Source organism: Semicossyphus pulcher, unplaced genomic scaffold, assembly GCF_022749685.1.
Source record: "Semicossyphus pulcher isolate SPU_LCO1_2020_fin unplaced genomic scaffold, fSemPul1.0.p SCAF_24, whole genome shotgun sequence".
Lineage (NCBI taxonomy): Eukaryota > Metazoa > Chordata > Actinopteri > Labriformes > Labridae > Semicossyphus > Semicossyphus pulcher.
The window spans coordinates 10111893-10183981 of NW_027211698.1; the positions used below are offsets into that span (position 1 = coordinate 10111893).

At 42.6% G+C, this 72089-nt stretch overlaps 2 protein-coding genes across 5 annotated transcripts; both read right to left on the reverse strand.

The window, feature by feature from the left end:
• Positions 1-3774: 3774 nt before the first annotated feature.
• LOC138603413 (protein downstream neighbor of son homolog) lies at positions 3775-7865 on the reverse strand. Its single transcript, XM_069675174.1, has 11 exons — positions 7413-7865; positions 6491-6562; positions 6200-6400; positions 5940-6118; positions 5173-5248; positions 5002-5104; positions 4828-4909; positions 4603-4737; positions 4326-4524; positions 4179-4248; positions 3775-4096 (listed from the first exon to the last, which is right to left on the reverse strand). Exons 1-11 carry the CDS (start codon positions 7863-7865, stop codon positions 3831-3833), a joined length of 1836 nt encoding a protein of 611 aa, XP_069531275.1. The 3' UTR covers positions 3775-3830.
• Positions 7866-10980: 3115 nt separating this feature from the next.
• runx1 (RUNX family transcription factor 1) lies at positions 10981-55978 on the reverse strand. 4 transcript variants are annotated; one of them, XM_069675321.1, is made up of 9 exons: positions 55911-55978; positions 53336-53436; positions 27310-27461; positions 27123-27233; positions 24320-24476; positions 19197-19301; positions 17431-17658; positions 11889-12035; positions 10981-11797 (listed from the first exon to the last, which is right to left on the reverse strand). In XM_069675321.1, exons 2-9 carry the CDS (start codon positions 53391-53393, stop codon positions 11250-11252), a joined length of 1506 nt encoding a protein of 501 aa, XP_069531422.1. In that variant the 5' UTR covers positions 53394-53436; positions 55911-55978; the 3' UTR covers positions 10981-11249. The 4 variants fall into 4 exon arrangements, with proteins under 4 accessions (XP_069531422.1, XP_069531419.1, XP_069531421.1 ...); XM_069675318.1 differs by lacking the exon at positions 55911-55978 and having other exon boundaries at positions 17431-17634; positions 53336-53411; XM_069675320.1 differs by lacking the exons at positions 53336-53436; positions 55911-55978 and adding an exon at positions 29409-29994 and having other exon boundaries at positions 17431-17634.
• Positions 55979-72089: the final 16111 nt, after the last annotated feature.

Consider the following 72089-nt stretch of genomic DNA (forward strand, 5'->3'; position numbering starts at 1 on the left):
AAAAGTCACTGAATTTCTTCTGCAGGGTGATTTACCTGAGGTGCTGTCTCGGTGTGAGCCGTGTCGCCAGCTCCAGGAAGGGCCACACGGTGGCGCTGTACGCAAAGGATCAGACCCTGGTGCTGGTGGTGGAGGACCAGAGGGAGCAGGAAGAGTGGTATCTGGCCATTAAGAAGCTGATGGAGGAAGAGCGGAAGGATGAAGAGCACGGAGAAGGGTTTGAGGAAGAGGATGATGGGTACTGCACTCTGCCTCCTGCTGCGTTCTTCAAAGAGGTCAGACGAGTTGCATGCATTGTACAGTGTAGTTTGCATAACTTACAAGTGTGTCCTCTGGTTCTTAACTCTTTCACAAGTGTGCACAAAGCTAACAGCAGCCTTGAGAGAGGATATTGGACTTAAAATACATGAAGCTTATCGTTGGTACGTTCTTCCGCCCTGCTCCGTTTACCTTCGTCTAAGGTGTGGCCCGTCACGGTGAAGCCCACCGGTCTGGGCTGTTCCAAGTCCCTAGCAGGGGAGAGCCGGCTCTGCCTCACAGCTTCCTCCCTCATCTTGATCAGACTGGGCGCGTGCAGTGATTTGCCGTCGGTTACGATACCGCTGCTGAGCGTTCGGCGCTTCGGCCACTTGGACGGCTCGTTCTTCGTGGAGCTCGGCAGGTCGGCGCCGAACGGTCCCGGGGAGATCTGGATGGAGGCAAGAGAGCAAGGTATGCAAGAGTAAGAACTGTGTTGTTTGCCCTATCTTTGCTTTATCATCTGACTGATCTCTCTTAATGCGTGCACAGGAAATCAAGCAGCAGCTCAGCACATTCACGAGGTGATTCGTGAGACGGTAAAAGCTCTACGCGTTCTTCCCGACTTCAGCAGGTCGCCGACCTCGAACCACAATCAGCTTCAGAGCCTGCTGTCCTTAAAACGCTGCCGACCCAAATACAGAGACAGAGCGGTAACTGTGAGACCGCTTGGTTCTCGCCTTTATCAGCCTCCTAAAGCCTCTGAGAGCCAGACGAGCCCTACGAAAAGCTACCAAGAGCTCCGTAAGCTGGACAAAGCTGAGCCTGAACCTTCTCTGAGCTCCACCACACCTCTTAGAGCGCATCAGAGCTCGGTGGCTGGGAGCGGCAGCTACATGGAAATGAAGACGGACCATCATCCCACGGTGAACGAACTACGCGACAGCTGCAGTGGGATGGAGGGCTGGGAGCCAGGTGGGGAGGAGGAGGAGGGGCTGGGGTACATGATGATGTCACCACAGCCGGGCTCCAGTTCGTCGTTGCTGCCTCAGGACGATTACGTCACCATGGCGAGCCCACACAAACACAACCTGCCGGCCTACGCTTCCCTTCAGACATCATTCAGCAGGTGAGTTGAATAACTGGCAGTGAGACCTTTATTTGAAACTTTGTTTGGACTAAAACTTGCAACTTTCTCTCTTCTGTAGCTCCATCTCTGACAGCTACTCTCCTGTGCGCCGCCCTCATCATCAGCTCAGTCAGCCAAACTCTCCGGTGACCTCACTCCAACCATCAGAAACAGAAGCCGGCCAATTACAGAGGAGCATCAGCTGCTCCGCCCGACCACAGGACGAGGCACGGCAGGAGCAGAGATCAGCTCAGCGGGGACACCTCCCAGCACGGACCAGGGTCACCTCATCGCCTGTGAGGAGCGTCGACGAGTCTGGCATGATTGCCTCATCGCCTGTGAGGAGCGTCGACGAGTCTGGCATGATTGCTCCTGTTCCTCAGAGTGGCTACACCAGGCCGTTCCAGGCCAGTCCAAACCGAGTAAACGGCCGGCTCCAGTCTGTGTCAAATCGATCCAGCAGAGGATCCTGGCTGTCTTTGTGTCTGCCGTCCTGCCTGCATGCTGAGGACAGATCCTGAGACAGAAACTGGGGCTTTAAAGTGTTACATGTAAAATAATAAGTATATTTTTGATAAAAAAAATAAAGTAGTTGTTGAGTGTTTAGTTATTTTTGTCTTTAAATTCACTCGTTTGGTGTGGATTAAATCCAGCTGTATGTTTTTGTTGTAAACCACACGGCACTTAAATTTAAAAAAATAAAGTCACATGAATGCAAACTTTTCTTGAGCCTTTTTTTGACACGCTCACGCAGATTGGGATATTTTCCACCTATGAAACCTTCCATTATGTTCAGTCCAGACGAAGGTGTCAGTGTTGTGGAGATACAGGAAACAAAAGTGTGTCTGTCAAGCCTTTACTCATTAATGTGAACGTGGTAGACGAGTTGCATCACCAGCTTGTCGTCTGTTTTTCGACTTCTTTATTTTACTTATCACAGTCGACATCGTTTCTCCTTCCTCCTGGTTTTATATTCTTATATGGTGACAACCAGGGTCTGAAATTTTACGACTTCCTGTCACCAGCAGAAAGCAGAAGCAGACAGCAGAAATGTGCAATATCTTATGTAAAATAACCGAGATGCTTTTAAAGGGTTAAATGAGAAATAAATATGCAAAGTGTTAAGTTAAAGATGAATGTTAAACAAGACTTGTATGTGGCTGACCGCATCCGGTCAGTGTGCCCTTTTGTGGGCAATGTGTTACAAGGACTGTCCTTATGAGGCCGATGACGACGTGTTTGAAAGCAGGTTAGGACGGCGGAGGAGCAGCCCCGCCTACGCCCTCGAACTAAGTATCCAGAGCCGAGCCGCATCAGTGGAGGTCCAATATGCTCCATGATCCGCCATTGCGATGTCGCAACTCTCTACGGCTGTAAAAGTACCGTCAGTCAGTCACTCAGTCACATACAGACCCCGGCGGTCAGCCAAAAAGGTATACAGGTATTTAAAAAGTTTCATAAATACTGGAACTGTTATACAGTTCATCATAGGACTATGGTACAGTTCATTGTTGAAAGATTAAGTTAAATGTGTTAAAATAGACGTCTTAAACAGTTATTGAAAGCCATGCTGCAATACTTAAACAGGCCACTAGATGGCGTAGAGGCCCTGTGAGCAGCATTAAAACTCCTAAAGTAAAGTGCTGCAGAACAGATCCTGCAGTCGCGCTGAACGCTAGCTAAAGCTGTTTGCCTCTTTGTTTTACACAGAGGTGGATTTATAGACTTTAAAACTACACGCGTGTATGCCGGTGTGAGGGAGTGTCATGAAAGGAATCCTCCCTGGCACCCCTCGGCCAGTTTGGGGGAGCAACACTATCTTATTAATATTAATTTAAGTATAATGAATCATTTTGTGATGAATAAAGTTAAAAAATGACCTCTTTATATATTAGCTTGCTGTGAGTGATGAATCACAAATGCCTGTTCTTGTTGACACTATAATGTCCGAACCCTGTATGACCCTGGTACGCTGATGGGAGCGCGCATGGGAGTCCCAGGTGCTGTACGCTTTTTCACTTCTCTTTGCGGACAGCAGAGGGCGCCTGCTCAGGCTGTGATGCAGCAGAAACTCAACCAAACAGTATTATAAATATATATTTCTATTGGTGACACCATGCAATAAATATTGTTTGTGGTTATAACTGGAAATGGAAAAGCATGAAGGCGAATTTTATATGCGTAATGTCAATTAAAAATTCCACAACCTTACATTATACCAGAGAAAGCCTTTATTTCCTCAGCTTGTCATCCTAAAACAATCTTACCTGTCATTTAATTTCATAAAAGCTGCTTTGAAAATATTTAATGGAGGAAAAAGTGATTTAAAAAATAACAATCCAAGATTTAAAATCGATAAAAACAGCGCACTGCAATAAAATCTGTAAAAGCATCTTAAAGGACACAAACACACGCAGGAGTAATATAAAGTCCCAGAGGGCCAGTCCACCAGCACCTCCACCTGTCAGTTCTTCCAGGTGTAGCTGTAGTTGTTCATGTTGATGTGAGTCAGAGCCGTCTTGCCGAGGCCGGACGGCTGCTGAAGCTGCTGGATGGAGGCGGGATGGAGGCCGCAGCTGCACAGGTCCACCGAGCCGCCGGTGCACTTGTTGGTGTGTGTGTTCATGACGGCGGTCGGTGCGTGTGTGTAGAGAGTCGCTGAGAAGTTCCCTTTCTGCGCGGGTCGAAGGAGGGCTGTGACGGCGTGGAGGGAGGAGGGGAGGATGGGTCCTGCAGGAGGGAGGGAAGATGTTAAGAAACAGGAGTGGCATATTTCTGTTCAGTTAATTGACCTGATGAAGCGCGTCTGTACCCGTGATCTCCAGACTGCTGATGTTCTGGTACGTCGAACCGACCTGGCTCTTCACGTTCACACTGCGGGCCTGAAAAACACACACACACTCAGACAGATGCACACACCTTAAAGGCTGCATGTGCGTGTGTGTGTGTGCGTCTGTACCTTCAGCGTGTGCATCGTAGCGCCTCTGAAAGCACCAGGAGCCAGCAGCGTGGGGGGTAACCCGGCCTGCGACCCCGCTGTCGCCACCAGGCTCTTACAGTTGATGAGGAAGTTGATGAGGGTGAAGGTGTGCGCGCCCTCCACACACACCACAGACTCCGGTTTGTGGTCCAGAGACACAGCGTGGCCCTCTTTACGACTACGTCAGCGGTTAAGGAGCTTAAATTTAGAGCATGAAATTAAACATAAAGCAGCTGACAGCAGATTCCGAGGATACAGTTGTATGCTGATGCTGTCCGGCTTCTTGATCTTGTCCTGGACTCCCATCTCCTTCAGCCAGGAGAAGCTGCCGTCGTCGTCGTCGTCTCCTTCCTCACCTGCCTGACAGTCCTCCTCTTTCAGCTCAGAACACCTACAAAATAAGAGCGCAATTTAGAATAAAGTTGTAGAAGTTATTTTGCATAAATTTAGGGACGTAAAGGTGAAAGAAAATCACACTCACTCCTGCGCCTTCTCCTGCTCTTCCTCAGCTCCCTGGTTCTGCTTCCTCCTCTCGTCCACTAGAGGGAGACTGAACTCTATACCTAAAAAAATTAAGATTAAGGCTTTTAAAAAAGGTCTCAATTTAGTGATTCCTCGCTGTAATATTAAGGCGATTGAAAGATGTCGAGCTCACCTTCAGCCTTCATGGCCTCTCTGAGACCTCTGGTTGTCGGGGAGATTAAAGCGGTGATGCTGCCGGAGCCCCCGAGTCCTGCCGCCCTGAACAACACTGTAAACTGACAGAGGAGAAGAGATTAGATGAAGGGAATTAACTGGAAAATGATGATTTAATAAAAACACCTACCTGATAGGAGCAGAGGTAGAAGTAAGGACACAGTCTGGCCTTCAATAGACTGTAGAGAGAGGACAGACTGACCGACCTGATGAAGACGATCAGAGAGAAAACGTGCGTTATAAAACCATTAAAAACAGACAGAAAAGTAGAGATATTTCAACCTAGACCAATGTGTTTGACTGGCGGATGGATGGACTAACTAAAGGCTTTGGTAAAATATCAGAAATGAATACAAAAGGGGTGTGTCTATGTTTGATTGACAGCAGCTGGCCAGTAGAGCTCCAGCAGGGGAACAAGAGACAGGTAAATAAATGTGAGCTGTAGCCTTAGTGGCATCGAAGAGTCTCCCTGCATCCATGTCGTGTCGGAATGCCATTCAAAGGTCGGACCTTAGCCACGTTTGGCTGACGGCATTTGGTGTCACCGTTTAGCCCCTCCCCCACGGCCGCATGTCACTCCAAAGTTGTAGAAAACATGGCCGCTCTAGGATCAATTATTCGGCCTTATATGTGAGAGCCACAATCGCCAGGAGGTATCAGAATGGTACGTTGAAATCTTGACAACGACTTGACTACAAGCTCGTGCGAGAAGGCGAAGGTGAGGTGAAAGACGATGAATGACGATTGGTTGATTTCAGCGAAAGCAAGGTTCTATGTAGAAACCTGCAGCTCTTCTGAACGGCCCATTTCAGAGGCGATCCTTTTAAACATGTAACTCTGGTGAATGTTTGTTTTGGTTGCTTGTTCAACTTGTGAAGGTGCAGGAAATAACCTCACCACTCAGCCATGAGACTCTTCTGCAGTGCTGCATCCTGTGCCCATGGCGTGCTCTTCCCAGTAAAGCTCCTTTCAGCGTTGATCCTGGGGAACAGAGAGAGCCAGGGCAGGGAGGGGTGCTGCCAGTACACCAGACTCTGCTGGAAGGCGCAGCGAAGCTCGGAGCAGGACCTGGGATCCTGCAGGAGGGCAGCAAAGAGTTGAAAACATGGGCCTCATTGCCGTTATGACATTTGTGAAAATGACATCTTAAACTCTACCTGAATGCTGTGAGGCAGAGTGCTAAACTGAGCTCTGCAGTGCTGGCTGAGCCCCAGAGCTTCCTCCTGGGCTTTCGGGTGCTCTGCCCAGGACAGGGAGAGCGGCGAGGTGAAGAGGACGCGTGTCTTCAGGCTCCAGTCTGCTGGGTACTGGGTGCAGACGGGAGGAGCTATGGAGGCGGGGGCAATGGCCTGGGGACTCTTGGAAGAGAGATGAGAGGAGATTTACTACAGTGAAGGAGACGGATAATTGATCAATAAAAGTGTGAAATGTACAGAAAAAAATCCAACCTTGAGAAGTGGACTAACATCGTCCTCTTCTTCTTCAAACAGGGAGTCATCTTCAGAGAAAGTGAGACACTTCTACAGCAGAGGACGAGAAAATACGTAAGTTCACTTTATTCCTAATTTCTACTTCACTTCACTACACATTACATGGAAGTACAATTGCCGGGACAGGACCAATATCTGGTCCCTTCACACCACATACTACATTTCCATACCGATCTCCAATCAAAAATGTAGGAATTAAACAAACTCCTACTTTTTCATCAACAAAGAGGAAAAGTTGTGACTTCATATTGTCATAGAAGCTTTAAATTATCGTAATCTTTAATTCGGCTGGTATCTCTTACACAAACATGCAACACCCTGAATAAAGTAATATTAAGGACTGGTTCAATATACGTATTGTGCAGCCACAGGCAATAACATACATGCAGGTAGTTTAAATATGTTTTTTGTGCTTGTGTATGTAGCTTGTTAACACTGACATTAAACATAATTTAAGCAGTTTTCAGTTTAAAAATATCATTTTGCTCCACCAACACAACTAGTTCCGGAAACCTGACCGTTGCCAAGCAACCCTAACATTTTTCTGCACTCTTGTTACCTAGTTTATGTCTACATGTTACCACAAACTAGCTTCTTTTTTTTAAGATTTATCTGTGTTTCGATTCAAACTGCAACCAGTAAAATAAGAGTCTGTTCACAGTTGTTTTGGTGGTCTGTGTGATTTTGAGATATCAGCTTGATCAATCACCGTATTCAGAACAGCTGGCTGAAGCGGAGTGATACACAGTTAAATGTCACACAGTAATGTTAGGGTTACTGACATTGCTGGTGGTCATGGAATGCCTCTTGTCCAATCAGATTACTTGGTCGGAACTAACTTCCGTATAAAAATATCTAATGTTAAGTTAATATAACCAACCTTGCTGGAAATATCTTGGTGCTCCTGTTTTTCTACCTCAGTCAACCTCGCACTGAAAGGTAAAGCTCCTCGGCACTGTTTCTTTGTTGACATGTCCTCCTCTCCCTCCTTTTCCGTCAATTTATCCATCTGGTAACTGTCCGCAGCTTCTGCATTTCCGTCATCGTTAAAAATGATCAATTTCTTCTTCGGGCTGAAAGTATTCTCAATATTTGCAAACGGGTTTCTGCGTTTTATTCCTCCGCCGGAGCGATTCTGGGTATTGAGCAGCGGGCCAGGGGAGAAAGGCCGAACGCAAGCCGGAGATGAGTCGCTTTGTCCCGGACTGCTGGTGGAGCCCTGGCCGCTCGGGCTGGAGAAGACACCGGCGTCGCTTCTGGCTCTTTTCCTCCTCATTCGCATGATTTCAGCCGGTCGCTTGAAGTTGGGTGAATATCCGGCCTGTTGAGACATCTTGTACGGAATATAATTTTTTTAAATAGCCGATTTTAATCGAAGAAATATTACGAACACTTCAGCCGCTAGTGTTTCGCAGTTGCGCCTTCCGCACTTTACAAATTTGGCGCGTAGCGTGTTGACGTAAGCCGTCCCGCTCGTGATGCATTTCGATCCGTGGGAAAATGGAGATCCCACGTCGGAAGAGATATCTTTTATCACTTTTAAAAATGCAACTTTAACCCAACTCTTTAAATACACTGACAGGAATTCACATCTTGAATTTACAAAGTTAACTTGTTTATCAAACATGCAGAAAATATACAGTAGCTACTTTATGAATAGTAACTCTACAAACGTTCATGGCTTTTCCAACTGGTCTTAAACATATCATGCACTATGAAAAAAACAAAACATATGAAACGCATTTTAACTTCTCCTTATTTCTGGAAATAACCTTTTTGTAAAACATTTTTAATAAATAAACAAAACCAAACAGACACACAAAAACCGATAACTTCCCTTAAAAACATTATTCAATATCCACAGGTATTACTTTATGTTCTTATTCATCTGAAGTGTATTGTTTTTAGCTAATGTATTTTTATTACTTTTTTGATTATTTGTATTTGAGTTGTCAAAATAATATGATGTCAAATTTTGCACTGAATTATATTAATACATTCTGGTATAGCAACTAGGTCTGTGGTTTAGCATGCTACGTCCCAAAAATCCTTAGTACATATACAAATAGTTTAATAGATAAATCTGTGTCTCATGGATTTCTTCCTACTGCAGCTGTTTGTTGATGCCCCCTCCTCCTCCTCATCACCACCTCTGTCCCTGTGTCACAGTGATTAATAGGACATTATGTAAATCTTGGCTCCCTCTGAATTTCTCCCCAGTTTGTCATTATTGTGGGTCATCAATCACATCTGAAGCTCGGCAGAACGATGGCTGCTGTTAGGAAATCAATCCTCGTATCTGTTGTTAGGGAAAAGAGAGAAAACGAGGGCCTTGTGGAGGACTGAACCTTCTATCTTGTGGACTTACTGTGCCGGTAAGGTGCCATACCTCAGTTTGACCACTAGATGTCACTGTTTACCAAGACAATCTGACCGTCCTGTTGGTGCTCAAACCGAACTGCAGGTGGACTTCTTTTAATCATTCATTCACCCAAACATGGCCCACGCTATTTTTTCCATATATATACTCCAAACATTTTATTATCTCTTGAAATTATCCAAAATTTTAGAACCAAAATTAGCCAATTAGCCGGCTTTTACTTCTTGCTTAAGACTCATTCAGATGACACTTCATATGTTATAGTACATTTGGATCAGCATTTGCTTGGACCTCCGGATGTTGCTCAGTTGGGAAAACACACCTTGGGCTTTTCCCAAGTTTACCTTGTCGCTGACGAAGCTGAATCTTATAGGTTATTATGTCTGTTGCAGAGTTGCCTAACACTGTGCCGCCTCTTTCCCAACCTTTGCCTGCAGTAGATCCGCTTTAATACTGTGCGCTCACGTCTGGCTGCGACCACATCACCTTTATTTAGAAACCTCTGCGTGTGTGTGTGTGTAATCTGGCAGAGAAGGCAAGCTAGGGCTCGTCCGTTTGCCTGTAGAAATTCCTTCAGCTTCAGGAATAGCATTGGATGAAATGTGTGTGTGTGTGTGTGGTGGTTTTGGCGTACACACGGGCAGGAGGGACTTTTATATAAAGTGAGAGATAATTGAGAAAACAAATCAGTAACCACAGCGAGAGAGTTGTTTTTTTTCACAAGAATATTTATAGAAATCAAAACCAAATGTGCACAAACACAACTGCTGTGTGTGTGTGTGTGTGTGTGTGTGTGTGAGGGAGGAGAGAGAGAGAGAGGGTGGACAAAAACACGATCAAACGCAGGTGTCATTTACAGCCATTATTATATACAGTACAAATCGACAGTGCATCATGGGTAAATGGGGCGCACACGCTCTCTATCTCTCTCTCACGCACAAACACAGACATGAAATGCTACCAAATGTGGTATTGTAGGAATAAATTAACAAAAAAGTCATGCTGTAATTTCTCTTAAAGTGGTGAGAAACATTCATCCTGAAGTAAAGCTGCTGATGGAAGACAGTCTTTCGATTTAAACCATAAAAACATCATTTTCGGGGTCAACGAGAGGGTTGAGGGTGCAACACAAACAGGCCATCACAACATTCGGCATGAAATCATCTATTCACAACACCGACAACATTTATGCGGACGTTATTTTACAGAAGATGCTGATTTCAAATCAGTCCAGTGCTGCTGCATGCTCTCTGTCAGTGTAAAACCAAAACCTGCTTCTCCGTCCGTATTCACCTCCTTCATTTAGTCCTTTAGTCCTCTCGCGGCTGATTCACCTGTCAGTCATTCTGCTTGTTTTCTATTGGCCAACATTTGTCAGTAGACAGTTTTAAAGTGGGCGCACTCATCAGGCTCCTGGTCAAGTGATGACGGGACGTGCCGAGTTTTGGGAGAAATTTGAAGCCATAATCACTTAAAGGGGGATTTCACATTTTAAGACATAATGTTACAATGTTGGATGTTCAGACTAAACGTGGGTGAAGTTTCAAATCTGTAGGTGAAAGTATGTTGGAGTAATCCCCAGGCTTCTCAGCTCAGTCTGCTGTGAACGCCGGGTTTCACACAGTTTTTTCTACAGGGCTGGCCAATCAGAAGAGAGCAGGGTTTCTTAAAGGGACAGAGCTGACTGAGTGGTTTCAGGCAGAGGCCGTATGAGGGCCTGCACAGAGCACCAGCGTGAGAACAATGATGAGGGTTTTTAACTGTAAATTATGCTAAGCTACTCCACAGGTATCACAGAGTGAAATAAGAAGCTTGAAATTAGCATAATACCCCCTTTAAGCTAACTCTTGGGGGAAACTGCATTATAAGGTGACAGGCAGTATTGTGCATTATGGGGGCTTCCGAGCTACCTTTTGAAGCTATACTCAAAATATCAACAGGTTTAGGGGGGGAATTTAGAGACAATATGACACAATATGGTCCAAACCCTAATAGAAATTTGTCTGATTTGAAGAATAAGTCGTCTTATTGTCAAAAAATGATAATATTGATGATATTGTCACTTCCCTCTGAAATTAAAAAGACCATGCTGTAGGAACCTCTGGGTTTGGAGTTGGTTGAGAGACGGAGTAAACATGGTTGCTTTTGGTGTTTTTGTGGGTAGAAAACATGGAATAACCTGACTCTAAGGTAGTAGATCTTTGATTTTACATCGACTTATGGCCCCTTGATGTCATTAATATTGTTTCAGGATTGGTGTTTATGTTAATGTTCAGTTATTTCCGCCATCACATGACCAGGTCGCCACCGTAAATGAGCGCTTCCTCTGTTTGAGCTTCAGTAAGGTCTCCAAACGGCTTCAGCAGCCGCCATGTTTGTCGGCGAGCTGCTGTGGCTGGACTCCACCTCCACGCCCACTCCTTCGTTCTGATTGGGCAGAGATGGGTGCAGGAGGGAGGAGCCTGTGGAGGCGTTGGTGCACGGCGGCAGGATCCTCGGCGGGGAGCGCGAGTCGCCGCCGCCTCCTCCCCCGGCCATCATGGAGAACTGGTACGACCCGGCGGCGGCGGAGTAGTACAGGTGGTACGGCGAGGAGGTGGACTGGAACGGCCCATTCTGACCCTGGTGGGGGGTGTTCGCCGGGTAGGGAGGAGGCAGGTATGTGTGGTACCTCCCCGCCGGAGTGGTCGCCATTGCCGTTGCCATGGTGATGCCGAGGGTGCCGTTTGAGACAGGGTTGTGAGAGGGGGTGTAGGTGAATGCGGCTGCTGTGGGAGGGTAGTGGACACGCGGGTCGGAGAAGCGCGAGTCAGGCAGGGAAGGGAGGGAGGTGAAAGGTCGCTCTAAGGTCATTCTCGGGTCACCGAAGGCTGTGAGGTCAGGACCTGAGAGAGGGCAAATGTCAAAGGTTACAACCTAACAAATTACTTGTTTGTTTAGTCTATACAAGCTCGTGTGTGTGTGTGTGTGTGTTACCTGTGAGTCGTGAGGACAGATCACTGAGCGAGGATCGACCAGGAGAAAGAGGATTGGCTGTGTGGACGGTGGGCGTGGTTATCTGGCCGAGGTAGGGATATGATTGGTCGTAGGACCAAGATGGAGACGACTGCATCTGTCTGGAGTCTGAAAGAGAGGAAGAGAAGAGCAGAGGAGTCAGAGGTATCCTGACTTTTAGTATGGGTCAAGATACAAATAAGCTGGATACTACATGTCCCATAATGCAACTCAAAGTCTCCCTCAAAAATCACTTTCATTAGACTCTTGAAAGTCTGCCTTTTTCAACCTTATACCTAAATTTTAGTAGGTTTGATGTTTCAAAAGTCCAATCTAAGATGACCCTGATGACATCACGATGACATCATCAGGCTTATTATAGACACAGTTTTCCATTTTGCCATCTTTCTGTGACAAAATCACCCTGAGTTTAGGTATAACTTCTCACAAATAAAAGCCCACTTTTGTTCCAACCTTTCGAAATAAAATCTGAAGGAACTCGGTGTTGAGACAGAAGTCGTTGATAAAGAAAGGAACAGAAGAAAGAAAGATGAAGGAGAGGAAGCAATTAACTTAGTGTGGGGGTGGACGGATGAAGGGGAGGGCTCTGTGCGTGCGTGTGTGTGTGTGTGTGTGTGTGTGAGTTCTTTCATTCAATCCAGTCTTTTTCCCCACAGTCTAATAAATGGCACTGATCACCCACAGACTTGCAGACAAGCGTGTGTGTGTGTGTGTGTGTGTGTGCAGACAGGCGAGGAAGCAAATTGTACACAGCAGTCAAGACGTCAATGAAGGCTTTTCAAGTCTGGCCAAGAGCTCTCCCAAGCATTGACTTTTGTGTGCGTGTGTGTGCGTTTGATTGTGTGTGGTGTATCTGGGTGGTGGGGAAGGCCAGGCCCCGTGCCAAGCCCCCTCCTTTCCTGGCTTTTCTCCCCTGGCTGGGAGCTCTTAATGTGGGGCAGGAGTCACAGACGACTGGCTGTCTGGAGGTAGAAGTAGAACACATAGAACGACATTTATCCTGCTGTCTGCGATGCAGTTTGACTGGTTTGTTTTAGAGCTTGAAAGGAGGTTTTATTTTATTGTAGTCATTATTCAAATTAAGTGGTTTCTTTGGGATGCCCTGTGATTGACTGGCGACCTGTCTAGGTTGTACCCCGCCTCTCACCCAATGACAGCAGGGATAGGCTCCACTCGCAAAGCTGAATCAAAGCGGAGTATAGCGCTCATTTGTTTTAGATGCATGGTTTTCACAGGACAGCCATACAGATACATGAAGTCAGGCTGTTTTATCTCATGTATGTTACACCCCTAAGTTTTAAGGCTGGATTTTGCCACAAGAATGGAGGGTCGTGTGATAAAGCAGGAGCCACTTTAAAGCATTAGCAATCAGTTGGTAGCAAGCTAATACTACTGTTAGCTAGGAGGTGCCTGAAAACTATTACTTTGGTAGTATTAGGTACAATCAGTGACTGTGTACAGATGGATGACGTGTCTCCACCTCCTTTTCTTTTAAAAAAGTGAAGCCAAAACACCCCTGAAGCGGGCGCTGCCATCTTGAGATGGTGACGTCATTTGGAGCCAGAGCTGCGCAGTAGAGGTCGGCGGGTGGAGCTGCCGTAGCCGCTTCCGCTAACCAAAACACACACTTAACTGTCCCGAAAAAAAACAGCAAAGATCCTGCACGCCGGCGTATTTTTAACAGCTTCTTTGTGTTGGTCTGAAGCAGACTCCTCTTGCCGTTCCTCCTCCACTCTGCTAATCCAGATCAGATTGGCTGCAGGAGCCGGATTTGCCAACAGAGCTGTCAATCATCCTTTTGACAGCATCAAATTAAAACAAAACTCGTCAGAAACACTTGGACGTAAATCAGCATGATAATAACTAGCTAGAATGACAGAAACCATGTTTGAGAAACATTTATTTGACGTGTATTTTGAGTTTATAGTTTGACTCATGTCCCATCTGTTAACATGGAGGAGGCGGGCTTTATGAGCTATACTGCAGCCAGTCAACAGGGGGCGATAGAGAGGGTTTGGCTTCACTTTTAGGGAGCTGTCATGTCGTCCATCTTTTTATACAGTCCATGGGTACAATAGGAAAGGTGTAAATTCCCTGTAACGTAATATTAGCAAGGAAGTGGCTAAATGCTAATGTTAGCTGTTATCCAAAGGGTGGCGGGATTAGGTCCCTAAAGATGTAAACTATCTGATTGATCGTAACAGTCAGATACCCTCATATATAAGCCTGATAAATTGGTTCACGTTACCATCTTCCTTTTGGCCGCAGCAAAGGCCACATAAGCTTTAATTTCACGTGTACCTTCACACCGCTCTGTGCATTTTACATCTGCTATGAGCTGTAAGTGGTTTGGCAGCAGAGGGAACACAGACTTTTACTGCACGGCCACACGTGCACACAAACACACCAAAGTACACACACACACGGACATTTCGCCGCATGATCATACAGTATTTATTACTCACCGTTAGGAAAATTTGAGAAGTGAAAGAAGGGAAGACGATAGTTATAAGAGAAATGAAAGCCAAGCAGGGGGGCTGATGACGGGGGAGCGAGAATCGAGAGAAAAGGAATGAAAGGGGAAGAGAGAAAAAGAGAGTGAGGCCTTGAATGGCCTAATAACGGTTTCCTGTTGCTATTTTCAATTTAAGAGCCATCAGAAAAACACTGAGAGCAGGAAGCACAAAGAGCGACGTCTGTCCTTTACCCTAAAATTCACTCTACTCTACATCACTGTCAATCAAGAAACACAAAATATCTTCCTATAAACTCAAGGAGACATGTACCCGTACTGCCGCAACATGTAGGAGTCTGAGTCTGCAGATTGATGAGACTTTTTACTGTTTCCGTTAGCAACAGAAATACTAATAATGGATGTACTTGTTATTTTCAAGACCTGCCTTTGTGTCAAACGCTTTCTTTTTAACATCATTCTTATTAAACCAGATGCACAAAGTTCTGGGAGTTTGAATGGTTATATTAGCATAGCTTAGCTTAGCTTAGTCCACCGTTAGCTTAGTGCTAATATGACGCATTTTCGTACTTAAAAATGACAGTATTGCAAGTATGTGTTGTAGTTATTTGTTTCTCTAAGGGTGACAAACTGAATGCAATGAGTTTGTTTATTGGGTGATTATTTTCCTTATATCATGTGTTAATTAATAGTACCATATTTCTGTCTTATCGATATCTTTTGTACGGTAGCCTCTTTCCCTTTTTTAATTAAGGTGTACTTTGCTTTTAAATATTTAACTTAAAATATTCAAAAACGCAGTTATACATTTGCTTTATTTTTTTCTCACAGTAGCACTTCCTGCCAGCTGACTCTCATTTCCTCCTTGAAGCAGAACTTGCTTCCTCACAAACAGAAATACACACGCATACAAATGCACAAATAAGAAGAAACACTGTTTCTAACTGCACTTCACTATGTGCTTGCGTAAACACACACATACACAGCGTCACCACCACTGACGCCAGAAGAGGAACAGATACCATCGTTCGGTGCCACATAGAGTATCCACAGCAACCGCAACACACACTCTCACAGGTACGCACACACATACAGACCACAATGGATCTCGCTAAAACCGCAAAGAGGAAGAATGAGGCTTGTGCAATTGGATGCACAAGTTTGGAAAAAACACAACTGCTGAAGCTTTCCTCCAGAAATGAAAGGGGCACACTCATGGTTAGTGTAAGTGTTCACTTTTCCCCGAGTGCAGAGAAGCACTTGAACCAACCGTTGGTGCAAACCACTTTTTTACCGAGAATGAGACGAGAAGATTGATACCCCTCATGCCTGTTGTTAAATAAGAAGCTACAGCTCAATTAGCTTAGCTTAGCATAAAGACATGAAACAGTAGAAAATACAAGCCTGGGTCTGTCTGGAGTTAAAAACGTAAATGTACAGCATCTCTTTTGCTCACAGATTACCATGTATCTATAAAACTACTCCAGGAAGTTACTTCTGGCCATGAAACACCCTGATACATTATGCCTAGTAAAGCTAAACCTTTTACCCATGTCTTTTTTCCCCTAAATATTAGGCAAACAAAACCAGCCAGGCCAGCTGTTTCATGCTAAGCTAGTATTTATGCAGAAGCTGGACTGGGCCATGATCTTTTTGGAGACCAATGACAAAGAAACAAACACAACAAAAACATCAGTCAACATCACATAATGTGTTTTTTCTATTAATCTTTCGCGATTTTTTTCTCAAACAAGAGTAACAACAGATATGATTGGTTAAAGGGGGATTTGCCATGTTGGCTCTGCTAGCTTGAATAAAAGTGGCACCAACGTCAGGCGTCATTCATTGGTTTCTCCCTGTTTTTATGCTAAGCTAAGCTAACTCTCTTCTTGCTGTACCTTAACAGACATGAGAGTAGTACCAATACTCTTGTCTTACTCTACATTCTTTACAGCTCACTCATTATTTAAACCTTTTAGGCTCAGTGGTTTCTCTTGGTTGCAAGGAATTGTTAGTGTGACCGTAAAAGGCAATAACTTCTGACAGTGTGAGAGGTGTTTGAATCACCTGCTCAAATGAATTGGTCATGCAATGACAAATACAAGATAAGATCCCAAAATGTCCCTCAGACAGATGTGAGCAACAGCTGATTCCAGAGAAATATGAAGTCAACCGTGGCTAAGGCTTCCGCACAACACATTAAGTAGTCTACTTTCATCAACACACAGCGTTTTGGAATAACCCTTAGCCCTCAAAATGATGTCAAAGTTCGTCATAAGTGATTTTATCAGATGGATCAGATCTATGTTTGGAAAAAAGGTGGGAACATAACCTGCAGTGGGAAATAAATGAGCATTACAGTTCCGTGAGTCAAAGAGTTTCGATTAATTGTTCTGTGGTCATTTTGTGGACTTTGCTGTATTTTGCAATCTCCAGCCAATCGGTGGTAAACATGCTAACAGACTATTTGAACACAAGTTGTATTAGTTAGACTTCCGTTTCAACCCAGACTTCAATTATCGTGGACTCCTATCTTGTAAAATCTTGCACCGAGTATATTTGTTCCTTAACCCCTTCAAAAACTTTTAAATCACCTTCTGGAAGTGTGGACAAGTCACAGCTAGTAGAGAACAAATGCACTGCTAGCGTTAGCTTCAGAATCTCAGTTCCCATGTAAAGACATGTCTGACTAATCCACGAGCTTCCTGTTTTCTAAAAGATGTATCACAGACTTTTTTTGGTCTGAGCGATTGCCTCATTGGCATTTCTTTGAGCCCCACTTCTCTGAATAGTTTCTTAATATTAAATCTAGGGCGGGAGCTCAGGTGGTAAAGTGGGTCAGACACTAATTGTAGGGTGGTATGTCTGTCTGGCCACATACACTGATGAGTGTCACTTTGCATTGTGGTGAGAATGAACACTTAACAAAGGATTGCATGGATCTTGGAGATTCAAAAAATGCAACCATCATACAGAAGCCTCCAGCCACTAGGGGCAGCACTGAGCACACTCAGTAAAACATCCTCTTACCAGCTGTTATCTGAGGGTGCGTTTGGCTGGAGAAGGCGGCCGAGTTGAGCCCTGCAGACTGGCGAGTGTTGGCGGACGGTTGGTGGTGATGGTGGTGAGGAGGCGTCACCCTCATGGAGCTCCGCCTCAGATGCTCCAACTCCGTTAGCCTCTCTGAGAACGCCAGAGTGCCGGGTTTGACCTCGTCCATCTTCTGACGATGACCTGGGAGAGAGAGGCGACATAAAACTGTCATGATTTAAATATATCGCTCATTTTTTTGCGCCGTCTTTCTTCTTCACAAAGACATCTAAAGGTGATTTGTCAACATAGACTCATGCATGTAATCTGATTACATAATCCAGGGATTACAGTAACAGTTACAACCTAACACAGGCTATAACAATGTCTCGACATTGTTAACACACTCTGTCTGCTATTGAGTTTGGGAATCTGACGATGGGCGCCGCATAGGGGTCGGGCTGTCTCTCCGGGTGTGTGTGCGGTGGTCTGTCACGCTGTCTGTGGTGTTGGCTGCACTTCAAAGCGCTGAAACTGAGCTCCAGTTACAGGCACTTCCTCCCAATGGGGGAAGCGTGCATGTGTGTGTATTAATACTGTGTGTGTGTGGGCGAGTTAGAGACGAGTGATGGTTATTCACAGCTGAGCGGAGCTGGCAGGAGTCTTCCTCCCTTTCTGTCACCTCACGTCTCTCCTGATTCCTCTGACCACTGTCGCTCAGTTCAATCCCATTGAACTTGAATGAGAATTATTCATGTGAGATAAATTTATGTGCAAAAAAAAAATCTGTTTTTCTCTTCTGCTTGATCATCCACCAGTAGAAATCCCCATGTTTCATCACACTGAGTGGGAGAGGAACTCAGTGTTGCCTCAGGTTCCTTATTGACTCACACAGCTGAGAGCTTGTATGGATTAGAGCCATGTCTGTTTGCTTAGTTCATCGACTAAGACAAGACAATATGACAATAAACCGAACCATGGTTGAACTTGGTTATCGGTAATGGCACTGAGGCAATGGCATTGGAAAAGAAGCAAACACAGACTTAGCGTTTATTCTAAAATTAGTCTAACTCTTTGGAAGTAAAATAAAGATGTTGCTGCTGCAAGTGACTGTTGCGTATTGCAACCCAGTATCCCAATTATGCTCAGTGTCAATGCAGGAAGTTGTTTGCCCAATAAATGTTTGCCTTTAATTCATCGTAACCAAAACATTTCACTGAATTTAATTGTTTTTAATCACAAAATGAAAGTGTCATAGTCATAGTTTATATTGCACAACTGTAATCTTTCCTGAACCTTGCCCAGACAGACCATAGTTGCCATGTGCAGAGGAAGCATTAAAAAAGTTGTCTAGCCATAGTGTTTCCAAAGAGCGGCATATAAGCAAAGCCAAGATATGTCACTTAAAATATATTTTATTTGGTTAAATTTGGTTGCTGTTAACGGCCAAATATAATCAACCCCACTTGTGTATATTGATTGTTAATTTGCCAGAATACAAGCTGAGGAAGGGTGTCCTTTCTGAAACATCAATATGGCAAAATTAAATATAATTGGCTTTTGGTCTCCTTTTTATATTTAATTAGACAGAACATTGTCGATGTTCCTGGAGAAACACTGAAAATGCCTGCTGTATTTGTGGGTAGTTGTATTCAAGGAGTGAATGAAGAACTAGATAGGACCCAGAGTTGAACCCTGAGGGACGCCATGTGTTATTATCAGCTGAGGAGGTAAAGTGTCAACTTTTGTGTGTCAGTAACACTCACGTCGTGGCTCTCTGGGACCGTCCACCGTAATCTTGATGGCTCTTTGGTAGGTGGCCACCTGAGGAGGGTTGGTGAACACTGTGATTGTCAGAGTGAAGCTCTTCCCTATGAGAGAAAAGGGGAGAAAGAATAGGAAAAATACAGTTAATCAGGATTTGAGTTTTTGTTTTTTATTAATACACCCGTCTCTCCCTTCTATCTCTCCTCTGGTTCTCTCCTCCCTCCCACCTGTTCTCTTTTTGGTCTGCTTAATGCATTAAGTCTTGAAGCCCCAGACAGAAATAAACCAGAGGTCACCACACACTTAAACAAACACAAACACACACTTAGAAACACAGAAAAAACAAAAAGAGAATCCTCTTATAATGTTTGAGGGCTCACTGTGTGTGTAATTATATAACAGTACAAATTATATGCATTTGTATATTAGACTACATTGATTATACTGAGGCTAAAGTCTACAAACCTAGTTTATATTTTCATTTCACAGTTTATGTTTATTTTGGATTGAGTCACGGTTCAAACAACAAGGTGGTACAGCAATGTTCAACATGGCTGAGACAGACATTTATATAGGGACTTTGCAAGGCTTGTTGCTACACTTGCTACTGTTAGCTTGGTTGCTAAAAGGACAACATGTACACACAGTTTATTCAGGTAACATATTTGTACCATCATTATCATCTCCAAACTCATGTTGTGAAAAAATCCCACTCTTATGGCGCAGTGTAAAACTTATTATATGTGATAATATAATACGACACGATACTTTATGATACGATAGCATCCTCGATTGTCTTCTCTTCAGCTCTACTTTCCCTCTAAAATTTAGTGTCAAATGGTTTTTCAAAACTGGTCTTGGATAAAGCGTGATAAAGCACTGTTTGTTATGAAGATTGTAGGTTAAACATGTCGAGGAAGGCAAGATAGAAGCATAGTGTAATTGTGAATAATCCACGGCCACTTGTCAAATCAATATAAACAGAAAAATTAGATTAATTAGAGTAATTCACTTATTTATAGATAAAGGTCTGTTACATTATCAGTACTGTTGCTGTGGATACTTGTATCCCAAAAAAGTCTGAGCACTGATTTAGAAAAGAGGATAAAGTGTTAAGGTATCCCAATATACACTTTTAAGGGACGCTCGCCAGCCAATCAGGAACAAGAGTTTAATTTGACCGTGGTATAATCCAAAAATATCAACCATAAAAAAGTAGTATCAGTTGAACCGTGGTCACAAGTGAGAACAAATATATGTCCACTGTAACAAATGTTTGTACAACACATTTATAGTTCTAACCATGTGTGTGTGTGTGTGTGTGGACCTTGCTGGGGGGTCACTGCAAGCCTCAGCTTTGGAAGTAGCACTCACTCAACACTAAGCTTGCTGCAAACACACACACGTGCAGGACCACCACTGCTGTTGTGTGCCAGGGTCGGAGTATAGTTACCACATGCAGACAGTCTGATGCCACACACACACGCGCAAACAGCCGTCGTACAGTATGCGGGTAATGCCAGGTGTTACTCTCACTTCCCCCTTTCCCCGTGTGTCTGCTTTCTTTTTAAGATGTTTGATTAAACGATTTCATTCATCGTATCTCTCAGTGAAGTTACAGTTGACCTTCTAGTCCAGATGATTTGCATTCAAATACAAAGGAACACAAAATTTGGCCTCCAGCTGAGCTCAGTTCGACGGAAGGAAGCTAACCACAGCTTTTGCGGTTAGCAAGTAGCTAGCTTCTAGCGTGCGCTTGTATTTTTTATATTCTGGATGTTTATTATACTGCTTTAGTATTTTCACTGTAATGTGGCACATTTTTAACCTCCCCCTAAACCACTGATTCTTAAAGTATGGGGCGGCATGACGAGGGGGCGCGTCACTGCTCCTGTTTGGGGTTTTTTTTCGTTTGGAAAATGTAGCAGGCGGAACTATGTTTTGACTTCGGACAACCCGGACTCATTTTCGGGTGGCACAGTACACAAACGCGTTGCCCTGGTGATTTCCATGACAGATTTCACATTCAGAAACACACACAGAAAAAGTCTAGCATTGCCAATGGACAAATATATTACAGGGGCGAAAACAAAAACAGCTGACGCGTCAGATACCAACAACACGACGTCGAACGCTGACCAACCGCCAAAATCCGAGTAGTCAAGAAAATGTGACGACGCTTATGTTGCTCTTGGATTTACAGCGAATATGATGGGAGATGAAGAGAGACCTGTCTGTGTTATATGTCTGAAAAGTTTTGCAGCTGCAGCAAAAATCTGTTTGTTGTTTTTCTTAGCACAGATTGAACTTTATTGTTATTGTTCTGAAAAAAATATTTTTTTGCACAGCGAATCACTCAGAGAAAAGTGGAAAGAATGGTCACCATCTTGACTTTCTTTCAATACGTGACCCATTTGTGACTATTTTGTTGGGGCGGGGGTGCCTGGAAATTTTTCTTTCTCCAAAGGGGGGCATGACAGAAAAAGTTTGAGAACCACTAACCATTTTCTGCTAACCCACAAAATACATATAAGTCGACTGGTGGTTTAAGCTAACAAACGCTAGCTGACTAGCAGACTCTTTAGCTGTGTGCAGCTCTAGCACAATACAGCTTGTGTTTTGCCCTGCCGTTGGCGCATGTAGCATTGTTTCCTTGCCTCACTTACAGTTGATTCAAATCAACATATTTGGCATGTGTTGTTCTTTGTGTTGAATTGAAATTAACCTAACTGGCACAAATTGGCACTGCGCCTGGTGTTTACGGTAGATACACATTGTTTACCAAGTGGCCACTAGAGGGAGGGAGTCACCTAAAACCTCCCCAGTCTCTCTTTTCTTTTTATATGCAGTATAAACAGCTCTGTATGTTGTACTCTACACACATTATTGTGTATAACCAAACAAATAAAAACATGAAGTGTGTTTTTGTGCAGGTTGTTTACGGAGAGAGAGTTTACAGTCAGAGATTTTGGCTGATAGAGAGAGACAGGAGGAGGGAGAGAACAGCTGAGCTCTTTGTGTCTGTTGTGTCTATCAGCCAACCCGTCACACACACACACACACACACTTAGACGCAGACACACACACTCATAACAGTGTTTTCCGGGATTTTCTCTCTAATCACCCCTACGTCTCTCTCTCTTTCTCTGAAGATAAGAGATTTCACACATGAGGTGAGTCTTGTGTGTGCGTGTGTGTGCATCCTGTCAGGGCATGCGGCGTCTGGGTTGTCCACTTTTTCTCACAATCACCCAATCAGACGGAATCTCGTATTTACGCTGTCTTCAACAAAGCAATATGTCTGCGTGTGTGTGTGTGTTCCCAGAATAACAAGGTAGTATTTGTGCGTTAAAGAGTGTGTGTTCACACAGTGTCAGATATTGTGAAAGAGAAAAATGACGGCCTGTTTAAAAGAGGAACTAACCGAGAGCCTGAAAACAGGTTGCACATGTGCACACTTACTTACATACACGCAAGCACACATACTGTAATGTGGTATAAGCCAAAACCATCACACTAGTATAGGACGTGTTTTAAAAGTTACTCCATGCTTATATTGCCGCGTTGCTTTAGGTATTGCTAATATGTAAAGGATTTATAGCGAGCATCTTGTTATCGCGGACCACTTAAACAACGTTATTTCAAGAGTTGAATCCTCTTTACTCAAAAACTGACTCTGTAAATCATTAACTGCAAACTGAAACAGATGGATTCACTCAGACTTTTTTTGCGATTAGAAAAACAGCCACTGATATGCAAATCCGCTCCGCTGTCTGTGCACACACATCTCTGGTGTTTCAGTGTCTCTGTGTTGTAACAGGCGCTTCTGCAAAACAACGAACACTCGACTAATGATGACTAAGTTTGAGAACTCTGATACTAACTGCCGCCCACGCAACAGAAACATGCTAACCGCTAATCAAACCACTAAACCACTCATTGCTGTCAGCAGCTAAACTAACCACTTCCTATGCAGTTAATGACATTTAAGAGGTTTTAGGTGGTGGAACTCTGCCTGACATGTGGCTTGATATTGCTTATTATCGCTCAACACACTAAACCCTCAAAGTGTTTAAAGTTTTCTACTGAAAGGGAGGTAAAAAAGCTGCTTAAAGAACAAAGGATTACAAGAAGGATAGATTGAACATAAGCCACAGCTGCACTCTGTTACTTCCCAATTAGCATATGCTAGCCTACTAGAACGCTAGCCCAAAAAGGGTGAACTGAGTAAACAATCTGCTAGCTAAAACTCGGCATGCTAGCATGGTTATTGTAAGCGTGTTAACATGCTAAAGTTGGCAGTTAGCTAGCAATTTAAGCACCCTTTTGCCTCAGTACAGCCTCACAGAGCTGCTAGCATGGCTTGTACTCTAGTGCTTGCTACCATAAAAGGAAATACTAGCATAACAGAAAATGACAAAATAGCCTATATGTATGATTTAACATGCTAAAATTAGTTAAAAAATACACCTAGCAAAAAAGAACAAGAATATAAAAGTTAGCCGCAGACATCTAGCTATTTAAAACTAGCATGCTTCCTAAAATACTCGTTAGCCAGAGTGATGCAGGGAAAACAAACCTCATTGTTCTCTGTCATGTTCATTTGCATATAGACAAATTTCTGCTTCTCAACTTATTTGAATTCTACACAAAAATGTTTAATGTGCTAAATTCTGAACAGCAGCATTGTCTAATAGTGACAGTTATTCCCATATTGCCGTTCAGCTGGGGAGCACTTGTAGTTTTAATGTGTGTGTGTGTGTTAGAGTTAGTGTTAGCAGAGCTTGTGTACACAGGACTGGTGTTTTAAATAGATAAGTTGGGACATTTGCCTGCGACTGATTTAGAGTAACTGTGGTCTAGTGTGTCCGTTAAAGACAAGGGGGGGGGGTGATAGAGAGAGGGGGAGGCAGAGAGAGGTAGACGTTGAATGGTTGTGTTAACGAGGAAGTTGAGTGAATACTGTTTTTATTCACACGTACTTCCCCTAATTTATCCATGCTGTCTTTTATGCTTGTGCAAAACACAGATATTACATTTCAACCTGTGACCTTTTTAACTGCTTAAACAAATATTCAAAGCCACTATAGCTCTGAATTTTGGTGTTTGTGCGTGTTTGTACCTCGTCCACTGCGGCCAACAAAGCGCAGGTCGTTGAATCGGGCCACTTGGTTCTTGAGGGCGGCCGTGGCGTTTCGAAGCTCAGCAGAATAGTTCTCGTCGTTTCCCGCCATCACCGTCACCAGGGTGCCATCAGGGATATCACCCAGTGCAACCACCTAGTGACATTACGGAAGAACCTGTTAGGACCAACATGTGCTTGTTTCTTGTGCTACAGTTCCCGTCGTGCTTTGGGGGACACAAGCAAGTATTGGTTTTATGCAGGGCGCCCATGTTTTGGCTTCCGCAAGTTAAAAGTCTCCAGAGTTCTTGAAGCTACAAACTCACATCTATATTTTTGATTTCATCACACACATCAGACTAAAAGAGGTGGGCCTAACTAGCTTACAACAAGCATACAACAACCTTACAACTACCTTATAACTAGCTAACAACTATCTTACAACTATATTACAACAAACTTACAACTGGCTTACAACTAGCTTACAACAAGCTTACAACTAGATTACAACTGACTTGCAACTAGCTTACAATGAGGATACAACTAGCTAACAACTAGCTTTCAACTAGCTTACAACAAGCTTACAACTATCTTACAACTAGATTACAACTGACTTACAACTAGTTTACAACTAGATTAAAACTGATTTACAACTAGCTTACAATGAGGATACAACTAGCTAACAACTAGCTTAGAACTTAATCACAACTAGCTTACAACAAACTTACAACTAGCTCAAAACTAGCTTACAACAAGCATACAACTAGCTTACTACTAGCTAACAGTGAGCTTACAACTAGCTTACAGTGAGCTTACAACTAGGTAACAACTACATAACAACTAGCTTACAACATGCTAAGAACTAGCAAACAACTACTTAAGCTAGCTTGAAATTTAGCTCATTGTGTGTTGCAGGAGCAGCTAGTTGAGTTCTAGTCACCAGAGAAACCTATTCTGACGCTAGCTTAGCAGTACAGTACAATGATGCAGGACAATAACATTAGCTGCATTCTTCCCAAAAGGTCTGTAAAACTAAATGCTTTTATTTTGCCAGGAGTTGTTTTTCAAAATGATTTAAAATACCACTTTAATCCAACCATTTAGAGTATAGTAGCTCAATGCCAAATCAACAATTGTTAGCTGTTAGCATCTCCTCTTTGAACATCCAGACATGATAATTATGAGACTTATTTTAGCTCTCAAACATCAGGTAAAAGCTGCTAATAATAAAATATGTTAAGTCATATAATAACACTCAGAGCGCACTAGAGAGCACTTCCCCTTCTCCACACCTACACACATATAGAACCAAATGTCTGCTGATTTCCATATTAACGCTCATCAAACCAAGCCATCAGTGTGCAAATGACCAGCGCAGATACTGTACTACACTACGCACAGCTTCTCCTTTAACCCCGAGCGCCCACAACGAGTAGCCACAGCTCAAATACTTTTATGTTAACCCCTTAATTTAACCCTGATTTTTTCCCTTAAAAAGCTTTGATTTCCAAGGAATAATATTGGTTTTACTCATTGACTAACTGGCCTTGAGAATGAGCTGAAACATCAATACGCTGATGTTCCAATAATCAACCAATGACTGTATTGATCTGAGCCTGAATGTTAAGCAGTTGGGTTTAAAATTCGGGTCTTTCCTGTACAAATAGTTTTCATTTAAGAAGCGAGAGAGAAAGAAAGAACACACACACACACACACACGAACACATACTGAACTTAGCCGGAGAGCTCCATAATTGTTTCCTTTTTCTTGTTTATTCTGTGGGGCTGCTTTCATGCTCCATTGCTGTTTGTGTGTGTGCGTCTCAAGTATGCAACTACACAAGTCCCTGTGCGTGTTTCACCATGTGTTGTGTGTCTTTACATATACAGTATGTGTGTGCATCATCATCCATTATCAGTGACATCCGCTCATGACACTCCGTAATGATGCATAATGCACCACACACTCGCACCGGCGCACACACATACAGAATGTGTACTGTAGATGTTAATGCATAAAACTCAATAAATCAATCAGTTGTGCGTTTTGCGGCTAAAAGCTGCTTTTCTGTAAATGCATTTTGTCTCAAAGTGCAGGAAAGCGTCCACATGAGTGCACGAGGGAATACGCTGTAAAGAAAATGAGGACGTCGTACTGTGCATGTAGAAATGCTACGTCGGATGTATGTTGTGTTATGAAACCACACACGTGAAATCAGATCCTTAAATCAGGCTTTTCATGAACCGCTTAAAATCCTGTTCAAGTATCTCAAAGTTGCATCGCCACAGGGCATTTTTTCCCCCTGATTTTTTGGCTTAAACATTTGTCCGATTTACTCTCACACTTTCAAGTTGCAAACCGGACCTTTAAACATTCTCTCCCTTGCTCATATGATTGTAAAACCTCTCTATTAGCTGGTCAATATCTCAGTTACTATGGCGACATAAATGACACGAAAATAAAGGATTTTTTGGGTCATAAAAAGGCCGAAGATTCATTAATCCCACCACAACAAATGTCTCAATGAATTTGCAGATTTTATATTAGTGTGCCTATAAAAGTAAAGGTAAATTGATGAATGAACTTGACTTAAAGTAGTGATACTGCAGTGTAAAGATGCTTAAGGTTTCCCCTAAACGTACGTTAAAGCACTACTCTCGGTGTGTTATATGACCATTAACATACATGTAATTATAAGGTGATTACTTGTGCAATATTTTATATGTACATTTATATATATGTGAATTATGTAAGTTTGTAAAGTAAGCTAAAGATAAGTAGAATTTAAAGAGACATACACACCTTAAAAGCGATGGGAAGAGTCTTGTTGCACCTCCAGTGAGTGGGCAGCACCGAGCACAGGAAGTTGGGACTGTCCGTCTTCATCAGCTCACCTGGATGATCTGAGATCACCTGAAACACAAACCGCCGTTACCCTCTGCGTGACGCTTGTTTAATGTCTGTATATTCATCTCTTTGTCTTTCGTACCTCCACCATGCCGCGGTCAGCCATGCGCAGTTTGCCCACCAGAGTGGCCCCTCCTCCGGCCTCCTGGGCGCCCAGCGGCAGGGCTTCAGCCATCTTTCCCCCCGAGGCGAGGGTGGTGGAGGGGGGGGTGTAACGCCGGCCGGGGGCTGGGTCTGAGGGAGGCGAGAGGACAAGGTCAGGTGAGTTCATTTTAGATTTATGGTGCCCTTTAAAGCTCCTGATTGTAAAATAAACTGATTACCATTCTACTGAAAATATTGGAACAATTTTTGAGAACATTTTTAAGCAATTCTGGTGAGAAATGTGAATATTTTCTCTTTAAAGATGTAATTTTGACTCTTTTTTAAACTATTTTATGACAGTTTATGTCGCAAAATATAAGAAACTAAGAGAAAGAGAAAGGGATGTTTATGGCAATATCTCCTGATTAAGTACACAAACAAAACACTTAAATTGCTAAAAAAATGAATGGACTTTGGTTGGTCTCTCCTGTGAATACTGAGTGACACATACGCTTCAAATTGACTCTAATTCCTGCTTAACAAAAATATTAAAAATCACTGAGAGAGAAAGAAAGAGGATGTTTAAAACCACACCGATCAGTCAAACACACACACACAGATGCATTATGACACACACTGTGCTAACACATACCAGAGTGTGCAGTCATCAAACTACAGACTGCAGCAACTCTCCGCTTTCAGTGAATAATTGTGAGAGAAGTGGCTCGCCGAGGGGATCTGATAAACAGGCAGCTGTCTGTCTCTCTCTGTCTGTCTGTCTGCAGCGTCTCCGTCCGCTTGTCACTCAGCCAACCCACAGTTGCAGCCACATGCAGGCGGTTTGGAGTTTAGCTTACAGTTTGAAACCCTCCCTGACGTTACATTTTATACTGTACGGACTGCGACCTCACTGAGACACACAACCACTGAGACATCCACTGCTGTATTATTGTTACTTCTGAGTTCCTTATGTTAACGCTCATTAAGATCTGGAGTCAAATATCAGTGTATGTGTGGTCTGAGAAGATTTGACTCGACTCCCTTGTTTGCTGCCACACTCTAAGAAGCTATGAAGCACTTATGGTTGAAGTATCTTTATATTTCTGCTGTTATTTTTCTTATCTATAACCATATAATACAATTATAAATGGTAGCAGTTTAAATGAAGGACATTTGAGGAAGCACCAGAGCTGTAGATCGTCCTCACGGCCCGGCTCGGCGCTGCACCAAAAGGCCGAACAGGCAGGATTTGTGCCGCTCAGTAACAGCAGCAGCTTTATGAGCAAGTACGCGCTATTGGACCATTAATTTTACTTTGTTCTGCTTATTATAATATGTAATTTATATGAGCTTTAGATGCTGGTTAGAGTTTAATCCAAGGGGCTTCTGTTACCAAAATTAACAGACACTTGCATGTGAATTTAGGGGGAAAAGAAAGTGCTTCAAAATTAATTTAAGACACACAAAACAAATATAAGTTTATATTGTATCCTAGATCCATTGCAAGGCTTCATAACGGTACAGAAACGCCGTCATAATAATATACATTTGATTATATTCTATAAAAAGGGCATCAAAGTGTCTAAATATGAATCACCTTCAGAGTCAATGTGATATAAAAGTTGTTATATTGTGAGCAAGATTTGTATCTATATATTCCTTTATGATGCATCATTTAATAACTGCTAAGTCACAGTATAACCGAGCCTGTCAGTGTTGGTATCTGTGGTTCATCAATGGAGGAAGTAGCTTTTAAAAAAGAGAAGAACATTTCTACATTATAACCTCCAAACACGCTGATATAATAGCATCAAATCTATGGGACAGCACTTTAAGAGGTCCCTAAACGCAACACCATCGTAAACACACTCATGCAGAGAGGCATATTGAGTTTTAAAGGGATATTAAAGAGATCAAAGAACACTTAAATCCATCATATTGATGCGCAGATGACGCGCATATGTTGCCTGAAGGGGACATGACACTGTCAGCTCCGGCATGCAGTGCAGAATAACACAGAGGAGGGAGTTTATGAATGATTTTTACACTTTTCTGTACACACTTTAAACGCTTAAGTAATAAAGAAAGGACTTTTACCGTATTTGGCGTCCCACAGAAACACCATTTGTGCGCCACAGTGCGCCCACAGATACTCAACTTCCCCGATCTTCACAATAAAACCTCCCGATTTAGTCTTGAAATGAGGATTCTTTTCAAACTAAATGTCGATAGTTTGTCACTAAGTCGACTTCTTGTTATTGTCCGTAAAAACTCGCCCACAGTAGCGGTGCTGTGTCCCGTCCAGACGCGCCGGAGTTCAGTCTGTTGTGCGTGAAAGCCAGGAACAAAACGGTGTCCAAAGCGGATTTCAAACGCTGAAAAAAACACGACTGTGTTTTTCTTGTGTTGTCCTTTCAGAATAAAAGTCACTCTGATACGTGTAGTGGGTTTTGTGAAGTCTTTAAAGCTGCTTCTGGCTCCTCGCAGATGAGTTTAAGCCTTCAAAAACGTAAGGCATCAAAAGTGAAAGAAAAACAACATAAATCGGAACTATTTTACTTTAAATCTGCTTTTTAATACCGAATCTAGCGCTGTGCACGCCGCAATCTCTCTCTCTCTCTCTCTCTCTCTGCTCCCCCTCTATGTCTCTCCCCCTTCCCGTCTACATGAATGGCATCCCGGCTGACAGCGCGAGCCTTTTACCGGCAGACCTCAACATTTGCATTTCATCTGTTCGCCAAGCAGACCTCGGCCAATGAGCAGCCTCGCCGCTGGCTGCCGCTAGAAGGCGACTGACCAATCGGCGTTATGTCCGTCCGGCAGGGGGCGGGGCTTAGTGGAGAAAGAAAGAAAGCGGAGCAGCACTTCCTCACGCGCTGAGGGAGAAACTGACTGCAGCTCAATGAGGGATCAAATACTACACAGATATAAAGCAGGATGTTGCCTTAAGTCTCTGGTTTGTTTTATCTATTTAACTGAGCAAAGAGTGAGACAAAGATGTATTAGAAAAAATCTTGATTTAATTTATAAATCTAAAATAAATAAAAGTCTAAAATAAATAAGTCTCTGACTTTGTCTTCGAAATTATAAACACTCACTAGACTGTGACAGGTTAGGATAATAAATGCAGAGCATTACAGCAGAGTGTCAGTACCGGATATGACCAATAGGGGGCAGTAGGTGATCTGAGTCATAGCACTGGCCTCCTGAAAGCCTGAGAGGATGAACAGCAGCGCCAAATCAAACATACACGAGACAATCAAAGCGCTCAAACCAGACTTCATTTAAAAAATTAGAGTTTTTATCTGACGGAGCTCAAGCAACTAAAAAAACAATCCTGAATTATTTGGAGCCACAAATTTGATACAGTCCAGCGTGATTCAGTAATTTGATTCACACACATTAAGCTCACTCATCATGCGTTCATCATGCTTCACACAGAGAGACACATTTTTTATAATTATGTGCATTAAAATAATTCCTACAATTCCTGTTTATTAATGTGTAATTAAGTCTTATTAAGTTTTACATTGGTCATATTTAATGTTATGATCTCAGACAATTGTAGGATTAATTCAAGGTGCAATTGTATTAGAAATTTTAGTTGGGATTTCCTTTTTATAGTGTTATCTGTCTTATACTGCATGTCAGTATAACTAATTCTAATTATTATTAATTATATTTATTAATTTATAATTATAATAATAAAACTACATGATAAGAGCACACCTTTTAAGCATGATTAAAATGATGAAGTGTATAACTATTTGCATTTAAGTCCATATGCCATGGCTCTAACGTTAATTCAGCTTATTCTAATCAAAGCAGGAATGAGTTAATTAATTAATTTGTTATTTTATATCGTTATATTATTATATGTATAAATAATCAGTGATTATATAAACTCAGACAAAATGATACCAAATAATAAAAGTGAAAGAGAAGATGAAAAGAACCTGAACTTTAAATAAACCCAAGAAAGATTAAATTGGCACATTTTTAAATGGAGTTTGGTTTTATCTATATGCAAAATCAAGCAGCTTTCCGCAAACAGCACTGTGCTGCATTTATTCTTAACAAACAGCTGTGCAGCATCTCTGCATCTCCCAGAATGCAACATGGTAAAAGACAGCTTCAGTTAACATTCAATCCATTGCTGTTTAAAATATGACTAGATCTAAATGTACGACTCCAACCACGTTTTGCCAACTCTTGTTTTTGAAAGGCGATAAAAAATGTTTTGAAAAAGTTATTGGAAAAATGTTATAAAAAATAAACACCTGACATTTAGAAACTTGAACATAAATGACAAAATATGTCCTGAATGTTGGACACTTTAATTGCTAGTTCAAACTACCAGCAAACTTAACAATCCTTTACATCCTAATGCACAAGTATGGAGTACACCGTGCACCAGCCTGCCTCAGCACGGCCTTTTTAGGAGTCAGTCGGTTTGATTCGAGTTAAATCAGCACGCTGTCGGATGAGTTTTAGAGAAACGCCAGTCTGCCTCTGCCTCCGTCCCTCTGTAGCCGAAGGGGGGATGATAAAAAATGTAAACGCCTCCACTCTCGTGTCGGCCTGAGATGGACGTGACGTGATTTGCCCTCGGAAATATCTATTTTTCACTTCCTCGTCGAGGGCCTGTTTGTCCTTTTTCCTCTGTGTGTTCAGACGCCTCAAAGTTGCGTGTCAAAAAAATCCACTGATTATCACTGAAATTGCGTAAAAAGCTGGAAAATGAAACCAAAATTAGACCCCTTTTTTCCCTTGCATTCAGCACCTGCACCTAAAGCACTTCTGTCAAGCTGCAATTTCATCAAAGTTAGCGTCATTAAATCTGACACTGGACATTTATTCCACATAGAACCACACTTATTAATAATTCAGACTCTGAAGGATGCTTTGAAACTATATATGTGTGAATTTTAGGCCTTTTGCCAAGCGACAGACGGATTCTATACGCAGGTTTAAACGCTTATGGCCACTCACAAAGGCAGGTATCGTCAAACATGCTGCTTATGTAGCACCTTAATGAGAAAGCCTGCTTTTAAAATAGCCCTGTTACATAGTCCTTTATACTTTTAGATTAAAGTCATAATATTATTTTGAAAGAGCAGGAAATTATTAAATGAGTTGTAATGTAAAAAGACAGAATTAAAACAGAAGAAAGAAAAAGCACGACAGAGAGAAAGAGGTCGGATTTCACTCTGCAAGCGTTCACCACTGACTGACTCGTAACGTGAGCTGGTCATTGTCCCTCGGATCCATAATCAATGCATAGGCACAATCGCCTATCTATTGATACCAGCATTATTCCATATCATCAGCCAAAGTATAAATACTTAAACGTCCGAGGATCCAGCAAATAAAATAAGAAGAAATCACAAAATTGAAGCTGGTTGAGTTGAGTTTATCATCTTCTAGAACCAGATTTAAATCAATGTCTTAGTGTTGAAATTAGAGAACAACCCAAAGACATGTCAAACATTATTATTAACCCCTGCAAACCCTTTTTCCAGACAAGAACGTTGCACTACAAAATCTGCACAGTGCAACATCTGCATGATTAAGTTTAGAGATCCCAAAATTCTGCTAAAGATTAAAATACACAATACAACCTACTGTGGCCTGAACTTCATTTACTGCCCGAAAGAACTCGTAGAACTCAAGCAGAACCTCTGGAGCCCTTTAAAGAATTACAAAACCACCTATAACAGTCTAACACAGCGAATAACTCTGTAAAGGATAAAGGAGCAGCACAGGGACAGCAAAGGCTGACAAGTCAAGTCTTTGCATTAGCAGCAGAGTTCGGATAACGGTGTCGCAAGTCACTGAATCAAGCTCTCCGTGAGAAGCTAAAGATCATACAAAATATCCGTTAAAGTAGCGCTACCATTGGAGTGTTAAAAGAAAATATTTTGGGAGTTAAAGTTTGACAAGCACTGTAGAAACTACAACACGATACACATGACAAAAACACTAGTAAACAGTGAGTTGTACCAGGCATGAAGACACCATGATGATGATGACTATGAGGCAGAGAGAAGTAAAAGCTTTACCAAACAGTCCGCCGCCTGTCCGGCCTTTTCTCATCAGGTACATGGCCCAGGACAGGGGGCCCGAGCTGGAGAACGCCCCAGGGTTCATGCTTCGATCCTGGGTGCAGAAGCAGCAACAGCTGGGGCCAAACGTCCGACACCCAGAAGGAAGAGCAAAGCAGAGGGTATCAAGGGGAAGATACGGAGAAGAAGAGGGAAAACGGCAAGAGGAAGCTGGAGAAGGAAAGGTAAGATAGAAAAAGAACAACTGAAGTAATATTTTTTACTTTTTGTGAGTCCAAAGTCTCGGAGCTAACAAGAACACCTAAAAGAGAGCTCGAAAACGAAGCGCTCCAGCCCGTCCTCATCTTCTCAAACTGCTTTTATACCCCTCATTCATGTCTTTATCCCCCCTTCCCCCTCCCGTCATCTCACCCTTCATATTAGCAAAAACAAGAAAAAAGTGAGGGAGTAAAGAGGAGGAGGTGGAGAAGGAGGAAGGAGCCAGTCAAGCTTAATTCATTCCCTCCTTCTCTAAAGCGTAGCCACGGGGGACACGACTCCACTTTGCCCTCAGGCTCTTTAAAGCTGCTAATTTCATTTAGCTACTCAAATGATTTTTTCTCCCTTTTTTCCTCCCTCCCTCCCTCCCTCCCTTCGTCCTTCCCTCCTCCTCACCCTCCATCTTTCTCGCTATTTAGGAGTTCAGGTTGAAAATTGAGGTCACACACTTGAGAGTTTGTTTGCTGAACCTGTTGATGTGCTATTTTTTAAACTGTATTCATAAAATTTGGTTTTACGTTCTAAGGACAAGTTAACATGATAAGTATAGGAATAATTTTAGCTAATAGACACTAGCCTCTGTCAAGCTAGTTAGCTAGATTAGCTCAACAACATCCTCAGGTTAGCCTGTTTAAGCTACAACAAAAGGAAAAGTCACTTAGCTAATTCTATCTCCATTTCCCTTTATTTTCCTTTATGTGATCGCACTTGTAGCTTGTAAATGTCAAGATGACATCACTGTTAGCCAACCGCTAACTTCTGCTTTAAACCCTAGCTAGCATGCCTCAGAGTGGCTAACGGACACATTTAGCTTTGTTGTTTGTGGGTTGCTTTGCCTGTGACTAGCTCGTTAGCTAGTAAAGCTAAAAGAACTCAAAATCAGCAGGTTAATTACAATAAAACAGAGTGAATAAAATGCAGATGCTAGCCATCACTGTCACTGTTAACTTCTGTTTTGAACCCTAGCTAGCATGCCTTACGTATAGCAATGACAGTGGCTAATGGATACATTTAGCTTTGGTGTATATAGGTTGCTTTGCCTCTGACTAACTAGTTAGCTAGTAAAGCTGGAAAGCAACACAATCTGCAGGTTAACTACATGACTTAAGCTACAACAGAGTGAGTATTTAATTTTGATTTGACTGGATTTTGGCTAGTAGTTGACTAGCTAACTACCACTGCCACTGCTAACTTCAGTTTGGAACGCTAGCTATCAAAACTTGTTGTGGAGTAGCATTAAATGTGGCTAGATCAGTTAACTATGGTTAATATTCTACAACAAAGAAAGAGTGAGGAAAGAAGGAAGGAAGGAGGAGTGTGTTTATTAAGTTAAGTTATTAAGTGTTTATGAGTAGAAGCTAATACAGACTACTACTCTTGTGGTGCCTATTCTGTAATTTGAGACAGTATACACACATCATTCCACACTTATATCAGTATGTACAGCTTGACTCCAGCTCAACACTGTAAGTAAAACTCAGATTTAATTTAATCTTCCTCATAGAACCATTGCTCAAAATACAGATTCACTACCAGACCTCAAGGTGACCACCACGACACACACACACTGGTGGACAGTGAGCTTCCCACAGCGACTCTCCCAGAGGCCCTCTGGCTGGTGACATCACCACAAAGTCCCTGCTTGAGTGTGTGTGTATATACGTGTGTTTGTGTGATTCAGAGTAAGACAGAAAGTGTGTGTACGCGGACTGTGACTGTGTGAGCAACCTCAGACCAACAGTGTGTCTGGTGTGTCGCTGGGTTATGGTGAGCCACAGTGGTCGTCTGAAGTGTGTGTAAGCCAAAACCAGGCCCGCGAAAGCTACGTTTATCCTGTGTGTGTGTGTATATGTGTGTGTGTGTGAGGTAGGCCATATTGTGGCTCTGGAAACAGGACTGCTTTGGCAGTCAGACAAATGCTTTTATGATATGTTAGACCTGCTTCCTGGTTGGTGGACCGCTGTCATAAAAGGTTGGTTGCTTGTTGGGTAAATAGGGACTTCTATTTTCCTCATAAAGGCTGATCCGTCCTGTAACTGTAGTTTGTGCGAGTATAGCCGCGGTTGCTATAATCGTGTAGCTAATCCTACGTTAGCTCCCTGTTCACTGTCAGGAACCTTTTCTGTCCTGCTGACCTTTAACCTTTAAAACAGACACTTTTGTAGTAGTGTGGAGATTTTTCCCTATCTTTATTCAAGAGTGGGTTTTTTCATTTTGAAAAGATATTTGTAACACCTTCCCTGCTTTTGCACTCAAATTGCGCCTGTTTGTATTCAGATATTGCGCTTCCTCTGCCTTGTAATGTTGCTTGCGCAAATTTCCTGCGCTCCGGCTTCAACCTTTCTCCTCTCACTCAGGCTACTTCTGTATGCTTTGAAACATCCGCTCTAAATCTGCTCTTGGATTTTTTTGTCGCACCGATCCTTTCAAAATTCCACCAACCAATAGAAAACCAGGTAGAGGGTCGATCAATGGCGTTATCTCTACCCTGTTGTCAGCGCGTCAGGCTTTACTTTTTTGAGCGTCCCGTATGGATTGTTACTCTTTCACCGTGTTTATCATAACGGCCCACAAAAGTATAACTTGCTTTCTCTACGAATTCCGGAATTTTCCGGCCAGTTGTTGATACAACAGTTTGGAATGTTTTAAGTTAAAGAGCCACACTGTAGCGATATTTGAGTGCAGCACACATTTTGAGGGCTAAAAAAAGTATTGCGCAAAATCAGTCAGTCATGCTCTCAAAATGAAAAAAAAACACTCTGGAATAAATATTTTTATCTTTATTTTTTAGAGAAGCAGGCGCTTGTATTTCAGCCTCCCCTCGCAACTAATTAACAGTCAAAAAAACGGATAACTTTGGTTTCTACAGTCACATAGTTTTGAGTTATTTCCGTCATGAATTAAACAAACAAACACTTCACTGTTGAAAGTATTATTGAGGCTTAAAGTTCGGCCTCCCGCCATAGTCCTATAATTTCTGTACAGGCCCTAATACCTATTTTAAAATGATTAATTAAACTACATTTGAGTGTCTGTCATAGTAATGAACATTTTCTTTCAGGAGATCAACTTCTACACGCTCTAATCCTGCTGAAGTGGAAAAAAACTAAAGGACACCTCTCCCTCTGCCAGCGGCTGTCTGTCCCCATCGTCCCCTGAGCTGAGGCCACCCCGAGGCCAGTGACCGTGGCATGGCGAGGATCAATACCACACGCACACACACAGGCTGCCACCCTGAGCGAGGGATCGATGGACGGAGGGAGAGAGTCTGGGGAAAAGGAGGCGTCCTTTTTTATTTCTCATCGGCACCTTTAACACCTCATCTCAGTCTACTTGGTTATCTTTCTTCACGTGTGATACCCGGTTTATGTTCTAAAATAGATTCATGCAGGTAAACTTATATATTTATAATTATTTAAATAACAAATTTAATTTACACATCCATTGGTTAAAAGAAGGATTGAGTGTTTTAGGGGTAACAGTGGTGTAAACGTGTTGCGAATATCGGTGAAAATCTTTACAAATTAAATCATCTTTCGTGCCTTTGTTGGCAGTTTTTCCATAAAAGGAAACAACATTAGCTTTGATTACACTTTATGCTGTTAACTAATCTAATTAAACTTTTAATTCAGTTATATTTTTATATTTGATGTGCATCTTTTTAAGGCTTTATTTACCAAATCTGATACCTGGTACCTCATATGTGTGTGTAATCCAGGGAATATAAAATCAAATGATGGCTCTTTCCTTATTTTAAAAGGATGTTTTTGCCAGTGAAATAATTAATTTACTAACTAATAAAAGTACAGTACTTTAAACTATGTGACATGTATATAAATGGGCATTAAATGTAGTTTATTATAATTTTAATCATCCTCATTTTTAATAATTCACGAGCACCGTCCAAACTGGGCCTTTTGTCGAAAGATTTTTTTCTAATTGAAGCCTGTTTATTAAGTAGTAGAAAAGTGACTGCGCACACACACCCACACACACACACTCACACACACACACTGCAAACGGCACGGTTGAGTCAGTTCAGACACTTCAGTAGATTTGTATCGAAGCTCTCTCATCAATTGATCAGTGACGGAGGAGTTAGCAACTGTCTCTAGTTAACAGAGCAGCCAATTGTATCACACACACATACAGAGCACACACACACACACGCACACACACACACCTCCTCTATAATTCATGGGGTGTATTGTGCGGATGCAGTTAACTGCCGCTTAAAAGTAATTAATTGATTTTCTGACATATCAGTTAGCAGCAGCACCAAATGACACACACACACACACACACACACACACACACACACACACACACACACACACACGCAGGGTAAAATGCAGACTTGCACAAGGACATACAGTCACACACAGGCAATACATGATATTCATGCACAGTCCCATTACGGTGCAATTACACCGCTGTAATAAGACTTTTCAGAACGCACACACACAACACAGGCTGTCTTATATAAAGTGTCTGACATGATTGTGTTAATTGTACACAATATGTTTCAACAAACCATTAACAGGAAGTATAATTACATGTTATTATATATTAGGTATATGAAGGATGCCCCCCAAGGATTCTTTGTGGCCCGGGAAACAGAGGTTGCATTTGCCGTCCACATCTTAAGGAGCCTTTGAAATGGGATGGCCTTCGACGCGCCGCTGTGACGCAATCGGCCTTCATATACGTCCGCCCCGAATTGGGACGCAGCTTCTGCCTTCCTTATTCCCGCTCCTTGTGTCTCTCGCCTCTTGTGTAAACCCCGCCCTAATTGGACTCACCTGTGGTCGTTTTCCCTCGATTGTCTGCGTATATATACCCTGTTTGTCTTCCCTCTTGTTGCTAGTTCGTTCTATGTTCCTTCGTGTCCATGAGTACGTTTTTATATTGTGTTTTGACCATTGGCTTATTTTAACTCTGCTTTTTGCCTGTCCCCTTTTGGATTTTCACCTTATTGAATACCTGTGTATCGAACCTGGACTGGACATTAAACTCTGCCAAGTGTGAGTCGTGCATTTTAGAGTCACCTGTCATTCCATTGGTTGTGTTACAATAGTTCCTGAACCAGTGAAAAGTCCGACCCCGGGAGCAGGGACTTACCACCTGGTACTCTCCTACAGGAACTAAATCTACGACCTGTTTCCATCTAAAGTTAAGCTCCAAAATTTCCTGAAGCGTATGTTGTCAACCTGGAAGGTTCCTGTGATGTAAAAGGCCTTTAATTTAACAAGAGTGTATCAATCCGCTGCTGAAAATAGTCCCCAACAAATGTGTTATTTCCTCCTGTTTGAGAAACATTTTATAAACACTACAGCTACCAGCTGTTTAAGGACTTGACGTGTTCTTTAACATTTTATCATGAAAATATACGGAAATATACTTTGAATGTGAAAAACAAATTTGTGTTTTCGTTCTTTGTGTGTGTGTTGAATTATTCAGCCGGCCTCTGCGATGAGAGAAGATGGGCTTATTCTTGCTTAACTAAAGATTGATTTTCTGACACAAGACATGAAGAACAGACAAAAAGAAAGAGACGGACAGGTAGAGGGAGCATACCTATTCACTCGTGCACACAGTCATAGTTTGTGAAATGCTCATTCTTTTAAAGTAGAATAAAAAGGGAGGAAGACAGAGAAAAGTGAGACAGTTTCTCTGATGAAGAAAGACAGCAAGAGACAGAAAGAGAGACAGAGAGAGGAAGATAGAAGTGCCTCGGGCTGTGTTTAGTGCAGTTTGAATGGCTGAGCAGGTGCATTAGAGCAGAAACTTTTAACTCACACACACACACTTAAAGGAGAAACACACATAAACACACTGCAGGCCGGACGGCGAACACAGACGTCACAACTGATCAGAAAGGTTTACTGCAGCGAGTCCAATCCTGTCCACTCCAGAACTCTGTTAGAGCTCTGACAGATGCTTCACAACAAGGCTAATGTCAGCGCCGCTAAACTGAAGTTTAGTCTCCTTAAAATGGAGCCCGAACACTTTTCTAAATGAAAAACTCAAGTTGTGTGCACTGATGAAAGTTAATTTTCATACAAAGTGCCGTAGAATGGCAGAAAGTGTGCAGCTAAGAAGCTAACTTTCCTAAGCTAGCTCTCTTTTTTAAGCCTGTAGCTAGCTTTGATGTCAAACAGTCTAACAATACAGTTCATTAAAAAACTTTTTTTTAGTTAATAAACCAACTAGCAGTTCATGCTAGCAGCTCTGTCAGGCTGTATTTAGGTATTATAGTGCTTTGAAGTTAAAGCTAACAAAAGTGGCTAACATCCAAGCGATGACGATGCTAACATGCTGATGTTTAGCAAGCATGCTGCCTTCGAATGGAACTCCTTAGCTCACGGTTAGGACGTGGGACGTCTTGTATGCGACATGTTTTGTGCTAAAGAGGCTAAGTCATGAGAATAATGCTAGACCAGGACAGAATGGGGGACAAAGACTAGCTAGCAAGTGGGTGACGTAATGCTACAAGTGCTGAGGCAATATCAACTCGCTTAGAGCTTCCAGGATATTTAGACTTAAGTTTTTTCTTCCATAAGAGTGGGTGTTTATACAAAATCTTAAACACGACCCCATTTGGTGGCTCCAATGACATTTACCAAGATCACTGTGTTAAGATAGCATGTTAGCTAACATTAGCTAAAAAGCACTGAACACAAAAGTATATTCCAGACACTGACTTTGATCTCCGATAGCATTTAGTTTGTTGTGTTTGTTGCTACCACAGAACCCTGTTGATTAGTTTATCGTAAATAGGTCAACGCGGCTTGCTGTTGCATCATATCCTCTTTGTGGCTAAGCTTTGTGGTCATGCGCTGCTATTATGGTTGTGATGTAAGCTAATACAGGTCTGTACAAATGAGCATACCTGGAGTTTAGTCGTGTGGACCTTGTGGAGCTCTGAGGTTGTGTGATATGCCATATCTGTGTTGCACCTTCAAAATAAAAGACTAAAATAGTGCAATAGAGAATGATAGATTGGCTGATTTAGACTGGTAGGTGGCTGCATGGAGAAGCAGCAGTGGTGTGTGGATGCAGGCACGAGTCCAGGCCCAGAGGGCAGGAAGGGAAGGATGAGAGGAAGATTGAGGAGGAGATATCTGAGGAAGCGAGGGATTGAGAGGAGGAGGACAGCAGAGAACCTGCTGATGGTGAAAGTCCTTTAAAGTGTTATTTTTATTAACTCCTAGATTCACACGTATGGTTTTCTATTATATGCTGCTTATACTTCCACTCAGACCCCTGGCAGTGTAAAGCGTTCAAAACTAGCTCCGCCTTTCCCATCACTCAAGTCATAAACCTTTCACACCCACAGGCAATCTGGTGTCACCGATGAACCTAACAAGCACGTCTTTGGACTGTGGGAGAAAGCCGTAGCACCCGGAGGGAACCCACACATGCACGGGGGAGAACATGCAAACTCCACACAGAAAGGCCCGCTGCGTCTGAACCGGGATTCGAACCTTCTAGCTGTTCCAACACAGCTCCGAGGTACGAGTTGATCAGTTCTTTCTAGAAGTCATAAGAGAACTCTGTTCATTGCACATACTGTACACACACTTTAGTCTAGCCGTCATTAGAGGCCGCACCAAAAATCAATGAATGTTCTCCATGGCCTCGATCAGTTCTGACAGATAGAGAAGGAGACTTCCAATCAGGTAATTAGCTATTCGCACCCCTCAGGCTTTGCTTACTGTGTGTGTGTGTGTGTGTGTGTGTGTTTGCATGCGAAGTAACCCAGAAGATCCTGGCAAACACAAACGGGTCATCAAAGTGGAAGGAACCATCAGAATCAGCCAATCAGACGCCTCAAAAACCCAACCACACGGGGACGCACAGAGTCCCAAACGAGCCAATGAATAAATCAGAAGGCTTAGTCGCCGGGCGGAATTTACAATCCAGAATAGCAGGGCGCTAATGGGTGGTGGCCGCACATACACACACATAAAGACAACACTTTGCATTCACTTGTTAACCACAATGTGGGGACAAATGGGGATGGGAGGGAAGGAAAGGGGTGAGAAAGGGGTGAGGCGACTCTTTGCATGGCTTCTTCGTTAACCACAGCACCGAGGGGACCTCGCCTCGCCTCGCACGGGACACCGGTTCCACCAGGCTCCTCAGACACGCACCCGCCGTCTCGCCCATTAAGGCTGAGGGGAACCAGTGCGGTCTGGAGAAAAACGGGACGAGAGCGCTGAAAAACGCCCTGATAATCTGACGGAACATCGATCGTTAGATGGCTGTTCGCTGTTGGCGGTTTCTGAAAACTTCGGAGGAGGTTAGCGTCAGTGGGGAAGTGTAGCGAAGCAACGAGGGCGACTGAAAATAGACTGAAAAGTGACGACTTCCTGCAACATATATTTCCATTGTTTTATAGGAACGTTACGCTGCAAATGTATTTATTGGCAGATTAAGTGGAAAATCCAAACCCAACTGCAAACCTAAAACACAACCACTGACTTCCTGCCCTCAAACACACACACACTTACACGGAGGGTTTGGCGTTGACTGAAGTAGCTGCTGAGCTCGGATTGGGTGCCCACTGCGGTAAGGTTCAGCTTTACCATTACTGTTGGTCTGCGGCCGACTGGTGGTTCCCCTCAAAGGCACACAAACACAGGCTGATGGGCTAATGCTAACGTTTTCAGCTAATGCTAACACAAATAATCATTGGGGCCTTGTTTGTAACAACTGATCCCACGCACAAACACAAACCTCCATGAAGCAATGCTTACATGATGCCCAATTGTTCACTCAACGTATGAATAAAAAGAAACACATAGTTAACCTGTTACTTGCATTAATAGAATGGGACCAAACCTAAACCCAGTCTCGGCTCAGGTCTCGGGTTTTGGGTTTCAGGGTAGACGCATGAAGGCCTGCATCATGTGCAATATGAAGACGTGCAAAATATGGCACTTCTTAGAAACTACTTTTGACTGTTAAATTGTCATTTATATAAAGTGAAACTTAACTGAATCACACCGGTGATTGAAAAAGTAATTACAGTACTTTACTCATCACACAGCAGTACTTATCTTACTCAGCCCGGCTCCTTTAAAAGTCACATCACATCTCTGGTATCTTGTCTTGAACTGAAAATATCTGCTTGTGCGCTATAAAGACAGGCCTCCGAACCTGGCTGTAGGTGTATGACATCATCACGACGTCACACGTGACTGCTGAGCGGCATGAAACAGGCAGGGACTGTGGTCCAAATGAACAACATTCGACACATTCAGCATCAGCTGTCTGCGAAAAAACCAGGCAAACACACCCTTCCAGTAACCAGAGGGAAGAGGTCAAAGGTCATGGGATGCTGCTGAAAGTGCAGAGAAAAGCTAGTAGCTACGTATCGGCTTACTTCCTACATGTGTAACAGATTTGATTGATTGATTAAGTGATATTTCGCAGCAGTAGAAAGAGGTAAAACTCTGTACAAGTGTTGTCAGAGCAGACGCCGTCCAGAACAGGTTGATATTAAGAAACACTGGAGCGATTAAGCAGGCGGTCGGAAGGAAGTGAGAGAGTGCAGAGGAGAGAGGGGAGGAGAGATGAAAAGGAGGAGAGGAAATGAAGGGATCTTTATTGGAGCTCCGTCTTCCTGCTGCAGCTGATGGAGGAGGACAGGAGGAGGGAGACGCTGTAAAGAGTGACGCTAAGATCGCACTCGGAGAAGGCACAGTATTTAAAAACCATAAATACTTTTTAAAGTAGATTCACACACAATTTATTGTTCTTATGATAAAAAGCTTACAACACTACTAAAAGTGTCGGGAAACTATGACTTAATCTCACATACTCTGTCCTGCTTAGAAATGCTCACTTACATTTGTGTATTAATCCGCCACGGAAAATAGTCCCCAACTAAGGCACTGACTCATGCTATATTTAATGCTGACTTAGATTGTCATTAATAAATTAAGATTTTTATTAATGTATCTTGCTTTGAAATAAAAATTGAATTCACCAAACAATGTCATACGTGGGAATTAATGTTAAAAAACACCAGCTAGGCGCTGACATTTTTTGCAGTGTAAGGCGTTGAGATCAAACAGCAGAGCCCGGCCGTGTGATGTGAGGCCAGATCGCCACATGGGAGCCACTGTGTGTGTGTGCGTAGGTGTGTGTTCTGCTTGTGTGTGTAGGTGTGTGTTCTGCTTGTGTGTGTGTGTGTGTGTGAATAAAGGAGGAATAGACAGACAGAAACAAGATGAATCCATAGAAGGCATTCTGCGCTCATTCCCAGGCTTCAAAATAAAAGCCAGAGATCACAGCTGGACAAATGTCCCACACACACACACACACACAGAGACACACACACACACACACACACACACACTATAGTTGAATTAAAGGAAACATTACAGCAACACCAAAATAAACAAATAAGACTGGCTGAATGGGCCTCTTTGTGTGCGTGAATCATCATGATTGTGTGGCTAACATATATGGACCCTGTGTGTGTGCGTGGCTGTTACGTGTGTGTGGCTCCAACGTGCTGAATCATAATGATTTAAGCAGACTCACTGAGTGTAATAGTTGGACAGCAGGAGGTGATACACACCTACACACTTTAATATGGCAGTACAAAGGAAAAGTTGTGTCGTACATTCTGGAATCGACTTTCCAAATGTATTTTTAACCAAGTCTGTTAGCAGGGGTGGAAAGTTCCCACCAAAAAAAGCATCCTCCAGGAAAATTTCAAAATAAAGCAGTCAAGTTTGCTATAAAACATTGATTGAATTTTCAAAGTAAAGCTTACAGAAAAGTATCAAGCGTGACATTTATTTCTTATCACTTCTTTCTCACGGTTTGGTTTCCCCTTGTTTTAACACCTTGTGAACAACAGGCAGCAGTTGGTAGAAAGGTGTGAAAATATATTAAAATATGAACACAGTTGACCTATATCAGCTCTGCTCTTCTCTGTGTGCACAGCTGAGAAACAGTCGTCCGACGCAGCAAACTCAGGGGAGGAGAAGGAGGGGTTTCTGGTAAAACAGCACTACTTATTTCTCATAAGTCCTTCCTCTCTTTCATCCTTTTTTCCATCACTTTCATACTGACTTCCAAACATCAGCAGCAGGCCGGAGAACACATTTCTATCTTTTTGAAAGCAAATGTTTGCTTGTTGGAACCAGGACTAAAGGACCTTTTAACACTTTTAAAATTTAAAATTGATTTAATAGAACTTACACTTTTGGGAAGTTAAAATACAAAGATCACATGTAATAAAAAACATGTATTTTGTCCAATTACCCCATGAAAATATGTTCATATTTACAGAGTGCCAGACCAGGGGGGAGAAACATACTGATACCATAATCACTTAGTCATCAGGATTAGCCATCTGTAAATTGGGCAAACACTATGCTTGTTGTTTATTTTTTCAAAACTTTATTGAATAATATTTAAATATAAAACCAATGCAGACAGTTGGTCAACATAAAAGTACACGAAGGAAATTATAATATGGCCAATATTGTGTGTCTGTTGTTTTGGAGGGGAAAAAAAGTAAATTTAAAATTTGTACCATGTTGTTCGTGTTCACATGTAAGGTTAAATAAAGTTTTAAAAAAAAGAAAAACAGTTGGCCGTTGCTCCCAGAGGTTATAGCCTTACATCAGTGTCATGCCACAGCCATTGCGTTTCTTGATTCACCGAGCAAAACACAGAAAATATCAATTAAAACTCTTTTGTGTAAGGATGAAAAATCAGATAAGTAATGTAGGCTCAGCTCCATATGGTTCAGCTACTAGCATAACCGACACAGCTTAAGCTAGCAGCGCTAACGTTAGCGTCACCGACGCAGCTTTAGCTAGCAGCGCTACCGTTTGCGTCACCGACGCAGCTTTAGCTAGCAACGTTAACGTTTGCGTAGGCGAGAACACGGACATTGCAGGCAAAAACCAGGGGAACAAACAAGACAACTTTGAGGGAAGATACTAGAGGAAGAGGCCGGAGAGCTAGCTGTGGAAAGCGGACTTGTGGCAGGTAAACAACATAGAGGATGCTAATCGCGTTTTTTCAGGCGTCCTCATTCCGACACATTTGAATTGTTTTCCAGAATGTTACACGACAATTTGGAGGCTCTTATACTGATGACGATGGAGATGAAGATGCTAATGAACTTGGACTCTGAAGATGTGTTTGACAAGGTTGAAGAGAGAAGCAAAGTTACATAAAGGTAAGACATATTGTATTTATATATTATAACGTAGGCTATGTGCACTAATCTTTTCATATGCTGATAAAATTGCTGTATCGTGTTCTTTGGCTGTGTGCAGTGCTCATGTCATATTCAAATGAATGCATTACCATATGTACTTTTGCTGTGTGCAGTGTTTTTTAAGGGTATTATGATCCACTGTTGATGAGGGCGTCTTGGCTCTCTTCATGTTCTTATGCTGTTTTTGTAAAATGCATTGTCTGTGCAGTGCTTTTATTCTTCTTCTGGCTTTTTATTTACCTTGCCTCTTGAAATGGTCTGGGAACACATTTTATTTGTTTTGAGAAGTGTTGTTTATCTTAAGAAGCCTGCAACTCTTAACAAACTAGTATAAACTACATTTTCCCGCATATGAATCTGTAACATCCATGTCATCCTCCTTATTTCAAGTTGAATTTAGCTGATTTTAAGTTCTATAATAGATATTAAGACATTTTACGTTTGCTGGAAATAATTAAGTATTATTTACAAGTATAAAACATCCTTTTTCTCATCATAGTAAGCTGTAATTCTCCGGCCGTGTTATTCTCTTCATCTCCATTCAAGTGTATTTAACTCGAGCTCTATAGCAGTGATACTAATCTAGTTTTAAGACGATTTAATATGATGAACAATAATGTATAAAACAATAACCTTTTAGCTCGGTCTATTACAGCGACACTCCTCCTCCCTCGCCTCCTCTTCTCCTCTCCTCCTCCCTCGCCTCCTCTTCTCCTCTCCTCCTCCCTCGCCTCCTCTTCTCCTCTCCTCCTCCCTTCTTCCTCTGACTAGGCTGCTAAAATAACGATTTCCGTTTCTCTTCTCGCGCTGTTGTTTTGCTCCAAGTTGTTATTACGCTTCAAGCACACACACGGACACACACACATATTTGAAGTCCAGTCAGACCTCTCTTGTGGTTATTTATTGCAAAACTCTGCTTGGTTTGTGGCTTTGGTTACTGTGTGTGTGTGTATGTGTGTGTGTGTGTATGAGACAGACGGAGAGAGTTGCTGTGTGTGGTTTACCAGCATGGCTAACCAATATAGAGTTCAGTAAATGCAAAACTGGATGCCCCACGCGCGCACACACACACTGATCCTCTGTGTATTCATTTGAATGTCTGCATTCAAATCGTAGGAAGACAAATATTTGCATGCTATATTTGCGCTATCGTGTTACATAATGACGTCCAAACAGTCTGTTACAACGTCCGTGCAATCTTTGTGTGTCAGCGTCTGCATGGTAGAAATACACACACATCAGAGCACACGCGTATTTGCTGTGTGTGTCGATGCGTGTGTGTGTCTTGAATGCGAGGCCTTGTCTCTGTAACGGTCGCTCAGTCACACACATCCTCCTTGCTTCCTTCTTCCCTCACTATCTCCTCTGTCTGTTAGAACACACACACACACACACACGCGCACGCACACACACGCACACACACGCACAAACATAGATGGCCAACAGACATTTTGAAACAGTCTTTGGTAGTTAAACAGGATTGAGTAATCTGCTCTGTTTGTGTTCTTTAAAGGACAATTTCAGCATGTTTTATTTAACAAGTGTGTGTTTATGTTACAGCGGATGCATCATGTCATGACAAATAGGAAATTTGAACTGTGTGTTCTGTAATTTTCTCAATGCTGTCCTCATTCTGAGGTCTGCAGACCGTTGCTATGAACAACAGATCGTTGCTAGGGATTCTAATCACAGAATCTGGAGGACTGACTGTAATCTTATCACTCCGCTAAAAGAAGTCAGTTTGACCGTTTATTAACAGAGGGGAAAAAAAGAAAAGAGGTGAAGAGACGGGAGAGAAAGCAAGAGAGGATAAAAAACACAAACTGAAGGCTACGGCAGAGAGGTCTACAAAACTGAAGATGGCACATGAAGCACACATTGACTGGAACACAGTGCAGGATACGGCGGATGGAAAAGAAAACGTTAACAGATGAGACAGAAAATGTCAATCAGACGCCGCTGCGCTGATTCATGTCCTGTTTAACTTGTTTAACTTCACCATCAGTGGAAAAGTTTCTGTTTAATGTGAGTAATAACGGCTCGATTAGCTCGTTTGAAGCAGAGGCTAACAGCTAGCTTGTGGAGCTAATTGCTTGGTGCCTTAAATAGTGCTAATGTTTACAGATGCTCATATACTTAACATGTATTTTCCATGTGTAACATGTAAGATCTGCAGTTTACACAGACGCTGTTTCGCCTCTGTCACTACCTCCAATGCTGCTTCAGAGGCGTAACGACTTCGCCCCACCATCCCACCTCTGTGCGTTTTACATAGATGACGGAACCGTTATAATCCCGCCTTGAACTGGCAGTGTAATTACTCCTCGGCGAGTGAGCCGGCAGCCCTTGTAAGCTGCTTCTGATAGCGTCACTATTAGGAGACTTTTGTTTACTTTTAAGGCTTTTTTTGTTGCTATAACAACCCCCTCACTATACATTATCCCTTACACATTTTCACTCTGTGGGGTCTGTTTGGAGAGGATTTTGTGACGTTCCCTGCTTTCAAAGTTGTGTTTGGTCGAGTAAATTACTTTTATTTCAGCCTATGTAACCCTAAAGTGTTAGAAATTAAATAAATATAAAAAAGACGTGTGTCACAAATGATTTTAAAAGTAAAAATAGGCCAAATAAGAAAAAAACTAAACATAGGGCCAAACTTAATGCGAGACTAAAAGAAGGTACAGTTAAGATAAAGTCAAAGCATGAAATCGGAAGACTCAAAAACCCAGCAGAAAGTAGATTTAGGGGTTCGGACAAATCTGCCATCTAGGTAACCTGTCACTTTTTTCCTTACTGTTTTATATTGTTATCAATAATCGATCAATAAGAAAATAAATCCTGAAGATATTTGCAAGTTGCAGCCGTATAGTGAGCCTCTGAATGTGTAGTGTGAGCTCGCAGAGCCGAGTCCAGCATGAGCCTGATCTGTGGCTGCACCACTGCCCTGCAGGTGACCTCCTGACCGCTCGCTCTCGTCCACTAAAGAAAGCCCAAGTGTTCCCTGACACTGTGATAAGTTATGAATGTGTGAACGCTCATATATTAAGTGTTGTGCGAGAATACTAAAGTGCTCTGAGACCACGTGAGCGTCAGACTCAGCATCACATCTTTTAAAATCAGCCCGAAGCAGACCTGTGGAGTTTCCTCTGTTACGCTTTGCCGCCTCCTGATAACACACTCTCTCTGTGTCTCTGTGACACTCACACACACACAGTCTGACACAAACCCAGCAGGTGGACCCTTTAGATAACCAGAATCAGCTCGGGACAGGCGAGTATGATGTGGCCGAGAAAGTCGAAACAATGTCGACAAGTTGCAAAGAGGCCGATGAAGCACGAAACATGATGAGAGGCGTAAATTAGAAAACAACAAGCAGAAAAACAAGCTTCAGAGTAGTTTGATATATGAACAGAGGGGAGGGAACAATGTGAATTTGTCAAACCGCTGATGGAAACGCACCAAAAGAACTTTGAGGACTCTCGTTGACAGCCGAACATGGGAGATATATGGAGCGGGAAAGCAGGGATGGAGGATGGAGAGGGGGGAGGAAAGGGAACGTTTTCTCTCAGAGAAGCAGAAATAACAGTTGGAAATTAATATATAAACTTGATGAAGACACAAAAAAATCATTATTAATAATTAATAATTAATAATTTTTTGTAATAGACTCCAGCCTCATCATCTAAAAGATCTTAACTGTGTAGATTTTTCTTTACAGTCATATAGATGCTCAGTCTCGAGCTTTGATTCTCAGTCATGACTAGTCAAATTCAGAGTGACAGATTCAGCGTAAATCTGACTCTCATCAGATTTGATCGTATTTTTTTTAGGGATGCGCCGATCAGGATTTTAAGGGCCTACGCCGATTACCGATTTTGTTAAATTAAATTTTTTTTCCCAACCTTTCTAAGAATATAAAAGTCATAAACACTCAGATCATAGACTTCTCTCTCTGCGTTATCAGCCATTGCAGTTGATCTGCACATCATAGACATTAAGTGCAAACAAGGCTCACACATTTTCAAATGCGACACAGCGTGTTTACATAAAATAGACTTATTTTATTCATTGCAATAAATGTAAACGTTTGCGGTGTGTTTATTTATCGTAATGCGATAATGATGAAATCGTCGGATCATTTTCGCCTTTTATTGACGGGACAGCTGAAGAAAGACAGGAAACACTGGGAGAAGAGAGTGAGGGAGGACATTCAGCGAAGGGTTGAGGACTGTAGCCGACTCGCCTCTACCCGCTGAGCTAAACCCACAGGAACCAGAACTTCCTTTAACCTCTATTACAGTTGTTTTAAATTTCTCTGGCGCACAGTTAAGAGTCTAAAGACACGCTCGTGAGGTTCATTGGTGACTCGAAATTGCCTGTGAGCCTTAAAGGTTGTCCGTCTCTATGTGTCAGCCCTGTGATTGACTGGCCATCAGTCCAGGTGTAACCCCGCCTCTCGCCCAATGACAGCTGGGATTGGCTCTAGCCTGCCGCAACCCTTCCACGTAAATCTTGTCCCTCGCCTTCAGATTCTGCACGCATTGCGATATCAGTTTACAGAGATTAGTCAAAAACGAGTTCCCGTGTTGTGCTCTCTGCCTCAGCTGAACGAGCTCTGATAAACTGGAGCTGTGATAAGTCGGAGCAGATACACACATCGAGCTGATAAAGCAGAGTGTGTCTGTACACTTGGTCCAAAACTTTTGGATATACTAACAGATGCGCACATGCACACAAACACGTGTTTACATGTAGGTGTAGATAAAGCAGCAACGTGTGTTCTGCAGATTTCATGTTAAAGGAGGAGTGACGTAACGTCCAATAGGATTGCAGGAGATGGAACCCAATCAGAGATGAGAGTCGCATTGATTAACCACTGATGGGTTAACCACATGTGATCCGATCAGCTCATACTGGTTAAAACCCTCCGTGCTGTGGTTTGATCACCGACGTTATTCTGAGGAAGAAACTGTTTTTATACGCGGAGCAACTGATTCTAGTTTCAAACAGGCCTGAGGTTACATCACAAAGCCACAAAATCTGTCACACAAACTGTGGTTATACTGGGCAGATCCCAGTGACTGACAGCTGCTTAGTGCATGCAAACATCCTGCGTCAAACTGTGGACGATGCACACACACACACACACCATTATAGTCACGTAACCACACAGGCGGGAAACACGTGATCTGCTCTCTTTGAACATGTGGGACGCTAGCAGTTGCAGCGTGGCGGAGCGAGATAGGCCCCCAGAAAGACACACAGAAACGTCTTTTTGTCACACATATACAACCTCGACAAACCGTTTTCGTGCAACGAGTTTGTGCAAATGCAGACATTGATGTCGGAGGTGAGAGCGCAGTCAGGAGCAAGTGCTGTTTCTTTGTGCTTGTAGCGATTTCACAGGAAACATGCACGCACGCTGTCACGGAAGTGTTCTTGAGAATTTCCGCAGCAAAAAACCACCTCTAGAGATGCGCAACATCAGGCTTCCGGAGCTTTTCTTTTTTTCAGACTATCTATCCACCACTGAGTTACTCAACAAAGAGAGATTTTCACTGGTGTGAAGATAAATCCACCACTTCTAATAGGCAAACAACAAACAAAACAACCAACAACTAACAAACAAAAAGGGCAGGGAGTTCCCAGGGTCAGCATCTCTTATAAGAGTGCAGAGTGCTCACACACACGGCGGAGAGGAGAAAAAGCTCATTTCTTTGCAAATTGTATTTAACTTTGTTTTATTTACTTTATAAAACTTCAGGAAGTTATTTATTTATTTATTTAGATGTTCAGTTAACTTTATAAGAGATGCTGCTGACCCTGGGAACTCCCTGCGCTTTTTGTTTGTTTATTTAATAAACATATGCTTAAAGGCATTTAAACAAAGTTAAGTGTTGGACTTTGTATTATTCAAAATTTTGACGCCAATATTTTCACTTTTACTGCAAATGAATATCGGCTCCAAATATCGGCCTCCTTGACTACTAATAATCGGTATCTGTATCGGCCCTGAAAAAACCATATCGGTCTATCTCTAGTCAAAAGGCTGAATATCGGCGCCGATAATCCCTACTTCTAATGTTCTAATGTTGCTGTGCATTACTGTGTTTACCAGTAAGTGTAGGCATTTAGAATGTGCTGCATGTACATGAAAATGAAAGTAGCTCTTTGTCAGTCATGACAATGTGTCATCACACAATCCTGGAGAGATTATAATATTTAAGCTGCATGGGTTATGTGGAAATCACAATACTGGCATACTGTATTATCACCATGCAAAGTTAATATAGCTAACGTGTTAGCTCAGAGTTGCCTTTAGCATTTAAATATCCGTAGAAAATGGAGCGACATTCGCTTTTATTTGCAGTTCTCTTTAGCTGCTCCAAATGCTCGTCACTGAGTCGTAACCAATCAGAGCGATAATGCATGTGATGTAGCAGTGGGCTGCTAGGCTAGGTAGCCGCTGTCAATCAAAGCTGGTGTTCTCTGTAATCCATAGAAGCAATAATATTTGAAATTGGCGCCATAGCTGTGGAGAAAGTTGCACAAACAGCTCGTGGTTTCGCCCGTTCTACATTCCTACAACACCCAGCGTGCATTGCGCCCCTCCCTCTGTCAGGAACGGCCCAGCGAGACACACTTGAGTGAAATCAACGAACTGGCCCTTTAACTACTCTTCCACATTCTACATCTGCAGCCATTATTACTGTTTACAAATAAAACCTCGACAGCCCTAACAGCTTGTAGATCTGCATTTTAGATTAACATTTTTTTAAACCACAACAGTGCTAAAAGAGTCTGAAAAGCTTCATAGAGCTGAGAAACACTGCTGACTAAGTAAGTAAATAAAGAAGAGGTTATTGAGTGTGAAAGAACTGCACAGAGCCCTGACCTGAACCCCGTCCAAGATCCACATGATTGATCCCGAAAGATAACCATGATTACCTCACGTAGTTTAACAAAGACTGAGCGAGTGTTGGGAAAGTGAAGCAGACAGTGTACAGTCATCCTCACAGCTGCCGGTTGAGGCAGCAGGAAGGAATGCCCGCCACATTCCTCACTCTCCTCCCTCCTGTCGTCCTCCCTGTGAGCCGGGAGGCTGCAGGCTCGCGGGAGACGCTGTGAGACCTGGAGGTTGGTGATATTCTGAACCTCCAAGAGTCCTTATATGTTGTCAATGCTTTCCAGTGTAGCTCTCAAAACCTCAGGTTAACAGGGGTTTTGGTTGGTTAATTATGGCTGCAAAGCTAAATGTCGCCACCCATGGGCTCAGGTGTTCCAAAGCCAGAGAGAGAGACCTTTCTTTCAGCTCTCCTTACGACATAACTCAAAACTTTGTGCAGAACAGTGCTTATAAATGACGCATAAAAAGCAACAGAAACACCAAACAGAGCGGCTAAACAGGCTCAAGAACATGCACACATGAAGAGAAAAACACTCACCTCTTTGTAAAGCTGACTGATAGGACGACAGTGACTCAAAGAAGCTGTTGGATGCCATCAAATTCCGATCCTTCCTTTTGATTCGTCTTCCTCTCCACCCTCTATTTTAATGTGTGCATGAATAAAAACACACAAACAACAAAAGGTCAATAAGACACCATCCCAGCGGCTGAACATCAACATTCATGGCCAATCTCTTAACCACAAACCACATCTATTTAAGTGTGCATGAGCGCGTATGTGAAGCAATGCATATAGTGTGTGCACTTATCGTTGTATTAATACACATCAGATAATGCCCACAGCTCTATAAACTTAGTAGATGTCAGGTATGAAAGTAACATACAAAATAATCAACATCTGGGGTGGTGGTTGTTGAGGATGTGATGTCATTTCCTGTTTGTTCTTTCGAATATGAAAGTTGAAATGACCTGAATGAAGAGCTGTTTCTAGGTTGCTAATTCTGATTAGCTAATTAGCTTATCGCAATATGTATTGGTTAACTACATTTAAGGTTCAAAATGAACCTCAAGCTTTTGACATTTCTTGCATTGCAGCCAAGAGAGTTTTAATTGTAGTTTAATTGTAAGTTAGCTTAGCTTTTGTAGTCCTTTTAGTAACTTGCTAGCTTCATTTCTGACATGTCAATGATATCATTTAATCTTTTAATGGATATAGCTTGGTAGCTAGCTAGCTGCAGCTTGAACTGTGAGCACAGTCCTTAAAACACCTTCCTGAATCACTGAGCTAATCTGACACATGGGCAGCATTCATAGGTCTGCAACAAGGCTAGTTAACACTGAATCACATTTTTCTGGTGTGATTCCGTGCGTTTTCACAGTAGCTTAGCAGCAGGGGGTTTACCACGCTAAACGGCTCTGTGGTTTCCTGCTTTTTAAACTGTGACGGTCAGCTCACCTAGAAGAAGATATGTCTCATGCAAAACTGACTGTCTCTATTCATGTGTGGAGACACTTTCTCTTTGTCTCTCTAGCAGTTAGCCTCACTTATATGTTAGTGTAGGCCTACAGCTTTATGAGCTGTATGTAAGCCATGCTAATTTGCTACTACTGCGACCTGGGGCCGGTTTCATAAAGATAGACTTTGACTATGGCTTATATATGACAAATAGTCAGACATCTAAATTCATCTGTTTCACACAGCAGCATCTTAAGCAGGACTATGGTGTGTTGAATTCTGGGTAAATGGCTAACCAAGTAACTACATCTAACCGCTCGAGTCCGTTTACCCCAGCAGAAAATGTTTGTCTATTGGAGGAATTCAACAGTTTTAAGGGCATTTTAGTTTGAAAATTCAGCCAAGAGTGTAACAACTAAAAAAGAACGCTGCTGCTTCTACAACACAGAAGGATTTTCTTGGCAAAAAACTTTGAGGCTTTTATTTTGAAAGGGCTTTTTTTTTTTTTTTTTTTTATCCGACGGCCGATAAGAGATCAATTTAAAACTGGGTTATTTTGGCTCTGATGCATATGCTTAAAGGCATTCAAACAAAGTTAAGTGTTGGAGTTTGTATTATTCAAAATTGTGACGCCAATATTTTCACTTTTACTGCAAATGAATATCGGCTTCAAATCTGCCTCCTTGACTACTAATAATCGGTATCGGTATCGGCCCTGAAAAAAACATATCGGTCCATCTCTAATAACAATTGTTGAAGAAACAGATCTGTTCTTGATAATGTAGCCATGTTGACACTGCACTTTTCATCAGATCAGTTTTCAGTAGTGTGCAGATGACAGCGACATAGTTAGCTCTTGGAAAATCCTGTCATCCGGATAACAAAATAATTTAACTGTTATATGTTTCTGCAGAGACAGGGCCACCTTAACTCTTTTGGTGCAATATCTGCATGGGCGGCCATTAAAAGTTGTTTTAATCACCTCAATTCCAAGAAGCAGCTAACCAGCTGATTGTGATCTGAGCCGTTGTTACTCCCTTCTTAAAAAGGGATGTAGGAAATGACCTGACTGTTCGAACTCCTGTCACCTTTATAACCATGAAAAAAAACATCTAGAAACAATCAGTGCTTCTAGCAAGCTAGGCTAACCTACCTTTTCTGAATGGTTGCAGATTAGCCTTGCTTTGCTAGCTTCCAAATCCAAGCCAATGAAGAATATAAATATATGCAAAACAGCTGCAGAATTGTTGCACAACAAGTATTCATTCTGTTTGACTTTAATGGTTGTATTTGCTCACAGCGCATTGTGTCGGGGGGGTAAGCCGGGTCAAATTTGGAGGGAAATCTGCGTAAATTGTGACACAGGTGAGGCAGTTGAAGCTGTTTTTACATGAAGCTCAAACTGTTGTGATTTTTTGAGAGTGGCAGGAAGAAATGAATGAGTGATATAAAAATAACATTATGCATCAGCTCCTCCGTGGTCTCATTTGTTTACAGTGAAGTCACCAGGGAATCAAATTAGCTCGATGATTTAACTTTCCTTTTTTAATGTGAAAGTTTGCACTAAAAGCAGGAAGCTAATACACTGTTAATTCAGATTGTGTAATGAAGCATCATGAAGCAGGATAAACAGCGGCTGTATTCGTGGTCGTCTTACCCCAGCCGAGGTGTCCGGTCTTGGGCAGAGGTGGGAGAAGAAGCTCCTTGTGGTTTCTCCAGTCGACCGGTGGCTCAGACACAAAATAATCCACAGAACTCCCTCATACTTTCTACCTTTCTCTTTACTTGCTCACTTTTCTTCTTCAGCTCTTTCTCTCTGTCGCCACACACATCTTCCTTTATCTCTGAACGCTCTTTATGACTCTCTCTCTCCCTGCTTTTGGTTTGTGCTTCTCCAAATCCCCTCGATGATGACTTTTTTTGTCTTTTGAGTTGCCTCCCTCCTCGAAATTCGGCTTTCTGTCGATATCACAAGCCACCTAGTTTGGTTTCTATTAATCTGGCATTGTGGCTTTTGAGTACGCGTGTGTGTGTGTGTGTGCTGGTGTGTGTTTGTGTGTGCAATCAAACTAACCACCTGCCCCCCTCAGCCAACAGTTTTCATCGAGGAAGTAGCTGTGGTTAGGGCAAGCGAAACGGAGGGAGAGGGCGTTGTGGTGTGTGTGTTTTTTGAGCGCCCATATGTGCGTTTGTGGTTTGTGTGTGTGTGTGTGTGTGTGTTGCAGAGTTTAGAGTGAGTGAGTCACCTCTACTTCACCAAGCAGGTCAGACTGTTAGACCACTGTGACCACCAGTGCGTGTGTGTGTGTGTGTGTGTTTGATGGAGGTCAGTTGAGGAGAGTGTGGTCCATCTGATATTTTTAGTGACAGTGCAACTGATGAGCGGTAGAGCTGCTTTTTATATGGGATGCACACGAGTTACTTAAAGGGGGATTCCACTGATTTTAAAAGTGAAAGTTTTCTGTTCTGAGAGGTTTTGGAAAATGTTGTCATTCGGCTTATCTCGGGTAAAGACTTGGAGACTCCAAATATGAAAACAGTTCCCGGAAAAACCGGAATATAAGTCCCACTGGAATGTAAGAAGTCTGTTTTGACACATTCAAAACACAGCAGCAAGTTACAGCAGACCATCTGTTTTCGCTACGTCGAGTTTCTAAACCTGCCAGCTGCCGCTAGCTACAGCAGCTTATACGGTAACGTTGATTGTTGTGAGGGTGGCGGCTGCAATGGCGATCATGACGGAGCATGTCCGTAACGAAGCGTTGGCAACAATCAAGTTTAGGGATGCACGATATTATCGGCACGTTATTGGTATCGGCCGATATTGGCTTAAAAATGAACTATCGGATATAATTAACCGATAATATAATGGGCTGCTGCATACTTGATTAAATGCCCGACCTCGGCGCAATGTCCCCGGCGTGAAGAAGACCTGCGCGGCGCAGCGTGATGACGTCACGTGTGTCTACCTGCAGCATGAGAGAGTTAGAAGCCAAAATGTCCGCAGTGTGAAAGTTTTTCAAAGTGTCTGAAATAGATCGCAAAACTGCTCTTTGCAATGACTGCTCAGCTTCGGTGATGCGAGGAGGAGCCAAGGCAAAGTCTTTCTACACTACAAACTTGATTAACCATCTCAAGACCCGTCACCCCGACCGTTGTAACACATGTGATAAGAGTATCACCATTATACTGTACGCTAATTCCAATAGAAGAGAGTTGATGATCTCTGCAATGAGGTGTGCAGGAAAAAGATATCGGTATCGGTAATCGGCTAAATGAGTTGTAAAATATCGGCATATCGGATATCGGCAAAAAATCCAATATCGTGCATCCCTAATCAAGTTAGTTTCGCTCGCTTAAAACAGCACTGCGGCGTATTGTAAATAGGAGCAATGTAACGGCTTGGACCAGGAAACAGTTTAATGCGGAGATGTGACGACACCTTTAGCTAGATCCAGGGTCTTAAACCTTTTTTTCATCTGAGAGCTACTTTGAAAAAAGAGCTACTTGCTCCCATGTGGCGCCCCATGTTGATCCTTTTGTCGACTGAAACGTTGGAACCACAGATGAGGCACACACACTTTGTTTTCTGCTCTTTCTTGGCGTGGCCACCTTCATTCTCCATCACAAATCTAGCTAAACATGCTAACAGCACCGAACTCCTCGCTTTAGCTCAACTAGCGTACAGCATAACTGACCCAACCTGCCGACGGAGGTTGCTGCAACATTGCTGCGATTGGTTTGGTTTAGACTCTGACAAACTTGCCAGGAGCATCACTTTTTTTTTTTAATGACAGCTGATCGGCCTATCCTATAATTTTGTATTGGAGGGGGCGGGACATCTGTGTGTTTGATTGAATTGAAGAGGCTTTCTAGAGTCTGTGAACCTCTTGGCGAGCTACTTAAATCCAGCTAGCGAGCTACCTGTTGGAGACCCCTGAGCTAGATTATAGCGGCATCGTCTGGGTAAAATACCTCTCTCTGCATTTTATACTGGTATATTGGACGCACCGGTGTGTAGGATGCAGCCCACTTTTTAGTTTAAAAAAAAAGTATAAAAAGCACGTCTTTTACACAGAATTTTACGGTAAATAAGTATTATAGCCTCAGTCCCAAGGCATGGTACTGTTCAGCCGTCTGTCAATCTGAAGGTTGGGGGTTGGATCCCTGACTGAAAAACCCTTGTGTAAAAGAGGCATATGAAGTTGCATTATGGGACATGTAGGATCTGGTGATTTTGCAGCTTTACTGATAATACAGGAAGTAAAAATCAAGATAAATCGGCTTCCACTGCTTCTATAAATCTGCCTGTTGTGAGTCCCCAGACTTTATTTAAAGGTCAGAAAGTGCATCAATATATTCAAAGCTTCTTTGGTTTCAGATTTAAGGACACTCGACCATAAAGTCCATTACAGAATGCGTGTGCTTTGCATGCAGTGATCGAGCACAGTGTATCTTTTTTCAGTTGGAGGAACATGATATTTCGTTCTGGTTCACATGGACATGTAACATAAGCTTCAGATGCAAATTAAAATACGAAAAGGTTTTCCGCTCTTGATCGATTATTAATGTCTAATTTTAGTAAATGCAAATATACGTTAGTGTGTAATTGTTAAGGGAAAACCATTTCATAAATGAAAGGTCAGATTTACTTCATTCTGCTTCCTAACTTTTGTTAGTCTCCATTAGAGTCCATCGTCCTCAAGCCATTTATTTCTAGTAGGCTCTATATATGAAGTGTGTGTGCATTCAAAGATGAAACACCTGCTACCTGAGAATCTGTAATTAACCTTTTGAGCGGAGAATTAATGCAAACAGATACACACGGGCAACTTGACCCTGAACGCCACGCCTCCTCAAAACCCCAACACCTGCACTGACACACGTCTCCCCCTCCTTAACTCCTCCTCCGCCACCTCAACACACACACACACACAATGCGGGGACAGCTGCCGCCCCACCTCAGCAGGTTTAGGTCGTCTGATCTTTAAGGCTGTATAGACACGTAGATCTGTTGCATCAGGCGTCCTTGAGCGGAGTTTGACCGAGCTCTTTCAGGACAGAGGGTAGCTGAGGACCGTGTTGGGAAACAGGCCAGTTTGTGTCCTACTGTATGTCCTGGGAGAGCTCAGCGGGAGCCCGCTCACCCGCTGACCTCTTGACCCAGCTCCCAGACACAACATGACCTCCAGCTGCGACTTCCTGGGTCATACAGCGGGGTCAGACGCCGACGCAGGGGGCTGAATCAGCAATGAGGAAGAGAGAAAGAGAGAAGATCGTGGTATCGTTAACTCTGGCTTCTATAAGATGAGTAAACAGGAAGTCAACACCCCCATCCACTCTTGTGTTATGAACAATAACAGGTAGAAGGAGGAGCTTTGATCTGTCCTCCTCCATCCTTCCTCTCTAATTCCACTCTTCTCAATCCCTCCTCCTCCCTCACACCCCCCACTGAGCTCCCACGACATCAAACCCCATCATGTCTAGCCCCTGCTCACACATGTGTGTGTGTGTGTGGGCACGTCGCTGTGTGTGTTCTAACCAGCTGCTAAAATACAACAGCTAAATTGGCCTTTGAATTCATCAACAAACAAAATGCAATAAATAAATGGTGGATTTAAAGCTGCAGTCTGGATGCTGTCTAAGACATTCAGCCCGTCCAAGCTCCATCAAACTAAAGAGCATGATGACTCATGCTCTTGTATAGCTGTAAATGCTAGAGAGGCCTAGCCAGTGTCTGTTGCTGTTAGCGTCAAAGCTAGCTGAATAGAGACCACTGAGGCCGCAGGTGACAAATGTAGATTAAATGTACCGAAGTAGAGGGGAGAAGTCGCTCAAGTAGAGAAGATTCTAGAAAAGAGAATCTCCTGTATTTTTATTAAGGTTTAAAGCGGCATGTGCTAATTTTTTTGGTCACTTGGGGGCAGCGCATCAAGCAACATCTAGCAGTCAGACGTGTTTTCGATTACCCAGCAGTGGTTGGTCTGCCAGAGAGGGTAGCGGCTAAGCGGCTGCCGGTCTCTGCAAGTGTTGTGAGTAAACAGTAATCTACTATGGCTGAACAAACAAAGAAAACATCGATGACTACAGATACAACTTCAACAAGAAGTGAAAATCCAAAAACAAACTCGACGCTCAGATGTCTAAAAAGGAAAGCGACCGTCAGAGAGGAAAATCAAGAGTTACATCCGGAGCCAAACGTGGACGTCACACATGCGACACTGTCTGGATATCTGGGAAGTGTGCTCCCGCAATTACCGTTTATCGCCACAGGTGCCGCCAAAGAGAACGAAACAAGATTACCACTTTAAGCTCTGGTACAGCTGTCTGTAAATGCTAGAGAGGCCTAGTCACTCTCTGTTGCTGTTAGCTTCAAAGCTAGTATAACTGACCACTGAAGTGACAAATGTAGATTAAATGTAAATACCAAAGCAGAGTGTAAAAGTAGCTCCTGTACTTTGACTACAGTTTAAAGTGGCATTAACTGATTTTTCTGCCACCAGCAGAAAACCTTGGATTGACACACCTTGAAAAACAACAAGTGTCTAAAGTTGCAACCAAAGTGGACGCTACTCTGCCGTGACCAGCTGTTAAAAGTGAGACAGAAAGAAGTGATGTAGCTTTGCTCAATTCAAAAATATCTACTACTCTTCTTTAAGGACTATTGATGCTTTGACACTGTTTGAAACAAAGAGTTGCATCACTGCAGCCAGCTGGAAAGTCAGGGAGATTCCTGAATCTGCTCCCAGAGTTAGCCCCTCCCACTCAACCTGGTGCTACTGTTTTATTGGCTTATTCATCCCTTGTGATAACAGTATAATACCAAACACATGTACGCCCGCTCCTTCCCTATACTAATGACACAATAGGTATTCATGAAATGTATGTGTACTGTATGTAGTCATGGTTTCAATGTGATCAATGCTCATGACATGGGATAAACCAAGCGCTGGGATGAAGTAGTCAGAGGGGAGGCGAGGAGGGGTGGTGGGAAAAGCTCGAAATGAAGGAGTGGGGTGAAGATGGAGGAGGGCAAAGATGTCCGGCTGTCTGCTCAGTGTGAGAAACTACTGGAAGCACAGTTAGTCACCCTCTTCCCACACACACACAAATAAATAGCACACGCACACACAGCAGCTGTCCACTAACACCCTCGGTCACTGAGGTGAACTCTGATGGTTTGAACTTTGCCACTTTTATATACGGACATTTAACACTTCATGAACCGTATGTGTAACAAATGTGTTATGTATCTAATAACGTACATTATTCTGGTCACAGATACAGGAACTTCTCAATATAGAGTCAGGGGATTTGTTAACCCTATAGGCTCCTGCTCACACACCAGCAAATGTGCAGTGCTGCCATCTGTGGTCAGCGTATGCATTACACTCTTTTCACCTACTGTTAAAGAGCACAACTTTAAATCTTTTTTATTTATTAATTACACATTTTCAATCAGGTAGATTTAACAGAGGGATTAGCCTCGAGTAGCCTAGGTTAGCCGCTACTAGTGCAACACACCTGGAGCCGAGTGCACCAAAAAAATTGGTCTCTTACACCCGATTTAGCTCCGAGCGACTTCCTTGATTGGAATTTACACCAAGTGCACCGAGCCGAACTGAAACCAGTCGTAGCTGCGCCCGGTCTTATGATGCGCATCCACGTGGTGACTGTTACCAAGCAACACACGTCTCCACTCGCCAACTTCTCTCATTAAATGACCAGCAGAAGATGGGGATAACAAAACAAAAGTAAAGAAAAATACATTTTACTGATAGTGAAATGAGGAAACATAGATACATACTGATACATACATTTAACATGTCTCCCTCTGTGTTTTGAAAGGCCCTACTGGCACTAGCTCAGTCAGCACCTGCAGGGCGGGGACAGCGCCGCGTTTCTGTCCGACACATGCTGCAGCTGAGGCGAGAGCACTCGTCTGTCAAAACGAAACCTTTCGATCAACTTCCTGTCCGATCACGGACGACGCCCTCTCATTTTAACGCCCTTTTATTTATCCTGTAAAACAAGACGTGCTGCCATTGCGTTTTTTTCTTTAAGGTTTTGTGACTTACTTTTACTGTTTGTTTTACCGTGGATTTAAGTCTGACTTAGTAAACTTACGCCTGCGCCATCCTCGGCGTAAAAGATACACCCGGGTGCAACACAAACAGAGCTTAAGTCTTACTGGGGCACAGGGCGTTATTTAAAGTCCGTCGTAACTTTCAGCTCTTAAGTCGGACGTGACGTTACGCCCAGGCTGGTGCACTCGGCTCCTGAATCTCCAACTGTACTGGTTGAAGTCAAGTTGCATTGTGGGTAATGAATCCACCAGGCATTAATCTTAAGTTTTCCATCGCAAGTCGATTGTTGACGGGGCACACGCATGCACTTACCTCCAGTCGCCACAGGAGTCGCCAAATTGCCTCTGATTGTTGAGGAGCGTTTTGCCTTCTTATCGGTCACCTTCTATTTACGCATCTTAATAATTATATAGTTGTACAATGGAGTTATTTTATTATGTCATTTCTTTCCCTCAGTGCAGCTCTCCTGCAGCTCGTGGGAGACCGAGCTGTTTGGTTAAGGTGTGTGCGTGTGTCTAAATGTGTTAAGTGGGGCTAAATAGATCTGTCTGTAACGGCACAGGGGGTCAGATCATTTACACACACACACACACACACACACACGGACTGGGCTTTTATTCCTCTGCTCCACTGAGCTCTGATGATGTCATGGCTGATCATTTAGCCATCCTGTTTAACAGCATATGTGTGTGTGTCAGTGTAACAGATGTCAGTGATGATGCATCGTCTGAACAAAACTGCCCTTGAACGACCAGTAAAGACCCCTTTTTGTTTCGCTGGCGGGACAAACAACCGGAGCAGTGTTTGTGTGTCAGACAAAACAGACAATCGCAGACAGATGTAGGGATTACAAAGAGATGGATGTGTGTACATGTCATCATAAGAGGAGGAGGCGCACGGTGGAGGACTGGTGTGAGAATGTGTGTGTCTCTCAGAGGGATGTGAAGGAGATTCCATCGCCTACATTTTAATGACTCAGCAGCAGGAGGGGGATTCTTCCAGTAAAACACCTCCTCCTAACACACACACACACACACACACACACACACACACACACACACACACACACACACACACACACACACACACACACACACACACACACACAAGCGGAGCAGTGAGATGTTAGAAGATATTACATCAGACACACCTGGTGCTGTCGTTCCACAGACGTGTTGTGTCTGTCCTCTTGATCAGTCTGTCTGCTGCGGACGCTGGCAGCTGCACGTGAGCACACACACAGGAGGCCAAATGTAGACATGAAGTCTTATTAACCGCCAATTTAGATGTCAATTTAATTTAACTGAAAACAGACCTTTTTATTTTCAGTCTGTCCCTTTTTGTGCTCTGGGACCAACTGTCCAAAAGGCCTTTATTTGTAAGGAAGTGGGATTCTTTTTTAAGGAACTAAAGTAATACAACAATGAGTGACTGACTGAGTGAGTGACGGTTGTTTCAGATCCATCATAAAGTACAAAAAATAACAAAAACAACGGCCCGGGAAACACTTCAAAATAAAAGCATTGTGTACAAACGAGGGGAGTCAGAATCCCAGATCGGGCTTTTACTTTGAAAAAGCATACCGGAAGTGTTGACCTACTTTAGGGCCCGATCAGACAGGGCGCGTTTTTGTCATTGTTTTCAATGAGAGGCTTTTGGCGCGCTGCTTTTGCTTTGCAGAGCGCCTCGCTTTTTTGCGCTCTGTGCGCCTCGCGTTTTTGAGGAAACGCTCCGAGCGCCTCGAGTTGAAAAAACTTCAACTCAAAGCAGAAAAGCGCCCGACGTCAAGGCCGTTTTTTCTCATTGTCCAATCGGATGAAAGGAGAGGCGAGCATTCTGTCAGTTTACAATGTAACGGTTAGGTTAATGACAGCTAATGATTCGGTGGTTGCCTTGACAACAGTAGGAAAAAAAAGCCGCCCCCAGCTGCTAAAACGCGCTCTGTCTGATCGGGTGTTTACTTCCACAAAAAAGGCAGTGTGGTGCACCTTGCGTTTTACAGCCTGCAAAACGCGTCCTGTCTGATCGGGCCCTTACTCTCCATGCCTGTGACTTTTACTACAGGAAGAGATGTTAATATTGCTATCAGAGATCAATGTTAATTTTCATCGCATATTTTGACGGAGAACCCCTTGCGGTAAAAATAGGCGTGCCTCCTATTCTCTACATTTTAGCGTCCTGTTTGTGCATGTGTGTAATTCGGACCTATGTGTGTGTAGCATGTTTGTACTAACAGAGTGAAGACATTGAATTCCCCCTCTGGGATTAATAAATCTAAAAAAAAACAAACGCTGGTGTTATGTCTGAATAAAGCACCCTGATCATTTTTAGTCGAGACTGCCTCGGAAAAATGAGGCAGTTGAAGTCGTCACTGCAGGCATCTTATTACGACCTATCTCTGTGTTAAAGTGAGGTGGTGACCTTAAGTGGCTGTGGTTACTATAGCGGGGGGCAAAGGAGGAAGTCAGGTGACAGGACGCCAGAGTTTTATGGCCTTTTGCTGATACTCTCCGACGATCATATATGCTGGTGTGGGAGCCTTTAACAATTGACCAATGCTGTTGTTTATGTGTGATGTATTATTAAGGTATGCCGTAAAAGTCATGACTGCAGTCTGACTCGTTGGTTCTTGTGACATTTTGAATTAAACACAGACAGAGACAGTTAATCTTCATGTTTTATGCACAAAGCAGGGTATAATTGAAGTACATGTTTTGTTGCATGAATGTATGTTAGGAAGCTTTAAAGTCTGCTGGTGTAAAAGGACACAATACACATGATAAGATGTAGAGGATTACTCTCACACACACATAGAAGCATTATGCCATCCAGGGCTAATGAGGTGATGACTGTCTGAGCGTTTACTGTGTCTCTCTCTCTCCCTCTCTCTCTCTCTCTCTCTCTCTGTCAGTATAGAGATCGGGGGTTGGCAAACGGAGCACAGCAAATGTGATAATTGGTCCCATGTGGATTTGAGGAGTGTGTTTCTGTGTGTGTGTGTGTGTGTGTGTGTGTGTGTGTGTGTGTGTGCTAAAGGATTTGTTTGTTTGTTTATTTGGTCTTTTTGGAGAAGACATTTTGTTTTGTTTTTCCACCGCAGCGCTTTTGAGTAAAAGTTTGGAGTCCGCAAAGTTCACAGCAACTTTGTTTGAGATGCGTTTTTGTTGGAGAGAGGCTGGAGGGTCGAGAGAGGTAACGAAACAACGGTCGAGAAACTTATCAGTCTTATTTATTAGCTGGATTCAGCAGTGTATTGAAACAAGATATGTTTTCTTCTTGTTTCTAAATGTAAAATTGCTCCATATTTAAATAATAAATATTTAATCATTATCAAAAACATAGAGAGGGGTCCGGCTGCACACCTGCACTCTCAGGCCGGTTCCTTTGCAGGCTCCACTGTCAGGACAGGAAGTTACGGACTCTTTTATGTTTCCCGAGGGACGTAGCTTGTTTTCCAGACTTGTCCTCGCCATGACAGAAAGAGCAGGCTTATTCTTTTAAGAGAAATTGAGGTTGTAACCATTTTAGAATATTTATCGGCCTCTAAAGGACTTCAAGTTTACGGTACGAGTAGACATATTAGCTTGTGTCCTACAAAATACCAACAGTTTTTCATATTAAATTGAGCTGATTGCAGTAAAACGCTGAACTATATTATTTTTGAAAGGGAAATTCTGAATATACAAGCTTTATTTTTTGTATACATTTATGTAACTCATTTCTACAGAATGCATTAATAATGAGTATAAATAAGATACTGTTAGTTATAGTAGAACAATTAAAGATAAATGACGAGAGCGTTAAAATTTTATTTTAAATGTCTTGCGTTGATTTCCTGTCCTGACAGTAGAGGTGCAGCCAGACTGTCTCGAAAAAATGTTCTCGTAAGATCACAAAATCAATGTTTTAATCTGGTTAAAACAAGATGCTTTCTCATTTTACAGACTTTTCTCACTAGCTTTAAAAGTCACGTTATACCAAACTTAACTCACTGCTGTATATCATAAAGCATCGTGTTATCTTGTCAGTATGCAAAATCAAGATATCAGGTTAATACAAGATACTGTTCTCATAATGACATATTGTCTTATCTCATTAAAACAAGAATATATTCACGTTCTCACAAAAGACACTTTTTTACAGCATCTTTAAAAATCAAGATCAACATCAGGATCTGGTCAAAACAAGATACTTATTTCATTACAATGACTCATCTCTCGGAACAAAAAATAACGTAAACCTTTGAATGCTAAGCATTATTTTATCTTGTATAAAAATAGTTTTCATGAGTATGTAAAATACGGATATCTGGTTAAAACAAGATACTTATCGGGGCGCTGTTTAGCTCAGTCGGTAGAGCAAGCGCCCCATGTACAGAGGCCACAGTCCTTGTCGCACTGATCACAGGTACGACTCCCGGTCTGCCGATCATTTGGTGCATGTCATCCCCCGCTCTCTACTTCCAACATTTCCTGTCTGTCTTCAGCTGTCCTATAAATAAAGCCAAAGGCTGTTGCGCCAGAATAGTTGGTTAAACAGAAACGGTACTAAGCTATCAAAGCTGATTCCTAGTCTGAGAGCAGGATACCAACTTATGTTGGTTATAACACAATGACATTTTATGCTATACTGCTATGGTTATCATTGGTTAACCTGAGAAGGGCATGAAGGTTGACAAGCTCGGCCCATCTGTTAAACTATATGTTAAAATGCAGGCAGAGTCAAGATAAACACTTATGTGTATAACAAAGCTTGTTTGGATCAGATGTCATGATGATCTATAAAGAGATTGCACTTTAAAATGTAGCTTCTCGGCAGAAGAAGATGAAATCAAATGTTCATGACAGGCTGAAAATTAAATCTTACGCATCAGTTTCCAGAAATGACGAATGACTAACAGCTCACTGCAAATGAAAGGATAATTCATAACAGCCAGAAGACTAACCAGTCCCCTTCCTTAGCATTTCCACATTTCCATTAAAGCTCTGTCATTTTAACCACAAATGCGGGCACGCTTTGCATGTGTTGCGACTGCAGCTGGAGCCTGTGTCGGTGAACATTGAAGTGTCGTGCCGTTCTCTGAACTCTTTGAACCGACTTTAAACCCCCCAAAAATCTTTGCGTTTGACTGCTGATTCAACTGCATTTGAACCTTTCGACCAGCTGGAACCTTCCAGTGAATCATCAGTTTCAAAAGCAGCTAATTTCTTAGAAGTGAACTGCAGAGAAACATCTGCAGGACTTCAAGAAGTGAGAGAATGACCCCATGCTCGTTAATCACGCCTTATGTTAGCGCTAATTACTTTCATGCTATAATCAATAAATCATTGATGTTAGTCAGCTGACAGGCATGACGTCAAACAATGGGTTTGGCAGCTCTGTCACAGGAAATGTTTTGCAAGAATTTTCTCCGTTATTGTTGTTTATGTTGGATTAAATGATGATGATGGTGATGGCTATCCAAGTAGCAGTTAGCTCACAAGCTAGCCCTTCTATGGCGGAACAAGTCCAAAGCTTCACTCTAACTCCCTTAAGTTGTGCTCAAGATTCAAGAGTGAAATTGTAGCCTTTGCAGCTAACTAGCTAGTTAACAGTCAGTAAGCAAACTCGTTAGCTTGGCTTAGTTGCTAACTAGACAATATGTTGACACAGTTGATTTGAAAGACCTTTGTCTTATGTCTGCATGTCGTGCCTCATCTGTTGAGCTGTTTGTGTTCTTACAGAGGAGGTTAGATAAAAGTGAGTCCCAACAGAGCTAATAAGCTATGCTAGTTTCCTCCATATTGGACTCTCTGACCCCTCTCAATCCCCTCAAACTTTCGCCCTTTTTACACTGCCAGTTCAAAGTGGGATTATCCATGTAAAACGCACGACGGCGAGGGCGGAACAGCGGCGTGTGTGTACTTCTAACACCGTCAAGACGGCTGGATATTTATAAAGATTAAAATCAAGTTTCAGCAAAATGATTTATCCATTGTTAGCACCTTTGCTGAACCCTAGCTTCTTCCCCTTGTGGGCGTAGACCCTGGAAGTTGCCTGCTCAGTTAACAAAATGACACATTTCCTCTTTACACCCCCTGACTTATCAACAGCCCCCCGGGGAGCCAGCAGCATGATGGGTAAACGGCTCAGAGGGGAGGGGGACACATGCGGACCTCCTCCCATAACGAGGACTAACGCTGCTGACGATCCTCCGCTGAGGTTAAGACACGTCGTGTGTTTGACTTTTATGACATGATTACTAAATTTAAAGCCTTACAGGTTTGACGACACACTTCTACACATTCGTGTGCGAGTGTTTACGATGTAATGACCAGGTTTATGATGACATTTATGACATAATGAGTGGATTTAAAGCCACGTTTGTATTGCACACTTACTGTATACTGTGTGTGTTATTGCCTACATTTACACACCACTTCTATTGTGAAGTGATCTGTCTGTGTGTGATGGCTTTAACGACATTACGACCTGACTTCTTAAATGAGCTAACAGTATTACGAGCTGATTATCTGACGTGGAATATTTAAAGTGTGTAATATGATGTCACTAATGGGTTAATGGCTTAATGGCACACACACACACACACACACGAACACACACCCTTAAAAAGACTTGCAAGTCATTGAGGCATAGTTGTATTATATGCAAAGCTCTGCAAGGGTCCAAATTGTTGGAAAGATCTGCAGCCTGCGATCACAATAACCCCAAACATGGATCAACACACACACACACACACACACACACACGCGCACACACAGTCAGTCAAACAAAAGCACACACGCCGGCGGTGTGCATAACGCTTTGGTTAGCTGCATGTTTGGCGTGGACACTCCTCCTGCATCTGTCCACTCTCCCTCCTCTCTCCCTCTCCACACATCAAAGCTATTCAACACGCTAAAGCTAATTACCGAGCTACACGTACACACACATGGCTGGTCATTGGCGGTTTTCTGACACAAGATCGCCACGCTACCTTGAGCACCGTAATTATGTCACCAGGACACGCGCACGCACTCGTACGCAGCGTGTAATTACAGGTAAGAGGAGCTAAGAGGAGCAGCAGGTGGCTGCTATATCATATTGTCAGCCGCCATTGATTGGACATTTAAACACACCTCAGGGACACAAACAGATTTCAGGAGGGCTTGATTTGTTTGATTTTGCATTGTAATGTAGTTTCAACATTATATTTTTTTCTGCACTTTTTTTTTAAAACATACAGTATAATATATTCTGCCTTGTAGTGGCAAAAAAGTAACTGATATTTTATCATTCTATGCTGCTTTGCACTGTATTGCACTCTGTTCTGTGTCATATCAGTGATAATGCACAGCTAGCAGGTCGTTATTGGGAAATAAACCACGTCAGGCTGATGCAGGACCTTTTCATTCTTGCCTTGTTCTTTATTATAGGTTAATATAATCAGAGGTCGTCTTCCAGACTTTGAGTACACAACTGCAACTATAGCAACAGACCATTTATTTATAGAAGCGTCTGTTATTCAGAAATAACACACCCTAAAATTGACCAATCAGAAGAAAGCAGAAAGCAAGAAAGCAGTTTAATAAATTCCAGTAACATTAAAGTCAATTGTGCACTTTTTTGTGCAATACTATAAGTTTGGTCTTTAAAGGCACCCGTAGATAAAGTAGCAAAAAGGTTGTTGCACCGTATCTTCATGGTGCAATTGCTGTGTTTTTATTGTTACACTCTGTTGCAGCTCAACCAGTGTGAAGATGAAAAGATGCTTCTTACACACACACACACACACACACACACACACACACACACACACTCAGACCACAGTGGTGAAAGGGGTTTTGAGGCCACGGGGCGACTGCCAAGAGGTCTGTGGTGAGTGGCGTGCCGCAATGTGGACCAACCAAAGCACACACAGAAACAAAACGTTGTGGTGCTTGAATACGCCCAAATAGAAAAGAAGAAGAAGAAGAAGTTTATTATGATCCAAATGTACCTTTATTGTGAGGCTGCAACCCTTTGTTTCTGAAATAAGGTGTAGGCACCACCAATGTTTTTGTCTCGTGTGTAAATCTAACAGTTAACACTGGCTTATTTTATTCTCTAAGGGTCCTGCACGCTGCTTTAGGATGTATTGTCAATCAATTTATTCCAATGTGTATGAGATGGACTACAGTGGTAGCCTTATATAGGATTAGATAGCAGCAAAAATATATAGTTCTATATAAAAAGCTGCATCCTGTTAAAAGGTTTCATTAGATCTGTTATATCTCCATCAGTGTCTCCCAGCAGGCTTTGGGGAACGTGTTAAGATCCCGAAGCTGTTTCACATTTCCTGAAGAGTCCTGGCAGAGACTTGACGGGTTACTGGAATACCCAGTTGTTAGCAAATTAAGCATCTGCTTTCAATAGAACGTGAGCTGCTACCAGCTAATTGTTGAGCAACAACACAAGTCACACACACACACACACACACACACACACACACACACACACACACACACGTTTGATTTTAATGGCGACTACCAGCCGGTGCCGCTTCAAATTAAAGAAATTAAAGAATACACACACTCATCGTCGTGTACATGCACACACTGAATCAGGGTTTATAAGCACATTGGTCATCCATGTTATTAAACTGAATTTCCCCATCTCTGTTCTCTTACTTCCCTTGAATCCGCCAGCCTTCTTGTAAGTCCTTACTCATCTCTGACTTTACCAAAAACACAGATTGGGATGCAGGAACACATTTGTAATCCAACATGTGTGTTTGTTGACTCACATTGGCAGCATCATGACGTGGAGTAACAGCGAATGTGACTCAAGTTCCCAGTGACCCCTACAGCCCGGAGGTGGAACTGCAACATAAAGTATCAACATGACAAAGAGGATTTTGTCCCTAAAATAGAGTTCTTATTTGTGAATATGATATCCTATAATGCTCGAGAAAATTATGACAAAGATCTCATAATGCAAAGATGTTCTTCTTTTGCCTGTGTTTGTTAGGACAGTGAAGAGAGACAGGAAATGCGGGGAGGAGAATGTCGGGGTTAACGTGCACCAAATGGTCACAGACTGGGAGTCGAGCCTGCGACCAGTGCGTCGAGGACTGTAGCCTCGACCAACCACGCTAAACCAGCGCCCCTATCCTTCCATTATCTGTACCGGTTATCCTGTTCAGGGTCGCAAGGCGTCATTGGCTAGAGGTAGGGTACACCCTGGACACGTCTGTCTGTAATCAGAGGAGGAAAACAACATGTTTATTAACACCTGCATGCCAGGACAGTTGAATTCCTGGTGACTGTTTATATGCAATTTTTTTGCTAATATATTTCTGACACTAAGTTGCCAAATGTTGCTGAATTACATTTCTGTTTACTTGAAGCTGTTTTAAAGTTTACATAAACCTTTATTGATCCCACAACGGGGACATTTTCAGTGTCACACCGCAGCAGGTAGGAAGGAGAAGAGCACACTATGCACACAGTGCACAATAGAAATGAAACACTTGTGACACATTTTTCGGTGCACAATAAAGGGTGGACGAATGCACATTGAAAGTATTATTGCACATGAGTATTGTGGGTTTCTTAAAGTGTCAGATGAGTACAAAGTGCCTCTGGGTTGGCAGCTTCTAATGATGACCTATGTGTCATCGTGTGGTCTTTATATCGCTGAATTGACGCCTTTCAATCAAAGGACACAGTCGTGTTGAAACTGCTCTTTCCTTATCTTGAATCGAACTTGAACTCTTGCCTCAATTTGAA

What these genes read in the sequence shown, in the direction of transcription:
- LOC138603413 (XM_069675174.1), bottom strand. Translation starts at nt 7,865, where the DNA reads ATGTCTCAACAGGCCGGATATTCACCCAACTTCAAGCGACCGGCTGAA. An exon ending in CTCTGCCTCACAGCATTCAG is followed by an intron (nt 6,119 to 6,199) that starts GTAGAGTTTAAG and finishes GCCCTCCTGCAG; the next exon opens with GATCCCAGGTCCTGCTCCGA. An exon ending in GACAGCATCAGCATACAACT is followed by an intron (nt 4,525 to 4,602) that starts GTATCCTCGGAA and finishes CCGCTGACGTAG; the next exon opens with TCGTAAAGAGGGCCACGCTG.
- runx1 (XM_069675321.1), bottom strand. Translation starts at nt 53,393, where the DNA reads ATGGCATCCAACAGCTTCTTTGAGTCACTGTCGTCCTATCAGTCAGCT. An exon ending in TCAGTCAGCTTTACAAAGAG is followed by an intron (nt 27,462 to 53,335) that starts GTGAGTGTTTTT and finishes CGCCTCCCTCAG; the next exon opens with ACCCAGCCCCCGGCCGGCGT. An exon ending in TGTTGGCCGCAGTGGACGAG is followed by an intron (nt 19,302 to 24,319) that starts GTACAAACACGC and finishes TTTCTCTCATAG; the next exon opens with GGAAGAGCTTCACTCTGACA.